General features: G+C 42.3%; 1 gene segment (V, D, J or C); it reads left to right on the forward strand.

Moving 5' to 3' along the window:
• Positions 1-2,924: 2,924 nt before the first annotated feature.
• On the forward strand, positions 2,925-55,982 carry LOC141052549 (T-cell receptor gamma chain C region C7.5-like). The segment is given in 6 exon segments: positions 2,925-2,983; positions 3,058-3,237; positions 33,993-34,079; positions 36,403-36,717; positions 37,973-38,032; positions 53,733-55,982. Coding segments are annotated over 6 exon segments (804 nt in total).
• Positions 55,983-72,089: the final 16,107 nt, after the last annotated feature.

Consider the following 72,089-nt stretch of genomic DNA (forward strand, 5'->3'; position numbering starts at 1 on the left):
ATATGGTGCCACACACAAACCTGCAAATCCTGACATGGAACACAACAGTGGGCAGCAGGTTGAGGTGAAGGTAGCAAAGACCTGACCTGGTAAAGGTCTTTAACATAGTAACTTAGTAACATAATATTTATGGTTGAAGGGAGACTTTAAGTCCATCTAGTTCAACCCATAGCCTAACATGTTGATCCAGAGGAAGGCAAAAAAAATCCATGCGGCAAACACTAAGCTCCACATTGGAGAAAAAAATTCTTCCCGACTCCACATACGGCAATCAGACTAGTTCCCTGGATCAACACCCTATCAAGGAACCTAGTATACAGTATATACCCTGTAACATTATACTTTTCAAGAAACGCATCCAGTCCCTTCTTAAATTTTAGCAGTGAATCACTCATTACAACATCATACGGCAGAGAGTTCCATAGTCTCACTGCTCTTAGGGTATGTTTCCACGTTCAGTAAACGCTGTGGTTTGTGCGCTGCATACAGCCGCAGCGTCTAAACCGAAGCGGTCAGATGTTACAGCATAGTTGATGGGATTTTATGAAATCCCATCTCCACTATGCGTGTATGGCTGCCTCTGGCTGCCCTGAGTATACGCACATGTGGTGTGTCTTTCTAGACTGCAGCATGTCTATTTATCTTGCAGAGACGCTCAGTCTCCGCAAGATAAATAGCACCGTCCAATGTATAGGGTGCGGTGATCCGCATGTTCAATGAACAAATGTGGAATCACTGCTCATACAAAAGCCAGCAGTGCTTTGGACCGAGTGGGCATGTGCTGCGTCCAAAGCGCTCCCTAATATGGAACGTGGAAACATACCCTTACAGTAAAGAATCTGCATCTGTGATTATGAATAAACCTTCTTTCCTCCAGGTCTTAGAGTAAATTGATCATTAGAAAGGTCTTTGTACTGTCCCCTCATATGTTTATACATTGTAATAAGATCACCCCTAAGCCTTCGTTTTTCCAATCTAAATTACCCCAAGTCTAATAACCTGTCATGGTATTGCAGACCCCCCCGTACTCTAATAACCTTGGTCGCTCTTCTCTGCACCCACTCTATTTCAGCTATGTCTTTCTTATACACCGGAAACCAGAACTCTACACAGAATTCTAAGTGTGGTCGCACTAGTGACTTGTATAGGGGTAGAATTATATTCTCCTCATGAGCATCTATGCCTCTTTTAATGCATCCCATTATTTTATTTGCAGCAGCTGCCTGACACTGGCCACTAAATGTGAGTTTGTCGTCCACCCATACACCCAGGTCTTTTTCAGTGACAGTTTGCCCAGTGTTTTACAATTAAGCACATAATTATGCATCTTGTTTGTTCTACCCAAGTGCATGACCTTACATTTATCCCCATTAAAGCTCATTAGCCATTTATCAGCCCAAGCTTTTAGTTTACATAAATCCTCCTGCAATATAAAATTGTCCTCCTCTGTATTGATTACCCTGCAGAGTTTAGTGTCATCTGCAAATATTGAAATTCTACTCTCTATGCCCCCTACAAGGTAATTAATAAATATGTTAAAAAGAAGTGGGCCCAACACCGACCCATGCGGTACCCCATTGCTAACCCTAACCTAGTCCGAGTGTGCTCCATTAATAACAACCCATTGTTTCCTGTCCCTGAACCAGCTCTTAACCCACTTACACATATTTTTCCCTATCCCCATTGTTCTCATTTTTTGTATCAACCTTTTGTGTGGCACCATATCCAAAGCTTTTTTAAAGTCCATATACACCATGACCACTGGGTTTCCTTGGTCCAGTCTGGAACTTACCTCTTCATAAAAGCTTATCAGAATATTCTGACAGGAACGGTCTCTTGTAAACCCATGCTGATATTGGGTCATGAGGTTATTCTTCTTCAGATACTCCAGTATAGTATCTCTTAGAAAGCCCTCCAGGATTTTACAAACAGTAGAGGTTAAGCTTACTGGCCTATAATTTCCATGTTCAGTTTTCGTCCCCCTTTTGAATATTGGCACCACATTTGCTATACACCAGTCCTGTAGTACAGACTCTGTTATTATGGAATGTTTAAAGAGTAAAAATAATGGTCTACCTATGACTGTACTTAATTCCTGCAGTACTCGGGGGTGTATCCCTTCCGGGCCCCCGGGAATTGTCCACTTTAGTGATTTTTAGATGCCGCTGTACTTCCTGCTGGGTTAAGCAGGTGACATTTAATGGAGAATTTTTGTTATCACTGATCATGTTATCCGTCATGGGATTTTCTTGTGTAAATACTGTTGAAAAAGTCATTAAGTATATTGGCTTCTTCCTCATCTTCATCCACCATTTCACCCAGACTATTTTTAAGGGGGCAAACACTATCATTTTTTTAGTTTCTTACTATTTATGTAGTTAAAGAATATTTTGGAATTATTTTTTACTCTCTCTCTCAATGAGTCTCTCTGTCTCAATCTTTGCTGCCTTGATTTGCATTTTACAGAATGTATTTAATTTTCTGTATTTATTTAAGGCCTCCTCACTACCTACTTGCTTTAATTCTTTAAATGCTTTCTTTTTGTCACTTATTGCGCCCCTTACTTCTCTATTTAGCCATAGCTTCTTTCCTTGCTCCATTGAGTATGCACAGTATCCCGGGGTGTGGTGATTCTGAGCAAGAATAGCATTTTTTGAACACACCTGATGCCTTGATCATTTTTTTTTCAATGCTCTTGAGATATATCTAACCCCATTTGACTTATTAAAAAATCTGAACTGCAGAGTACTTTAGAATATTACATTATATAGAGTGTCATTACCTGAATCTCACATATAGTTGAAAAAAGCAGAAGAGGCAAGTTTCAAAAATCCATCTACATGATAGGCTAATACTTCAGAAAAGAGGATGTGTCATCCCTACACTGTATAAAATACAGAGCTTATTGCATTCAAAGCATAAAGATTTCTGCAGAGGCAAACAATGTTGTATCTGTGCACTTTGGTTACTTTCTCTCTGTCTTGTAAGTTCTGACACCATTACAATGACATGTTATTTTAGACTGTCTTCAATCTCATTGCTTTGTATTTCCTCCAGATGCACAGTCTGACATCGTAGACCAGGATCTGACTTCTATTGTGAAAAGTGGTGGTACACAGTCAACAGCTTATATTACCTGCCAAACCTCTGAATCGAATGTTCACTGGTATGTCCAAAAACAAAAGGAAATAAAAAGAATTCTATATTTTGAAGGAGCCGAAACTATGAAAATGGAATAGATAAAAAAAAATATTCATCTACTCAGATATCAAACACTAATACACTGTCTATTAATAATTTAGAAGACAATGATAATGGCATCTATTACTGTGCAAGTTGGAAACACCACACTGTTGTAAAGCCACAGAAAGTCTATACAATTAGGAAACATTGCAAGAATGTTAGAAGCTTAACAACCAGCTGCCACATGAAAGAAACATTTAGTAAACCTATGAACAAAATAAGTTTCTTTTAATTTGAAGCATTTAACTTTATCGAACTTCATGGATTAATTACTTGTCAACAGACGTACACCTCTGAAAGAGTTTGGCCACTTCTTTAATGATGGCCTATCATTAGCATAGGCCATAAATATTTGATCGCTGTGGGTACGACACCCTGCATCCCTGCTGATCAGCTGTTACCAGCAGTAGTACCCACTCTCGGCCTTTCTAGAAGTGATGGAGCTGCTGTGTTTCTGCAGCATCTGATTGTTAGTGGTGCAGGGTGTCAAACCCTCATGGATCAGATATCTATGGCCTATCCTAAGGATGGGCCACCAATAAAAATTTAGCGGCCAACCCCTTTAACAAATGTGGTGCATTGTTCAACTGCCGTACGTGAAATGAAGAAATTGGACTGGAGCACATTTCTGTTGTAACTTATGCCTCTTTTAAATTGTAATGAGTGTCGGGTACACCCAGGCATGCCATCTCCTGCCCAAGAGAAGCCCTTTTTAAAAAAACAAAAAAAAACAAACTGTTGACAGAGTTATCTGGGACTGAAGTAAAAAGCCAAAATTCACAATTTTTTTTATTGACCCCTTTATCTTTCCCACTACAAAAGCAGCTGTCTATCTGTTTTGCAGATTATAATACGCTCCGGATTATAAGACGCACCCCAAATTTTGAGAAGAAAAATAGGAAAAAACTTTTTTTTAATAAAATGTTGGTGCTTCTTATAATCCATGCGTCTTATTGCTTACCGGGGGTGGTGGCTGCGGTAAAGCGGGGTCCCAGGGTGGCTGCTGGATGAGCCAGGAGGGGTGATGCTGCAGGCCGCAGGCTGGGATGAGGGGGTGTCCGGATGGGTGGTGCACTGCTGAGGTTGATCCGTGCTGTGGGAGCTTTGCTGACATTTTGTGAAAGGCCGGAGCCCCCGCAGTTGCATGGTTTCCTATGCGGTGGATGCCGGGAAAATGGCTGCCGGGGGCGGCGCATATGCAGATGGAGATCTGGGCACCAAGACCTCTGTTCTGCCTATTCTGTGCAGCTAGATATTTTTAAGTGCTGTTACAGCTATGGCCATTAGGTGTCTTTTATTCCTGTGTTTGGAATTTTCTGTTCCCCGAATGGTTAATTGTTCAGAACCGCCCCTTCTTCTAGCCTTGGTGAACAACATGTAACCATTCTCCAGTCATCTCCCAAGCAGCCCACATGTGTTTAGCTCAGCTCTTTGCCAAGCCATTGCTATAACAAGCGGATTCCAGTAAGGATAATGCAATTTTGAGTTATGCATATGTGTTAGAAGCTATAATGTAGCCTCCCATGATGTTTGCAATGCATGCTCAGCTCCTGTGATGTTATTTCACTGCATGTTTGTTATAAGCATTCTCTAGTTATGCATCCTCTGTTCAGTGAGTGTAAAGCTGGCAGCCACTAGTTGTGATAGATATTCCTTTCTTCTTTGCTGCTGTGTATGTTATATTGCTCAGCTCTTATATAATGCATGATAACAGCATCCTGTATCATTGCTGCTGTTGTGATAATACCCTGCATTGCTATTACCTGCCAGTATTCATGTATTGTATACTGTCTACTAGTACTGACATGCTGTATTATCTGTCTTTTGTAGTTTTTACCTGAATCATCCACATTTTGTACAACAATCTGCTGAATTATCCATCTGTTATCATCTCCCATCGTTGTCCATATCATCCCAATAAATAATAGACTTTAACACCTATACAGTCTTGTTTCTGGGAGTGGATGAATGGTTAAGCCGTATGCTGGAATCCACACAGTGTCATACGTGGAAGAAGGCAGAACAACCTCAGGAGATGAGATTTCAGCGCTGAGATCTCATCTCCCGATATCTTGGTGCCGAGATCTCCATCTGCGCATGCGTTGCCCCCCCAGCAGCCATTTTCCCGGAGTCTATCGTATAGGAAACCATGCAACTGCAGGGGCTCTGGCCTTTCACAAAATGTCAGCAGAGCCCCCCGGAACACCCACACCACGGAGCACCTGCGGAACCGAATACCTGCAGCAGCGCGCCACACATCTGAACACCACCCCCTCATGCCAGCCTGTGGCCTGCAGGGACCCTGCTCCACTGCAACCGGTAAGGTATATCTGCATTATAAGACGCACCCCCATTTTCCCCCCAAATTTGGGGGAAAAAAGTGCGTCTTATAATCTAAAAAATACAGTAACTTTTTAAAAAAAAATTTCTTCCTTTAATAACCTTATGTGTGCACATTCTGGTAGACAATCAGGGAGCAGAAAAACCATCCACAACGTCATGACACAAGGTCTTCGGAGTTTGGCTGCCAAAGTCACATGTCCCTGTCCATATAAAAAGCAGACATCTTGTTTTGCTGTTGCTATGTTCTCAGTGTCACAGTGCAGAGAAGCCGCTTCTGCTACTGCTGCTGAAAGTGAACTTGTCAGTTAGTTAGATTGGATCCTATTCCGTGTGAAATCGAGCTTCCAGCATCTAACTAGATTGTGCTAAAACTATGTCGCAGTCTCAGGTGGCCCCATTTCCAAAATTTTTTGGGCAAAAAACTGTGTTGCTGTGAGGAATCAGAAGGCCAGATTTCCTCTTAAAACTTGTTAAGCCTAACATTGGGGTTCAGCCAGGAGTTCCTATTTACTCATTCAAATCGTTTAGGAGAAAACTGTGCTGCACTGAGGAATCAGAAGGCCAGATTTCCTAATCAAAATCGTTTGGGCTAATACTCTGTTACAGGCACCATGCTTTATTTCATAGTCAAAATTGTTTGGGATAATAGTCTGGTGCCGGCACTAGACCTAATTTTTTAATCAAAATCGTTTGGCCTAATACTCAGGTGCAGGCACCAGACCTCATTTCATAATTACAATCATTTGGGATAATACCCTAGTGCAGGCACCAGAACTCATTTCATAATCCAAATCATTTGAGATAATAGTTTGGTGCAGGCACCAGACCTCATTTCACAATCTAAATTGCTTAGAATAATACCAGACCTCATTTCATGATCACAAATAGTTTGGGATAATACTGTGCTGCAGGAACCAGACCTCATTTCATAATAAAACTAGTTTGGGATAATACTGTGGTGTAGGCACCAGACCTCATTTCATAATTTAAATAGTTTGGGATAATACTCTGGTGCAGGCACCAGACCTCATTTCATAATCAAAACCATTTGAGATAATACTGTGGTACAGGCACCTGTCCTCATTTAATAATATAAATGTCACGTCGCAGCCAGACTCAGGGCCTGCTGTTCCGGCGTCGGCCACTAGGAGGCGCCGGACGTCACTGCCAGACTCAGGGCCTGCAGTTCCGGTCTCGGCCACTCGGGGGCGCCGGACCGTCACGTCGCCGTCGGACTCGGGGCCTGCTGTTCCAGCGTCTGCCACTAGGAGGCACCGGACGTCACTGCCAGACTCAGGGCCTGCAGTTCCGGTCTCGGCCACTCGGGGGCGCCGGACCGTCACATCGCCGTCGGACTCGGGGACGGCTATTCCTGCCTCAGCCACTGGCAGGCGCCGTGGTTCGCTCCAGGGTGAGGGTGGTGGCAGAGAGGGGGCTCCTGCACAGGCATCTGGTGGGCGCAGGCTCCGCCCCTCTGTCAGTCATGTAGGGCTTACTGCATGTCCATCTGGCCTGGTCCGGGGGCGGTCCTGGTTACATCATCGGGCCGGGAACCTGTGAGGGAGGACCTGATCCCTCAAATACCTGGGGACTGGTCTTGCAAGCCGCCGGATATATTCTTGGTTCCCCTGCGTGTTACTGTGTGAATTTCTATAGTGTATACTCTGACCTCAGCCTGGATTCTTGACCATTCTATTGCCTGCCGTTTTTGTACCTCCGCCTCTCTTCCGACTTTTTGATGCTGACCTTTGCTTGGATTCCTGACTCTCCTTCTGCCTGCTGATTCTGTACCTCGCTGCCCTCCTGGTTTTACTGACCCTGGCCTGGACTTTTGACTCTCCCTCTGTCTGCTGATTTTGTGCCTCTGCGGCGCCCTGGTCTCAGACTCCTGCATCCTGACCTTGATTACGGGTTTTAGTTTTGACCCCTTGGTGGCCGTCCTGCTCTGGTCCACTGCTAATCTCGACAGCTACCTCCTGGGCCTTGCTACAATTCCAGATCCCTGTATAGGGGTTAAGGGTCTCGGTGTTACTCGGGGTGCTGTCCCCACTGCAGCCCAGATTCGCAGACGGCCGTCACATTATATCCGGCCCAAAAAAGAACTGCTTTTTGTGTATATTTCCATCATATATAAAAGCAGTCTCCTGATTTTTTTTTTTTTCCCCTGAGCTGATTACCTGGCCTACACCTGCTCCAGTGCACAGTCTGAGGGAATACTCCCATCTTCCTATACCATCATGCTGCAGCCTGGAGGCTTCAAGGGAAATGCTGAGCGTCAGAAATCCACATTCCTGGGACGTCTGCCTCTGGGCAGCTCTGGTCGTGCTGTCCCAGAGGCTCAGGTATTGCCCGCAAATGCGGCTAAACTTTTGTTACCCGTTTCTCTCTTATTTTCAAAGAAATCTTTGTGTGTGAAGGCCTATGTGGATTGTGGTTCCGCAGGCAACTTCATAGATTTTTTGCTTGCAAGGAAACTTGGTGTACCTCTTTTAAGGCTTAATGCTCCTATTCAAACCACGGCGATTAATGGTACATCCATTATCCAGGGTGGAGTGGAATTTGTTACTACAGAGATTGTTATGTCAGTAGGGGCATTACACACAGAACATATGTCATTTTTTGTTATTTCCAATTTATCACATGCAGTTGTGTTAGGTATGCCATGGTTGCGCCAGCATAATCCTATTATTGACTGGCACCAAGGGGATATCGTGCGCTGGAGTCCACAGTGTCAGAATCACTGTATGTCGCTGTCAGTGAACCAAATTAAAATTAAAACACCCTTTATACCTTACGCATTAAGGGACTATGAGGACGTCTTTTCCATAGTGGAGTCTGAGAAATTACCGCCTCATAGAGAGTATGACTGTCCTATAGACTTGGTTCCAAGTGCTCGTCTCCCTAAGGGGAGAATATTTAACCTCTCTGGTCCTGAGCGTGTAGCCATGAAGGACTACATAGCGGACAGCTTGCAAAAAGGTTTTATTAGACCCTCCACTTCACCTGTAGGGGCTGGGTTTTTCTTTGTAGAAAAAAAAGATGGTGGACTCAGACCGTGTATTGATTATCGTGAGCTGAACGCGATTACTGTGAAAAATCAGTATCCGCTTCCACTCATCCCTGATCTGTTTAATCAGCTACTAGGAGCCCGTTGGTTCACTAAGCTTGATCTGCGGGGGGCTTACAATCTGGTTCGCATAAGAAATGGGGATGAGTGGAAAACAGCCTTTAACACACCTCTTGGTCATTTTGAGTACCTTGTGATGCCGTTTGGATTGAGTAACGCGCCCGCCGTGTTCCAACACTTTGTGAATGATATATTCAGGGATATTTGTGGGGTATATGTAGTGGTTTATTTGGATGACATCCTGATTTACTCCGCTGATGTTCTTACACACGTGCAACATGTCCGTGCTGTACTCCAGAGACTTAGAGAACATTCTCTATACGCCAAGTTGGAGAAATGTGTTTTTATGGCTGAGGAGGTACAATTTTTGGGGTACATGATTTCTGCTAAGGGGTTTCGCATGGATCCTGCCAAGATCCGACCCATTAGAGAATGGGTACAACCTAAAACTCTAAAAGCGCTGCAGCGATTCTTGGGATTTACTAATTACTACCGTAAATTCATCAAAGGCTTCTCTGAGATCGCCAAACCGCTCACGGATCTGACCCGGAAGGGGGCTGACGTGGTTAATTGGAAGCCAGAGGCACTTCAGGCATTTTCTGTTTTAAAGGAGTGTTTTTCTGCCAACCCAATATTAATTCAGCCTGATCTAGATCGCCCCTTTGTGGTAGAGGTTGATGCCTCTGAGGTTGGGGTAGGTGCAGTGCTTTCCCAAGGCACTGCCTCTCTCACTCAACTCCGCCCATGTGCCTTCTTTTCCCGAAAATTCTCCCCTACTGAGAAAAATTATGATATAGGGAATCGGGAATTGTTGGCCATAAAGTGGGCCTTCGAAGAATGGCGCCACTTTCTCGAAGGTGCTAAACACAAGGTTACCGTGATCACAGATCACAAGAACCTGACCTACTTGGAGTCTGCTAAAAGACTGAATCCTAGGCAGGCCAGGTGGGCCTTATTTTTCTCAAGGTTTAACTTTGTGATCACGTTTCGTCCAGGGACGAAAAATGTAAGGGCTGACGCCCTCTCTCGAAGTTTCTGCCCCTCACAGGCTGAGGACTCGGAACCAGTCCCAATACTGGCCAATGGGGTCGTCGTGTCGGCCGTGTCTCTGGACCTTCTGGAGGAGATCCGTAGATCCTCAGAACAAGTCCCGGACACGACGCCCCCCCAGAAATTGTTCGTTCCGGCCCCGTTGCGTCTACAAGTTATGAAAGAGTCGCATGACTCTGTCCTGGCAGGCCATCCTGGTGTTAATAATACAGCCAGACTAGTGACCAGGAATTTTTGGTGGCCGACGGTGGTTAAGGACTGCAAGGATTACGTACTGGCTTGCGAAACTTGTGCTCGTGCTAAGTCCCCCCATAATCGGCCTGCCGGCTGGCTCCAGTCCTTGCCTGCCCCAGAGAGTCCATGGACCCACATCTCCATGGACTTCATTACTGACCTGCCACCCTCAGAAGGGAAGACATGCATCTGGGTGGTGGTAGACAGGTTCAGTAAGCAGTGCCATTTTGTTCCCCTGTCTGGACTACCTAATGCAGAAACGCTGAGTAAATTGTTCGTTATTCATGTAATACGACTGCATGGCGCCCCGGTGAATATCGTGTCCGACCGAGGAACCCAGTTCGTTTCTAAATTCTGGAGGGCGTTCTGCAAACGGATTGGCGTTGAATTATCCTTCTCCTCCGCTTACCACCCTGAGACCAATGGTCAAACTGAGCGCACTAACCAGGGCCTAGAGCAGTATCTCCGCTGTTATGTTTCGGAACATCAATCTGATTGGGTGGAACATCTCCCGTTAGCCGAATTCGCCCTGAATAACCAATACCAAGAATCCATCAAAACCACCCCGTTCTTCTGTAATCTTGGTTTACACCCACGTTTTGGTTCATTTTCGGCTAAGATGTCGGACCTCCCGGGGGTAGAGAAATCCATACATCACTTAAGGACCATCTGGTCAGAGGTGAACTCAAACTTGAAAGGCTCCCAAGTCAGACAGGCTTCGGCGGCAAATAAACGGCGGTCCAAGGGGCCGCACCTGGGAGTTGGGGACAAAGTTTGGCTGTCTACCAAGAACATTAAACTTAAGGTACCGTCTGCCAAACTAGGCCCCAGATTTATTGGTCCCTATGAGATTTTGGAGGTAATTAACCCGGTAGCCTTTCGCTTAAAGCTCCCTCAGTCCTTCAAAATACCCAACGTTTTCCACAAATCCCTCCTAAAAACGTACCGCTCCCCAATTCAACCTGTCCAGTCCCCTCCTCCTCCAGTTTTGGTCAAGGGTACCTTGGAGTATGAAGTCCAAGGTATCCTTGATTCCCGATTAGTGAGAGGGTCCGTGCAATACTTAGTGCATTGGAAGGGCTACGGCCCAGAGGAGAGGTCCTGGGTCCCCGCTGGTGACATCCATGCCAAGGGGTTAATTAGAAGATTTCACCTCCTTCACCCGGACAAACCGGGTTTTGAGGGTCTGGAGGCCCCTCTTAGAAGGGGGGGTACTGTCACGTCGCAGCCAGACTCAGGGCCTGCTGTTCCGGCGTCGGCCACTAGGAGGCGCCGGACGTCACTGCCAGACTCAGGGCCTGCAGTTCCGGTCTCGGCCACTCGGGGGCGCCGGACCGTCACGTCGCCGTCGGACTCGGGGCCTGCTGTTCCAGCGTCTGCCACTAGGAGGCGCCGGACGTCACTGCCAGACTCAGGGCCTGCAGTTCCGGTCTCGGCCACTCGGGGGCGCCGGACCGTCACATCGCCGTCGGACTCGGGGACGGCTATTCCTGCCTCAGCCACTGGGAGGCGCCGTGGTTCGCTCCAGGGTGAGGGTGGTGGCAGAGAGGGGGCTCCTGCACAGGCATCTGGTGGGCGCAGGCTCCGCCCCTCTGTCAGTCATGTAGGGCTTACTGCATGTCCATCTGGCCTGGTCCGGGGGCGGTCCTGGTTACATCATCGGGCCGGGAACCTGTGAGGGAGGACCTGATCCCTCAAATACCTGGGGACTGGTCTTGCAAGCCGCCGGATATATTCTTGGTTCCCCTGCGTGTTACTGTGTGAATTTCTATAGTGTATACTCTGACCTCAGCCTGGATTCTTGACCATTCTATTGCCTGCCGTTTTTGTACCTCCGCCTCTCTTCCGACTTTTTGATGCTGACCTTTGCTTGGATTCCTGACTCTCCTTCTGCCTGCTGATTCTGTACCTCGCTGCCCTCCTGGTTTTACTGACCCTGGCCTGGACTTTTGACTCTCCCTCTGTCTGCTGATTTTGTGCCTCTGCGGCGCCCTGGTCTCAGACTCCTGCATCCTGACCTTGATTACGGGTTTTAGTTTTGACCCCTTGGTGGCCGTCCTGCTCTGGTCCACTGCTAATCTCGACAGCTACCTCCTGGGCCTTGCTACAATTCCAGATCCCTGTATAGGGGTTAAGGGTCTCGGGGTTACTCGGGGTGCTGTCCCCACTGCAGCCCAGATTCGCAGACGGCCGTCACAATAAATCCTTTGTGCTAATAATGTGTTGCAGGCACCAGGCCTTTCATAATCAAAATCTTTAGTACTAATTCTGTGATCCCACCACCAGTCCACATTTCAGCAACTAAATCCTTTGTGTTAATTGTGTGGTCTAGCCACCCACCAGTCCACATTTCAACATATTAATCTTTTGTGCTAATTCTGTGGTCCAGCCACACTATATCTGCTAATAAATACTGATTCATTTACTGACAGGTCTGGGCCTAGGGATATGAAACAGCTGGTTAAAAGAAGGGAAGGGTACATACAACATGAGTGGGAAAAAGTAAGGTCATGGTGGAAGGGGGAAAATTCTTGGTGTTCGATGTGTACATGGATTAGGTGTTAATATTAATGACAGCTGAAGTGAACAAACATAGTCTTGTCCTATCCAAAGACCACTGACATAACCTGATACTGGATGGGATACTACACTCCTGCACAGACATGGAATGATGCAGCCATGACAAGCACTGCATCCTCAGCCACAACTCTTGCTGTGGTCAGCACCAGTCGCGAGTCTCCAGTTTGCAAGGGCGGCAATGGTTGCCATGCCTGGGCCTTTATTGAGACTACAAAGTATGACCCAACTTACGTTATCTGGCAAAATTGACCCAAAAAACTCAGTAGAGGCAATTACGTGAGCAACATGCCTTAGTCTGGGAATCTCACTGCTCTATAATGCCTACTAGCGGGCCTCTCCAACCACCATCTGTCCCATCAACCTCATCTGCTGCTTCTTCCTCCTCCATCACCATACTAAGTGTTCTCACACAGGTCTCCAGCCACAGAACCTCCACTTGTTTACCCCCTACAGTTGGGGTGAGTTAGAGCCCATCAGCTGTTAAGGAAGTGTACATACCTGTTGTTTTTATGTAACCTAGCACAACACAGCTTTTGCAATCCACCGTAACATCTCCACCTGTACCTCACTCACAGTCCAGCAGTTTGTCCCGTTCATCCAACTCCACCCTCTCTTAGCACAGCAGGCAGCCCTTGGTCCAGCAGTTGTGGTTACAAAAAGAATGTTTCCTTCTACACATGAAGAAGCTAGGAACTTAAACTCCAACATGTGCAATCTGTTGGCCAGGGAAATGCTGCCTATGCGCCTGTTGGACACAGATATTTCCGAAAGATGATGGCCGTCGCAGTCCCCCAGTACCAGTTGCCCTGTCGCCATTACTTCTCTAAGAAATCTGTGCCTGTGCTACACCAGCATGTCGCAGACAACATCACCCATTCCCTTTGTCTGCCAGGGTGCATTTCGCAACTGACACCAGGACAAGCAAACATGGGCTAGGGCGCTACATCTCGCTGACTGGTCACTGGGTGACTCTGGTGGCTGTGTGGGCAGGTGGTCAATGGGCTGCTCCACAAGTCTTTGAATCCCCAAGGCTTGCGGAACAACCCTTTGACAACACTTCCTTCACTGTGCCTAGCTCCTCCATCTCCTATAGGTCTTCCACCTGTGCTCTCAACCACTCCCTTAATGAGTCACGCGTACCAACAATACAGAGGGAGTTCCCCCAACCTCCGTATTGTGCAGCTAGGGCTCACCGCAATCAGGAAGTGTTAAAACTATTATGCCTTGGAGATTGCAGTCACACAGCTCAAGAGTTGTGGACAGCAATCCAGGTCGAGTTAAAGCAATGACTGTCTACTGAACCTGGAGCAAGGGATAATAATAAATAATAATAAATTTTATTTTTATAGCGCCGACATATTCCGCAGCACTTTACATTTCAGAGGGGATTTGTACAGACAATAGACATTACAGCATAACAATAATCACATACAGTAGATTATAACAAATACCAAGAGGAGTGAGGGCCCTGCTCGCAAGCTTACAGTCTATGAGGAAAGAGGGAGACACGAAAGGTGGGTGGTAACAGTTGCCCTGATTGTATGGACCAGCCATAATGTTAAGTGTGTAACAGTACAGACACAGAGGGCTAATGGATGCATAAAGCATGTGGGAACATGATGCTGGGAACCTGGTTATGGTAAAACTTTTGGCTCTGCCACACAGGGATAGGTTAGGTTAATGTGTTGAGGCGATAGGCCAGTCTGAATAAATGCGTTTTCAGGACACGCTTAAAATTGTGGGGATTGGGGACTAATCGTATTGACCTGGGAAGTGCATTCCAAAGAATTGGCGCGGCACGTGTAAAGTCTTGGAGACGGGAGTGGGAGGTTCTGACTATTGAGGATACTAACCTCAGGTCATCAGCAGAACGGAGGGCGCGGGTAGGGTGGTATACTGAAACAAGGGAGGAGATGTAGGGTGGTGCTGAGCCATGGAGGGCTTTGTGGGTGAGGGTAATAAGTTTATACTGAATTCTGGAGTGGATGGGTAGCCAGTGTAATGACTGGCACAAGGTAGAGGCATCGGTGTAACGATTGGTGAGGAATATGATCCTGGCTGCAGCATTCAAGACAGATTGGAGAGGGGAGAGTTTGGTAAGAGGGAGACCGATTAGAAGAGAGTTACAATAGTCGAGACGAGAATGAATAAGAGAAACAGTAAGAGTTTTTTCAGAGTCAAAAGTAAGAAAAGGTCGAATTCTAGAAATGTTTTTGAGGTGCAGATGACAAGAGCGAGCCAGTGATCGAATGTGGGGGGCAAAGGAAAGCTCGGAATCAAGTATGACCCCAAGACAGCGGGCATGTTGCTGGGGAGTAATAGTGGAACCACACACGGAAATGGCAATGTCGGGTGTAGGTACATTAGTAGCGGGAGGAAACACAAGGAGTTCAGTCTTTGACAGGTTCAGTTTCAGATATAGTGAGGACATGATATTAGACACAGCGTTTAGACAATCGCCAGTGTTTTCTAGAAAGGCTGGCGTGATGTCAGGAGAAGAAGCGTATAATTGGGTGTCATCAGCATAGAGATGGTACTGGAAACCAAATCTACTGATTGTTTGACCAATAGGGGCAGTGTACAAGGAGAAGAGGAGGGGGCCTAGAACCGATCCTTGAGGAACCCCAACAGTAAGGGGAAGGTGAGAGGAGGAGGAACCGGCAAAAGAAACAGTAAAGGAGCGGTCGGAGAGATAGGAGGAGAACCAGGAGAGAACGGTGTCCTTGAGGCCAATGGAATGGAGCATAGTGAGGAGGAGCTGATGATCCACAGTGTCGAATGCTGCAGAGAGATCCAAGAGAATTAGCATGGAGTAATGACCATTTGATTTAGCTGTTAGCAGATCATTAGAGACTTTAGTGAGGGCAGTTTCAGTGGAGTGTAAAGAGCGGAAACCGGATTGGAGAGGGTCGAGAACAGAGTTTTCTGAGAGATAGCGGATAAGACGGGAGTGGACCAGGCGTTCCAGGAGATTAGAGATGAAGGGAAGATTAGAGACAGGTCTATAGTTAGCGGCACAGTTTTGGTCGAGGGATGGTTTTTTAAGTAGTGGATGTATGATGGCATGCTTAAATGAGGAGGGAAAAATACCAGAAGAGAGAGAGAGGTTAAATATTTTAGTTAGGTGAGGGGTGACAGCAGGGGAAAGGGACTGGAGGAGATGTGACGGAAATGGGTCACTGGTGCAAGTAGTTGGGCGAGAAGATGCAAGGAGCCTGCTTACTTCTTCTTCTGTGACTGGTTCAAAATCAGAGAGTGAGTTAGATGCAGTGGGGGAGGGAGGACAGTGCATGGTATGAGGGGATTTGGAGATAATTTCCTGTCGGATCTGGTCAATTTTTTCTTTGAAGTAATTGGCCAGATCGTCAGCTCGGAGCTCCGTGGTTGGGGCCTGTACTCTTGGATTGAGTAGAGAATGAAAAGTGTCAAAGAGACGTTTCGGGTTATTGGACAGTGAGATGATGAGGGTGTTGAAATAGGTTTGTTTGGAGAGGTGAAGGGCAGTGTTGTATGTTCTAAGCATAAACTTAAAATGGATGAAATCTTCGTGTAGATTGGATTTTCTCCACAGACGTTCGGCGCACCTGGAGCACCGCTGCAGGAAACGTGTTTGCACCGTGTGCCAGGGTTGTCGCCGTCTGCGTTGTGGTGTTCTATTTATAGGGGGTGCAAATTCATCCAGGGCACTTTGAAGTGTTTCATTGTAATGCTTCAATGCAGAATCAGGACATGAGAGGGAAGAGATAGGGGCCAATGAAGACTGCTAGTTCTTCAGAAGTTTCTGGGTGTTAATGGCCTGTATGTTTCTATAAGTCTGGACAGTGGGGGTGACCTGAGCAGCCTGGCAGTTCTTTATAGAGAATGAAAGAAGATTGTGGTCAGAGAGCGGGAGAGGGGAGTTTGCAAAATCATCCACTGCACAAAGCCGAGAGAAGACCAAGTCGAGGGAGTTTCCGTCTTCATGCGTTGGAGAATTAGTAAGCTGCGAAAGGCCAAATGAGGAGGTTAGAGATAAAAGGTGAGTAGCAGATGGGGAGAGGGGAAGAGCAATGGGGATGTTGAAATCTCCCATGATGAGGGTAGGGATGTCACAGGAGAGAAAATGTGGAAGCCAAGTGGCAAAATGATCCAGGAACTGATGGGAGGGGCCGGGAGGACGATACACCACCGCCACTCGCATGGAGAAGGGGGTGTAGAGTCTGACGGCATGGACCTCAAAAGAAGGGAAGACAAGTGAGGGTACTTGAGGGATAACCTGAAAGGTACATTTTGGTGATAGGAGCAGACCAACGCCTCCACCAGCTCTATTGTCTGATCTTGGGGTATGAGAGAAGTGTAGCCCCCCATATGAAAGAGCAGCAGCAGCGGTAGTATCTGACTGCTGGATCCAGGTTTCAGTAAGAGCCAGGAGGTTAAGAGAATTAGAAAGGAAGAAGTCATGAATGAAGGAGAGTTTGTTACACACTGAGCGAGAATTCCAAAGTGCACAATTAAGAGAGACAGATGGCATGCAGGGAATATTAATAAGATTAGAGGGGTTTCTGAGTGTAGCAGTGGGGGGGTTTGACTTTCTATAACATGAGGGACCAGGGTTGGGAGCAATGTCTCCTGCGACTAGGAGAAGGAGGATAGAAAGAGTGAGCAGATGGTTAAGTGATTTGTGAGAGCGTCTCTGGTGTTGAATGGTGGGACTGCCTGGATCTGTGCAATTTAACAATGTGAAAAGAGCGTGAGTGCTATACATAGGAGAGGAAAGAAGCGAGGGGCCAATATGGATGGAGTGTGGAGAGTTAATGCCAGGGCGGTGGATGTGTGTGAATGCAGCGGCAAGGATATACATTACACAAATGCATATGGTATATATTTGTTGTACTCCAAATGTACAGAGAGTAGATGTATATAAATGTCTTACCTGTCTCCTGCCCTGTCTAACTGCCATGTTATAACTGCCAGAAGTACTTTGCTACATGTACTTCGATTACATGTGCATAAATGCCACCCCTGCATAAATGCTCCCCCTAGCTATGTCTGAATATATAGGAGGTTAAGGCTAAGTTTTTTTTTTTGTTGTTTTTTTTTGGCTCTCTCTTCTCATTAATCAATCACACTAAATTGAGACACCAGGACCCAATAAAATGTTGTGGTCAAATAAACACATGTCCAGCACTACATGGATCATAAAGCACTTTGAAAAGTTTCTTGACCTCACAACATAAGGGGACAAGCAGAGTAAGTTGAAAAAAACTATATACCAGATATAAGCTAGGGAAGGCCATATGCAATAACGGTGAAAACATGGTGGTGGCCCTATGCTTGGGACACCTCACAGGTGTTTTGCATGGCTCACGTTTTCAACTCGGTGATACAACAGTTTCTCCACCACTCGTCCTGGATGCGCAGAAAGCATGGTCTCTGTATGCTCACTTCTGATGAATGCACCCCGCAGGTCATCGACTAGCATCGCTATAGAGGTCTTCCTGAATACCGGTAAACTGATTTCCGATGTTCCAACATAGTGGAATTCCACTCTGCACATGTTGCAGACACTGTGGCAGCAGAGACAAGCAATTGTGCAGTATGTCCTTTTGATAGCCTGGGTCAGTTTGAACATGGTGCAAATCACACTTGCAGAGTGGGCGCAGATGAAGGACCTCTGCACCCTTCTGCTCAGTTACAAAATGGCTGTTAAAATAATAATAATAATCTTATTTCTATAGCGCCAACATATTCCACAGCACTTTACATTATAGAGGGGCCTTGTACAGACAATAACAACAAATATAAACCTAGCACTCAACTTAAAGGTATTTGCAAGGCGGTTTATTGTAGTACACGAAAAATGACGTTTCGGTCAATGTGACCTTCTTCAGTTACGTGTGGTATATAGATTGTGTAGAGCTTATAGGCATCTATCAGAAAGGACGATGGTACTTTAAGCGTTGAGGAGAATAATCTCTCTAAGGTAATGAGCTTGTCAGTATATAGGAGAGGGGCAAACGTGCCTCCAGATGCCGTGTCCACCGGAGATGGTCGGTGGACACCGCATCTGGAGGCATGCTTGCCCCTCTCCTATATACTGACAAGCTCATTACCTTAGAGAGATTATTCTCCTCAACACTTAAAGTACCATCGTCCTTTCTGATAGATGCCTATAAGCTCTACACAATCTATATACCACACATAACTGAAGAAGGTCACATTGACCGAAACATCTTTTTTCGTGTACTACAATAAACCGCCTTGCAAATACCTTTAAGTTGAATGCTAGGTTTATATTTGTTGATTTAACGGTTTGGGAACCTAACCTTAGCACCATCTTGAGTTGTGCTCATGGTGTTCTTTCTTTTTGTGCAGACAATAGACATTACAGCATAACAATAAGCACATAGATCAAAACAGATACCAAGAGGAATGAGGGCCCTGGTCGCAACCTTACAATGTATGAGGAAAAATGGGAGACACGAAAGGTGGATGGTAACAATTGCTTTCTTTGTTTGGACCAGCAATTAGTGTCAGCCTAAGTATGTAACAGTACAGACACAGAGGGCTATTAAATTAAACCTGGTTATGGTAAAAAATGTTAATGGGCCACACAAGGATAGTTAGGTTAATGCGTTGAGGCGGTAGGACAGTCTGAACAAATGCATTTTTAGAGTATTCTTAAGACTCTGGGGATTGGGGATTAATCGTATTAACCTGGGTAGTGCATTCCAAAGAATTGGCGCAGCACATGAAAAGTCTTGGAGATGGGAGTGGGAGGTTCTGATTATTGAGGATGTTAACCTCAGGTCATTAGCAGAATGGAGGGCACGGGTAGGGTAGTAGGCTGAGACAAGTGAGGAGATGTTGGGTGGTGCTGAGCCATGGAGTGCTTTGTGGGTGAGGGTAATAAGTTTGTACTGGATTCTTGAGTGGAAGGGTAACCAGTGTAATGAGGCATCGGTATAATGATTGGTGAGGAATATGATCCTGGCTGCAGCCTTCAAGACAGATTGGAGAGGGGAGAGTTTGGTAAGAGGGAGACCAATTAGTAGAGAGTTACAATAGTCCAGACGAGAATGAATAAGAGAAACAGTAAGAGTTTTTGCAGAGTTGAAAGTAGGAAAAGGTTGAATTCTAGAAATGTTTTTGAGGTGCAGATAACAAGAACGAGCCAGTGATCGGATGTGGGGGGTAAATGAAAGCTCAGAATCAAGTATGACCCCAAGACAGCAGGCATGTTGCTGGGGAGTAATGGTGGAGTCACACAAGGAAATGGCAATGTCAGGCATAGGTAGGATAGTAGAGGGAGGAAACACGAGGAGTCCAGTTTTTGACAGGTTCAGTTTCAGATAGAGGGAGGACAAGAAGTCAGAGACAGCGGTAAGAAAATCACTGGTGTTTTCTAAAAAGGCAGGCATGATATCAGGAGAAGTGTATAACTGGGTGTCATCAGCATACACTCCCTGACAGAAGTTATGTCGCTTATCCATGTTATGTAAATAAAAGCTTATAACCTGACTTTAAATTCATCCATTGGTTGTATTAATTATTCTTTTAAAAGCTGAAACCCTCCAAAATGTGGTTTAGGTTAAGAAAATAAATTGGCATCAATGCAGAAATAGTGATCATTTAATGGACACAGAATGGTCAGATTTTGGCAAGACAAAAGTTTTGTTGGCCACAGAAAGTAATGTGATATTCAAGCAAATAATTAACTTAAAATACAAATATATGTTGCATAATATTGGTGAATGAAGTTGTGGTGCTATTAGAGTCATATTTAATACTGTTTGTGACTTCCATGAGCTTGAAGTACTGCATCCATGCGGTTCAACAATGATTCATACAATTTATTAATGAAGTCATCAGGAATAGCAAAGAATGCAGTCTTACATGCCTCCCAGAGTTCATCTAGATTCTTTGGTTTTGTCTTCCAAGCTTCCTCTTTCATCATACCCCAAACATGCTCAATGATGTTCATGTCTGGTGACTGGGCTGGCCAGTCCTTGAGCACCTTGATCTTTTTTGCTTTGGAGGAACTTTGTTGCAGAGATGGATGTATGAGATGGAGCACCATCCTGCTGCAGAATTTGACCCCTTTTATGATTTGGTAGCTAATACTTCTTGATATTTTAGGCATTGATATTTCCTTCCACCTTGCAAATGTTTTGCACACCCCCATACTGAATGTAACCCCAAACCATGATCTTTCCACCACCAAGTTAACTGTTTTCTGGGTGTATTTTGGATCCCTACGGGCTCCAGTAGGTCAACTGCAGTATTTGCGGCAGCTGTGGTGTAATTCTACTGAAGATTCATCAGAGAAATCCACCTTCTGCCACTTTTCCAGGGTCCATCTGTTTAGCAGGCTGTGGGACTTTGCAAATGCCACATGTTTTTTTATTTGCCTTTTGTTTAGTGCTGGCTTCTGGGCACTGATTCGACCATGGAGGCCATTTCGAGACAGAATTGTTATGAATGGGTCACCGAGGAGGATAGCAGGCCCAGGCTAAGCAGAGAAAAACAGAGATGTTGGTAACTGTCGATTGCAGACCCCTGATCCTATCCACACCACTAGCACTAGCCGTGGAGCGTACCTACGATGATCCTAGATGCCTCGGCACAGCTGGAGAGCTAACTAAGCCTAAAGCATGAAATGGGAAATCCTAAACTTCCCCGGAGCAGACCCCAAAGGAATAGATAGCCCCCAAACATATATTGTCGGTGAGACAAGATGAAAACACAAATGCAGGCAGGAAAATAGACTGAGCAAATGATGGGGCCCACACTGACTAGACAGGAAAGGAAAGACACTGTCTGCAATCACGCAAAAAACCCTGCAAAAAGTCCAACACGTCTGATGCACAAAAAACACTGAAGTCGCACGACTTCGCCCCTACTATATCAGCACTCTGGTATATTCTGAAAGCAAAGAAAAAAGAGACCAATATAACAGGGGATAAAACAAACTGGCACAAGCAGTAACATATGGGCGGTGATTCAGCACAGCCCCAGCCGGAGCTAACTGACCCGCACAAAGCAGAGATAGACAAAACCAGATCAAATGCAAACAAAATAGCAAATGAACCACTTAGCTGAACCATGCAGGGGCAGAGCAGGAGACATCAGACCTCAGAAGGCACAGGAAGAAAATCACCAGCAGGGATAGAGGGAGTCAGCTGTCTTAAATCCCAATCTGAAACCCCAGATCTCCAGTCGTCATCCTCATTATCAAGTGGCAAGCCTCTGTCAATCAGATCAGCTCCACTATCTTTAGTAACCACCAGAGGGAGCCCAGAAAGAGAACTCGCAACCCCTCTGTCAATCTGACCAGCTCCACTACCTTCAGTAATAACCAGAGGGAGGCCAGAAAGAGAATTCACAACACAGAATCCTACAAACTGTTCTAGTTGACACAGGGACTTGAGGTGACCAGGCTTGTTGGAGCTCTGCTGCAATGGAAGAGGGGCTTGCTTTGGATTTTCTAACCAACAAACGTTCCTCCTGAGCAGTTGTCTTGCGGGGTATGCTGGACCTGGGATTGTCAAACACATCTCCAGTCTCTTCAAATCTTTTTTTAATTCTTTGCACTTGACGCTGAGATACATTAAAGGTGCCAGCCACCTCTGCAGTGGATCTGGTCTTCAGCCTCTTGATAATCCAGGCTTTGGTCGCAGGGTTGATTTTTGGCATGTTGTCAGAGCTCAAGTTGCATCTTAAGTGAAAGTCTGGGGTGCTGGGTTTCTTTTTATACACACCCACTAATTAACCGATCATTTACTGAGCACAGGTGAGGATGTAAACTAGGATTTGGTGCATTATATGACCAGGCGACAAAACTTTCGTCTTGCCAAAATCTGACCATTCTGTGTCCATTAAATGATCGATATTTCTGCATTGATGCCAATTTATTTTCTTAACCTAAACCACATTTGGGAGGGTTTCAGTTTTCAGAAGAATAATTTATACAACCAATGGATGAATTTAACGTCAGGTTATAAGCTTTTATTTACATAACATGGATAAGCGACATAACTTCTGTCAGGGAGTGTAGAGATGGTACTGGAACCAAATCTACTGATTGTTTGTCCAATAAGGGCAGTATACTGAAATAGCAGACTTAAAAATCCTCCAATAATAGAAGAAAACAGCAAAAAAGCAGAGAGGTTTACCCGTCCAGGCCTCCAGACAAATGCACTATCAGGATGCAGTGGACCCATATAATTAAGGTGGCAACACAGGTGCAAGAATACCGATGAAACAACCGCTCGCAGCCTACCAATACATGGAGGGGGCGGTTGCTTGGTATGTTAATGCACAATAAAAAAACTTGCATGCGGAGCTGTTCACACTATGGCAATGCACAGCATCCAGGTTAACAGCCTAGTAGAGACACCCTTCTATTAGCTCAGGCGGGCTGCCCAGCACTATCAAAATGCACGCCATGTGAACACACACCACAGTTTACAAGACCAAATGGGCCCAACTGCACCCTGAATAAAAAGTGCAAAAAACACATACAAAATGTGGAGTATTAGCTGATATTTTGGCCAAAATACGTGAGCCCGTAACCTGCGCCAAAGGTCTCCACATTTACGGGTACTTAACACTAAATCCTAATACTGAAATAGCACAAAAAGAGGACTTAAAAATCCTCCAATGATAGAAGAAAACAGCAAAAAAGCAGAGAGGTTTACCCATCCAGGCCTCCAGACAAATGCACTATCAGGATGCAGTGGACCCATATAATTAAGATGGCAACACAGGTGCAAGAATACCGATGAAACAACCGCTCGCAGCCTACCAATACATGGAGGGGCGGTTGCTTGGTATTTTAAAGCACAATAAAAAACTTGTATGTGGCGCTGTTCACACTATGGCAATGCACAGCATCCAGGTTAACAGCCTAGTAGTGACACCCTTCTATTAGCAGTTTACAAGACCAAATGGGCCCAACTGCACTCTGAATAAAAAGTGCAAAAAACACATAAAAAATGTGGAGTATTAGCTGATATTTTGGCCAAAATACATGAGCCCATAACCTGCGCCAAAGGTCTCCACGTTTACGGGTACCTAACACTAAATCCTAACATTGAAATAGCACAAAAAGAGGACTTTAAAATCCTCCTATAATAGAAGAAAACAGCAAAAAAGTAGAGGTAAACCTCTCTGCTTTTTTGCTGTTTCCAATAAGGGCAGTATAGAGAAAATGAGGGGGCCTAGAAACAATCCATGAGGAACCCCGACAGTAAGGGGAAGATGAGAGGAGAGGAACCAGCAAAAGATACAGTGAAGGAGTGGTCAGAGAGATAGAAGAGAAGCAGGAGAGAACAGTGTCCTTCCGGCCAATGGAGCTGAGCATTGTGAGGAGGAGCTGATGATCCTTAGTGTCCAATGCTGTGGAGAGATCCAAGGGAATTAGCATGGAGTAGTGACCGTTAGTTTAGCTGATAGTAGATCATTAGAGAATTTAGTGAGGGCAGTTTCAGTAGAGTGTAAAGAGCGGAAACCGGATTGTAGAGGGTCGAGAAGAGAGCTGTCTGAGATAGTGGTAAGACGGGCATGGACCAGGTGTTCCAGGAGTTTAGAGATGAAGGGAAGATTAGAGACAGGTCTATAGTTAGCGCCACAGTTTTGGTCAAGGGATGGCTTTTTAAGTAATGGATTTATGATGGCATGCTTAAATGAGGAGGGAAAGATACTGGAAGAGAGAGAGGTTGAATATTTTTTGTTAAGTGAGTGGTGACAACAGGGGAAATGGACTGGAGGAGATGTTACGGAATGGGGTCTCTGGTGCAAGTAGCAGGACAAAAAGATGCAAGGTGCCTGATTGCTTCTTCTGTGACTGGTTCAAAATCAGAGAATGAGCTAGATGCAGTGGGGGAGGGAGGAAAGTGCATGGTATGAGAGAATTGGGAGATAATTTCCTGTCGGATATGTTACATTTTTTCTTTGAAATATTTGGCCAGATCGTCAGCGTGTAGATCAGTGGTTGGGGCCTGAACTCTTGGGTTGAGCAGGGACTGAAAAGTGTCAAAGAGACGTTTTGAGCTATTGGATGGTGAGGTTATGAGGGTGTTGAAATAGGTTTGTTTGGAGAGGTGAAGGACAATGTTGTATGTTTTAAGTATAAACGTATAATGGATGAAATCTTCGGGTTATTTGGATTTTCTCCACAGATGTTGGGCGCACCTGGAGCACTGCTGTAGGAAACGTGTTTGCAGTGTGTGCCAGGGTTGTCGCCATGTGTGCCGACTTGTTCTATGTATAGGAGTTTAATCCAGGGCACTTTGCAGTCTTTCATTGTATTGCTTCAGTGCAGAATCAGGACATGAGAGGGTGTTGATAGGGGCCAAAGATAGCTGCAACTTCTTCATAAGTTTCTGGGTGTTAATGGCCTGTATGTTTCTACAAGTGTGGAACGTGGGGATGACCTAACCGGGATGGCAGTTCTTGATAGAGAATGAAAGAAGGTTGTGGTCAGAGAGCAGGAGAGGGGAGTTTGTGAAATCATCCACTGAGCAAAGCCGGGTGAAGACCAAGTCATGGGAGTTTCCATCTTCATGCGTAGGAGAGTTAGTAAGCTGCGAAAGGCCGAAAGAGGAGGTTAGAGATAAAAGGTGAGTAGCAGATTGGGAGAGGGGAGGAGCAAAGAGGATGTTGAAATCACCCATGATGAGGGTGGGGATTTCACAGGAGAGAAAATGTGGAAGCCAGGTGGCAAAGTGATCCAGGAACTGATGGGAGGGGCCTGGAGGACGATACACCACCACCACTCGCAAGGAGAAGGGGATGTAGAGTCTGACAGCATGGACCTCAAAAGAAGGAAAGACAAGTGAGGGTACTTGAGAGATAACCTGAAAGATACATTTGGGTGATAGGAGCAGACCAACGCCTCCACCTGCTCTGTTGCCTCATCTTGGGGTATGAGAAAAGTATTGTCCACCATCTGAAAGAGCAGCAGCAGCGGTGGGGTCTGACTGCTGGATCCAGGTTTCAGTAAGAGCCAGAAGATTAGGAGAATCAGAAGAAAAGAAGTCATGGATGAAGGGGAGTTTATTACACAGTAAGCGAGAATTCCAAAGGGCACAATTAAAAGAGACAGAAGGCATGCAGGTAATATTAATAAGATTAGAGGCATTTCTGAGTGTAGCAGTTGAGGGGTTTGACTTACTATAACATGGGGGGCTGGGGTTGGGAGAGATATACTAAGATGGTTCATGCTGATAATGCCATTATCAGCTTCACTTTTTAGGTCATCTACATGCTGGAGCACACTTTAAATAGTCTGCTTGAAGAGGTGGTGGTCCCAGAGAAAAATGAGGAAGCAGAGGAATATGCAGAAGGGATAACAATATTTGTAAGTTGCGGACTGTCGTCGAACAGGCAGGTTCCATGGGAGGGTGGATAACAGCGATCGAGGGGGCTCATGGTATCAGACAAACTATTTGTCAAGGTGCAGGAGCTGAGGAACAAATTGAGGAGGACAAAGAGGAAGAGATGATGGATGGACAACAGTCTGGAAATGAAGAGAATAATGATCCCCTCTCTGTTGTTCGTGGTTGGTGTGAGGGGATGGGAAAGCAAGCTTGAGTGTTACCCCGCCACCAACACACCATAAACTTGGACCTCATGGAAGTGCTCGACACATGAGCACCTTCTTGCTGCATTATCTTCAGCATGATTCCCTTATTGCTAGGGTTAGAAATAGTGCTGACTACTGGGTTGCCACTCTGTTAGATCCACAGTACAAGAGTAAATTTAGAAAGATGTTTCCCCTCCTGGAAATGGACGTGAGCTTGCTGGAGTATGGAAACATGCTTGTAGACAATCTTAAGAGTGGCTTTCCCCAAGACAGCAGTGAGGCACACAGTGTGCATCGTAGGTATAGACTTTCAACTGTAGGAATGTCAAGGCGTCATTGCAAAAACATTAGCAGCAGCAATGTAAGTGTCATAAGCAATTTCTGTGAGTCATTTCACACATTTTTTAGACCAGCCCGTGCACCTGCAGAACAGAGAACAAGTCTGACACGTTATGAACGACTGGAGAGGATGGTGCAGGAGTATCTTGAGCTCAATATAAATGCCATCAGTGGTAATTTGGACCCTTATACAATTTGATCTTCAAAAATAGAAGATTGGACTGAGCTCATCTGTCAAACCTTGGAGGTTTTGTCATGCTCAGCTACCTGTGTTCTCTCAGAACCTGTCTTCAATGCTGCTGGTGATTTCCTGATAGATAAGCACATCTGGCTGTCCCGTGAAAGTGTACAATGTACATCACCTAACTTTCATCAAGATGAACAAGTCATGGATCTCCATCTGGTGGGTTGACCGAGGAGTCAAAGCAGCACAAAAAAAAACAACCAAAAGTGTCCGCATTTTGAAAACTACTCCCCTCAACAAAAATATTGCTGCAGCTCAAAATTTCTAATTTTTATAAGGGTACCAGTAAAAAAATGTACCTCAAAATTTGTTCTGCGATTTCAGCTGAATATGCTGATACTCTGTATGTGGATAAAACTTACTGTGTGGGCATAGGACATGGCTCAGGAAGGAAAGTGCGCAATTTGAGTTTTAGAGTGCAAAATTTGGCAGCAATAGACTGCAGACTCCAAGTCACTATTGCAGCGCCCACAAGATGCCAGAAAAGTAGAAACCTCCTAAATTACATTTTGGAAACTGCAAGTCCTTAAGGAATTCATCTAGGGGTTAGATGAGCCTCTTCAACCCAAAGATACTAAACAGACTTTTATAACTTTGGGCTAAGGCTGGTTTCACACTTGCGTTTTTTTGCGCAAAAAAAGCATGCGTTTTTTCCCCCTATCTTTTACATGGGTGCGCATACACATGCGTTTGTACGTCTTTGTATGCGCATGCTTTTTTTTTGCAGTGTGCGCTCTGGCGCACAAAATGCATCCTGTTGCATTTTTTGTGCGTCCGACTTGCCCCCAAAAAATGCATGCGCACGCAATGCTTTTTTTACAGCAAAACACCCATTACAGACTATGGGTGCGCATACGTGCGCAAAAAAAGCATGTGTTTAAAAAAAACTCACCAAAACCCGCAAAAAAACGCACACAAACGCATGATGCGTTTTTTTCATGCGTTTGTGTGCGCAAAAAACGCACCGCAAAAAAACGCAAGTGTGAAAGTAGCCTAATAAAGAAAATTATCAGGTTTTTTTCCTTGAAAATGTTGCTTTCGCCTCAGATTTTTCATTTTCATAAGGAGAAAATAAATCAAACAATTTGTTGTGCAATTCTTTTGAGTATGCCTATCTCCCTTATGTTGTCAGAAACTACTGTTTGGGCACATGGAAGGGCTAGGAAGGGAAGGAGGACACTTTTTGCAAGCATAGATTATGGATTCCATGTCATACAGTCGTAGCCGAAAGTGTTGAAACCCTTGAAATTGTCACAGAAAGTGAAATATTTATCACAGAAAATGATTGCAATTACACATGTGTTGTTATGTACATGTTTATTTACTTTGTGTGTTTTAGAACAACACAAAAAAACAGAAGAAAAAAGGGCAAAATGGACATAATTTCCCTCAAAACCCTAAAAATGGGTCTGACAAAATTTTTGGCACCTTTCCAAAATTGTGGATAAGCAACTTTGTTGCAAGCATGTGATGCTCTTTCAATCTCTCCTGTAGCATGTAACCAGTGTGGGCAATATGAAGATCACACCAGAAGCCAGATAAAAAAGGGGAGTAGTTGAGTTATTCTTTGCACTGTGTGTCTCTGTCTGCCACACCAAGCATGAGGAACAGAAAAAAGAGAATCAAACTGTCTGAGGACCTGAGAACCAAAATTATTGAAAAACATCCACAATCTCAAGATTATAAGTGTCTGAGAACTTTCTCAAGGTTACAAGTCCATCTCCAGAGATTTTGATCTTCCTTTTTCTATGGTGTGTAATATAATCAAGAAGATTACAACCCATGGCATTGTAATTAATCTACCTGGACGTGGACGGTAGAAAAAAAATTATGAAAGGTTGCATCCCAGGATATGGTGTATAAGCAGCTCCAATCAAGTTTCAGAGAAATTCAATCTGTCCTGCAGGCTTAGAGTGCGTCCATCGACATTTGAATGAAATGAAACTCTGTCAGGAGACCCAGGAAGATGCAACTGCTTAAGCAAAAACATTAAAAAGCTAGATTGCAGTTTGCCAAAATATACATAAGTCAAAGTACTTATTGGAAAGCATCTTGTGGACAAATGAGACCAAGATATTATTATTATTATTTATTTATATAGCACCATTAATTCCATGGTACTGCACATGAGACGGGGTTACATCAAAATACAAATATCACTTACAGAAAACAAACTAACAATGACAGACTGGTACAGAGGGAAGAGGACCCTGTTCTTGCAGCCTTAAATTCTATAGGATAATGGGGAAGGAGACAGTAGGTCAGGGGTTGCAGTTGATTCGATGGTGTTAAAGGTGGCCGCGTGGTCATTACAGGTTGTAAACTTTTATGAAGAGATGGGTTTTCAGGTTCCGTCTGAAGGATCCAAATGTGATGGATAACTGGATGTGTTGGGGCACAGAATTCTAGCGGATGGGGGATATTCGGGAGAAATCTTGGAGGCGATTGGGTGAGGGGTGAATAAGCATGGAGGAAAGAAGGTCTTAGGAGGACCGGAGATTAAGTGAGGGAAGATATTGAGAGATTAGTTTGGAAATATACGGAGGAGAAAGGATATGGATGGCTTTGTAGGTCAGTGTTAGTTGTTTAAATTGGATACACTGGGAAATTGGGAGCCAGTGAAGGAATTTGCAAAGAGGGGAAGCAGGAGTGTAGTGAAATGCAAGCTTGTGTCCCTGTTGGAGGAAAAGTTGCAAAATCTAGAAGAGAGGTTAGCTACACTGAAAATAATTAAGGAAGGTGAAGAATTCTTAGACAGAGCAGAATTATCTCTTCATGTTACAGAAAGAGAAGAAATTCAAAGTGCACATGAAGGACCAGAGGAATGGAAGCATGTGACCCAGAGAAGCAGGAGGATCAAGAGGCAGTCAGCACCCATACTGCTAAGGAACCAGTACCAGGCTCTTACGCAAGAGAACGATGAAGAAACACATCAGGAATAAGACTTTGCCCACAAAAAACAACCTTGTACGCCTTCAGAGTCCTCCTGGATGGAAAAGGAAAAATGTTGTGAAGAAGAAACAGAGAGTTGTCGTCATGTGGGATTTACTGTTGAGAGGAACAGAGGCCGCTCTCTGCAGACCGGATATAATCTCAAGAGAAATGTCCTATCTTCCAGGTACAAAAATTAAAGATGTGTCTGACAGGATATCAGGACTCTTCAGACCTACAGATGACTATCCATTCCTGCTAATACATGTGGAGACAAATGACACCGTGAGAAATAACCTGGAAACCATCCGCAGTGACTTTGAAAACTTAGGTAAGAAAGTGAAAGAACTAGGAGCGCAGGTGGTCTTCTCTTCCATCCTTCCAGTGGATGGCCATGGAACAAGGAGGTGGAATAAGAATCTGCAGGTGAACAATTGGCTAGGTCGATGGTGCCATCAGCAAGGATTTGGATTTCTGGATCATGGAGTGAATTGCCTATTCGATGGACTACTTGCTAGAGATGGGGTGCACCTTACAAAGATTGGGAAACATGTATTTGGAAGTCGCCTTGCTACACTTATAAGAAGAGCTTTAAACTAGAACAATGTGGAAAGGGAAGCAAAAGGCCAGAAAAAGCCATACACCTGACAAATACTATTAAGAATTCTGCTATTAGAAGTGGAAGGGAAGAACAAAGGCAAAAAAATCTAAGTAATAAAAATATTGGAGAAAGAGAAACCAATCACAAACTAAAATGTTTCTATCCTAATGCACAAAGCATGGGCAACAAACAAGGAGAATTGGAACTACTAACACAGGAGAAGAAATATGATGTAATTGGAATCACTGAAACTCGGTGGGACGATACACATGATTGAAATGCAAGGCTAGAAGGATACAACTTATTTACAATAAACAGACTTGATAAACGAGGAGAAGGTGTCACATTGTATGCTAGAAAAGCATATATCTGCACAGAGATTGAAGCTTCAGAGACTGGGAGTTCTGTGGAAAATGTCTGGGTAAGAATACAAGGACAGAGCAATGGAAAGGACACCATTGTAAGCATTTACTACAGGCCGCTTGTTCAAGCTGAAGATATGGATGAACTCTTTATGCATCAAATGGCCAAGTTCTCCAAAAAATATGACATAGTGCTCATGGGAGATTTCAACTATCCAGACATTTTTTGGGAGTCTCTCTCAGGAAAAACTAACAGATCAAGGACATTCTTGCTGACAAGTTTATCTTCCAAAAGGTAGGGGAGAAAACAAGAGGATCTGCTACCTTAGATCTAATCTTTATAACAAGGGAGGAAAAGGTTGAGGAGGTAAGAGTGGCTGGGATCCTAGGAGGTAGCGACCATGCTATTTTAGAATTTTGGATAACTAGAGGAGGAAGACCTGTGAAGACTCAGATGTCAAGGTTAGATTTCAGAAAGGCAGATTTTAAGGGACTCAGAAAGAGAATTGGAGGGATCCAACAGCTGGATATCCTTAGGGACAAAAATGTCCGGGACGGATGGGAAATCTTGAAAAATAAGATTTTCAAAGCACAATAGTTAACAATGCCAAAAAGGGGGAAGAATAGGAAGCATTTAAGGAAACCAGGATGGATGAACACAGAACTTAAACACATGCTAAAAAGGAAGAAAGAAATTTTATCAAATGGAAAGAGGGAGGCATATCTAAAGAAGAATATAATGCTGTCTGCAGAACCTGCAGGGCATGAATCAGATTATCTAAAGCTGACAATGAGTTAAGGCTTGCAAGAGATGTCAAAAGCAATAAAAAAGGATTTTGGGGAGTTGTCAAAACTAAAAGAAAAGTAATAGATGCTATAGAATTTTTACAGGATGAAAATGATGAAATGGTAAGACACAATGTTGAGAAGGCCGAACTTTTAAATACCTATATTGCATCTATTTTCTCTCAGAAAGGAAATTTAACATCAACTGATCTTCACTGTCCTATTAAGGGAATAGAAGAATCCAGGAAATCTATAAACAGAAAGATAGTGAGGAAACACTTAGCCAACCTAAATGAATTCAAGTCTCCCGGTCTAGATGACCGCAGAGTACTGAAGGAGATAGCAGAAGAAATTTTTGAACCACTCTCCATAATCTTTGAAAATTCTTGGAGAACAATAGAAGAGCAAATTTTGCTCCTATCTTCAAAAAGGGGAAGAAGGTGGACCCAGGGAACTATAGGCCGGTGAGTCTGACTTCTATACCAGGAAAGATCTTTGAACAAATTATTAAACAAAATGTATGCAAGTACCTGGATAAGAATGAAGTGATTAAACAGAGTCAGCATGGGTTTGTAACTAATAAGTTATGTCAGACGAACTTAATTTCCTTCTATGACAGAATCACTGACTGGGTGGATCAGGGAAATGCTGTAGATATAGTATATCTTGACTTCAGCAAAGCATTTGACAAAGTATCTAACACAATCCTTATTGAAAAACTGACTAAGTATGGAATGGACAAGGCAACTGTTAGGTGGATTCATAACTGGCTTAGTGATCGGAACCAAAGAGTGGTCATAAATGGCTGCACATCCAGTTGGAAGAATGTCTTAAGTGGGGTATCACAGGGCTCTGTCCTGGGCCCTGTATTGTTCAACATCTTTATCAATGATTTAGATGAAGGAATTGAGGGTAAACTGACTAAACTTACTGATGACACAAAGCTAGGAGGGATAGCTAATACTAGAGAAGAGAGAGGGGATTCAAAAAGATATAAATAAACTGGAGCAGTGGACAGCAACTAACAGAATGGTTTTTAACAGGGAAAAATGCAAAGTACTACATCTGGGCAATAAAAATGAAAGAAGTATATACAGAATGAAAGGAATAGGGCTAAGCAACAGCACATGTGAAAAAGACTTGGGTATACTAACTGAAGATTACCAATTACCAAGGATTTTGGTTTGAAAATTAGTGCCCACTTACAGGCAGCTATGTTTGCATCCTAGGTCTTGGGTTTTCCAGCAGTAAAACAACCCTTAACACACTTCAAGAAGCACCCAGAAATGGATGTAAACAAGGCACTGGATTTCTAATATCGACATTTAACTCGTGCTTCCAGCAAGCGCACCAGAAATCCCGCATATCAGTGACCCTGGCACGTGATCTCTGGTCACTGATGGGTCACTCAATCTATCAATGTAAAAAAAATAACCCAATTGTTAAATGGCGTATCCAGAAAAAAGGAAAAACGCCAGAATTAAGTTTTTTTGGTCGCCACAACATTTCATTAAAATGCAATAACAGACGATCAAAAGATTGTATCTGCACCAAAATGGTATCATTAACAACGTCAGCTCGGCATGCAAAAAGTAAACCCTCACCCAACCCGAGATCATGAAAAATGGAGATGCTACGGGTATTGGAAAATGGCGCAATTTATTTTTTTTTGCTTGCAATGTGTGGAATTTTTTTTTCACCACTTCACTAAAAAAAGAACCTAGACATGCTTGGTGTTTATGAACTCGTAATGACCTGGAGAATCATAATGGCTGGTTAGTTTCAGCATTTAGTGAACCTAGCAAAAAAGCCAAACAAAAAAAAGTGTGGGATTGCACTTTTTTTTGCAATTTCACCACACTTGGAATTGTTTTCCCATTTTCTAGTAGATGACATGGTAAAACCAATGGTGCCGCTCAAAAGTACAACTCGCCCCGCAAAAAAAAAGTCCTCACACGGCCATATTGAAGTAAAAAAATTAAAAAGTTATGGCTCTGGGAAGAAGGGGAGCAAAAAACGAAGATGAAAAACCCGAAAATACCTCTGGGAGTTAAGGGGTCAAGTTAGTAGGGCTATGCTTTATTTTCCTACACAGTAGGTGGCCACATGGTATTATGGTATGGTGCTGTGGCTCATTCATTCTTAGGACCAGTCAATGGTCAGTCTGAAAATGATGGCATATTGCAGATATTTGACATCACTTTCTATAATGGGGAAACTACTTTCTGACATGCAGACATCTATAAATCCTTTATGGCTGACATAGAATTAAAGTAGTACAAGTGTGAAATTATAAAAGCCTGACGAAGTACTTCCAATTCATTTATACTAAACTAAACCTCTGGTCATGCATTATAAACTAGATTGTGCAGGGAAAGAAGATTCCTGATTGGCTCGTTCAGTCTGAAATTCGTCAGTATCAGCAATGTTCAAACTGTTGAATAGTTAGCTCATCTCTACTCATCATAAACATTTCAGTATCTGAACAGCTGCATCACTTCAAAGGAAGGCTACCAATTATACAATAAACCACATTTAACGGTAGAATATATCATGACTTGTACATGTTTGCATTACATATTTTTGTAAGGGGAAATTACAGAGTGATTACTTTAAGGTATTTGGATCTGGGACCAAGCTAGTTGTTGTTGATAACAGTGACCCAAGTAAAGGTAAGTAAATATTTTTGCATATATCTCATTTAAAAAGTTTCACATGTCACATTTTGTTTATGAATATTTTTTTCAAATGCCTAACAGATGTATTGTTAATGTTTTCATGTAATTATAAACCTACATGTCACTAGATACAGAAGATGCAGATGGCTTTACCTTTAGCTTTGTGAACTCAGAAAAGCATAATACAATAATAGAGCAAAAAAATAATATTCAGGATTTAGTACTTAGCTAATTGATAATTTATTTTTTTCTATATTTGTGTATAATATGTTACGGGCACATGTATTTTGGAATTTTAATCTTCGAAAATTTGTACATTATTGCATCAAAGTGTATGTGACCACTTTGGTAATTAACAGCTAATGGAACATAAACATTCTTTCTCTACAAGCTTTTCTACATCATCTGGATCCAGTTAGATGAAGTTTTTTTATGCATATTTTTTAGCCAAACACAGGACTGGATACAAGAAGGAATGAAAAGTATAAAGACTAATATATTTCAATCCATTCCTATTGTATATCTGGCTAAAACAAAATGCATCTGAAACTACATAACTAATACAAAAAAATATTTTTTCATATTCTGTGCTATCAATGCTATGAATACAAAACAGCTTATATAGCCTATAAGGAGAGGGCATTCTCTGTCCTTCTAAATAATGCTGCACAGCAATAGTCACATAATGCTGTGCAGTGATTTACTAACAATACACACTGTATGTGCTTAATAGAGGCATGATTTTCAAATGGTCCTTGATTGTTCCTCTTTATGATCCTTTATGAGCAAAATCTATATAAAGATATGTAGACATGCCAGATATTCTGCTGCCGATTCTCTGCAAATCTACAGGTACAATCCTCAGCATTTTTTGTTGCTTGAAAACTTCTCCTTAATGGATCTTATTTTTCTTTAATAAATAATCAATAGTCCACTCGATTTCTGCAGGTTAAATTGACACTAGCATATAGAAAAATTGGCAAAGCAGAAATATATAGGGACAGATTTGTTAATTTTACTCACTTATATAACGCCATTAATTCCACAAACATTATTGGCACTGTCCCCATTGGTGCTCACAATCTAGATATCCTATCAGTATGTCTTTGGAATGTGGGAGGAAACCCACGCAAACACGGGGAGAAGACACAAACTCCTTGCAGACGTTGTCCTTGGTGGGATTTGAACCCAGGACCCCAGCCTCGCGATGCTAATCACTGAGCCACCATGCTGCCAGATATCTCAGATTAGTAATGAGCCATTTTTACAAGACATAAAAAATACAACATAATTCTTTCAATACTGGCATTCTTTTTTGCAAGTTGTTCACTAAAGGACAAGCTGATCCATAGACAGATCCAACTCATCTTCATGGTGTCATTTTCCATGCATACCGAGGTTCACGTAAAATGTACTTGCAGAATGCAATAACCCAATGCAGTGTGAACATAGTCTTATCTCTCAAATTTAGTAATATAGTATTGATAAATAAGTATGTCCTAGATCAGTGGTCTCCAACCTTTCTGACCTAGAGAGCCACATTCACCTCTGAGAGAGGATCGCGAGCCACACTCAGCTCCCGCCCCTCACAGTAGTGGCACCCAGAGCCCCCATTCCAGGTATAATGATAACCAAAGCTTTTCCACAGAATTCACCTTGAAGCAGTACACTGAGATCCAGGGGTTCCCACAATACCCCCATTCAGTATCCTCTCATCCAGCACTCCCAACACACTGTCACATCCATCTTCAGACACCACCTCTCACAGGTAGTATCATCCTGGCCCCAGCATACCATACTTAAATTAAATAAAAACCTTTAAGACCAGTATATGTGCATCCAGATCTGCTCTTCTGTGCAGGGCTACTCAAAAAATTCACCATTTTGAGATGTGCTCTTCATACCTGTTTGCCAGACCTGGAGCTAATGCACCAAACTGGCAGACAGTCGCGAGCCACAATTCATGGGACCACGAGCCACATGTGGCTCCCGAGCTAGAGGTTGGGGATCCCTGTCCTAGATAAACAAAAAATCATAAATAAAATGTAGAATAGTGATGTTATCTTACACTATATTTTGCGATATGAAATAAGTAAAACATTTTTCCAAAATTACATTTTGTTTATTTAATTTTTTACTTGCTAGGAAAATGTACTGATTGAAGCTTTATCTTATACTTTATGAAAAAGTTACATTGTTATGATGGTGTATATATCAAAACTTCTATTTTTTTTTATTTTGCACTGTAATTTATGATTAGGTTTATGATTATTTTTTTTATTTCACTAAAGTTTTAGCTTCAATTCTTTTTTTTTAGGCCTGAAAGCAACAGCACCAAGTGTGACTATATTAGCGTCATCCAAAAGAGATTTGAAGACAAAAAACTCTGCAATTTTACTATGCAACTTGCAGAATTTCTTCCCTGATGCAATTAAGGTGTGGTGGACTGTAGCTGGAAATGATCAGGTGCTGAATTCTGAGCAGGGGGAAATAATAACTGATCCATCCAGCCACATGTCCTCATTGTACAGCTGGATTACAATAAAACCATCTGACATAGGCAAAATATATCAATGCAGGTACAAACACGAGATAACTGGAAATCTGCCGCCAATAGCAGAGTATAATACAGGTAAATGTTTTCGCTTACAAACTTTTCTTTCCAATAATACTGCAACTTTTCGTTTACATAAGAACAGATTGTTAAAAGTAATTTGTAAAGAGCTTTTCAAAAATCTTTTCGCATTATTGGGGAATTTTATATTTTCCTCTATTGGTGTCAAAAAGTAAAAAAAAAAGGGTATTTGCACAAAAAATGCTGTGATGTCTTGACCTTTTAAATAAGCCATCATCCATAGTGAAAGCTTAGCATGATAAGTGGGAATTTTCGCGTGTTGGCCTATGTATTATGTATGTTTCATCCTACCATCTGGTACTGATTTTTATTTAAAGGGATATTTCCATAATAGTTATCCTGTATTCCAACTATACGATTGCTGGGAGTCCATCTGTTGGAATCCCCAGTGATGCAAAGAAATGGGTTCTGCAGAGTTCTTTCTAAATGAAATGGAGTTGTGCATGCTCAAACCATGGTCTATCAATGGTTTACGGGGCTGTTGGAAAAAGTCGATGACAGCGCTAGCTATTTTCAGAAGTCAAATAGAAAATGAATGGAAGAAAGATCAAGCATGCTCTATTTTATTTTTTTTGTACAGTCCAATTCTTAGGATAGCAGTGGGACCCCCAATGATCAGTTATACAATAGGAGATAACTTTGAATTTTGGCAATGCCTCCTTAATATATTTTTATACTAGTAATAACTATTTTTGTCAGAGAGATTTAACTCCCCCCTGTATAGATATATCACAAAATTCTATAATTATAGCTGTTCACGGGAATTAAGTTGCTTACTGAACTGTATCAAATTTACGTATTTGTACCATAAACTGTTCCGTACAATTGCAACATGACCTGTATGAATAATTTGCTTTACTAGAGACCACGATTTTGATTTTTGTTGGTGCTCAATACTCTGTAATCACCACTAATTATTACAATAAAGGGGCTTCTTTATGAAAAAAATGTGGCATATACAGTAATTCCCAGTGATCCCCGAATGACATAATTGTAGTTTTGCCATAGCTGGAGCGCCGCAGGTTGCTGATCCCTGCCCTACAGTCGGTGCCCCAATTGTAGCCTAGAATTATCTTCTCTATGACGTGCTGAAGAATATTCAAGTCAACTTCAAATTTCACATTCATCTTACTGTAACCAGAAGCAATTCCTTTACTTTATAACAACATCTGTAAATTACTACTCAAATTATTTTATTCTGTAAATTTGCTATTATCTTTTTTTTTTTAATATTCTATGTCATGTTTTACAGAACAATTGAAAGACAACATTCTTAAAACCAACAATATCAATGATTGTACATATATTTCAGGTAACTATTTTTGTGCAATTACATATTTTTACATGTGTCGTTTAAAATGTTATGACAGAAAGGGGGTGTCCAATCTTGAGCATTTATTGTATTTTAATAGTATATATCATAAATGTCCAATAGATGCAGATCCCACCACTTGATATACCATAAATATATTAGATAGGACATATTGTTTGAAACTGGAATAAATATAATTACAATTTATTTATTTTTTTAAATCTATAGCCATTTAATTTTTCACCAAAATAAGTCTTTGCCATAAGTCCTACTTGGACTTAATATATATGTCAATAAAGTGAATCCCTTGCTCAGCACTTCCTTAAAGAGCCAGAGCAGAGAGCCAACAAGAACCGATGCTTCCTGCTCTCGCAGCCCTCACCCATTCTTATATTACATGAACATCCACTTGCTTAAATGGGTGGCACTTTTTCTAGCATATTGAAAAAACTATATATCGTAGAATATGGAAAAAATAAATTTTATATTTAGCATATCTTGACACCTTAACGCCTTAACGACCAGAGGTATTTTTGGTTTTGTATTTTCATTTTTTTGCTGCCCTTCTTCCCAGAGCCATAACTTTTTTACTTTTTTCATCAAAATGGCCAAGTGACGGCTTGTTTATTGCAGGACAAGTTGTACTTTTGAACAACACAATTGTTTATAACATATCATATACCGGAAAACGGGGAAAAAAATCCAAATACGGTGAAATTGCAAGAAAAGTGCAATCCCACACTGGGTTTTTTTCTTTGATTTTTTTTTACTAGGTTCACTAAATGCTAACACTAACCTTCCATTATAATTTTCCAGGTCATTATGAGTTCATAGACACCAAACATGTCTAGGTTCTTTTTTATCTAAGGGTGGTCTCACATTAGCATTTCAGGCCGCAGCGTCGGCCTGCGCACAGCCCCCGCTAAGCCCCGCCCCTGCCATGCCTCCTCTGGTAGCTCCGCCTATAGGCACATGACGCTGCATGTGACCTGCGTCCCCTATCTTTAGCACTGGGGATGCAGGCCATGCGCAGGTATGCATTTGAAGGCACATGCATCCTTTTGACGGTGCGCCGACCAGCGCCAAACACAACCTGCTGCAATTTGGTGCACTCGGCGCACCGTCAAAAGGATGCATGCACCGACAAGCGCATACCTGCGCATGACCTGCGGCCCCAGTGCTAAAGATAGGGGATGCAGGTCACATGCAGTGTCATGCGCCCGTAGTCAGAGCTACCGGAGGAGGCGTGGCAGGGGGCGGGGCTTAGCGGCGGCTGTGCGCAGGCCAACACTGCGGCCTGAAACGCTAATGTGAAACCACCCATAGTGGTGAAAAAAAATCCAAACTTTGTTTAAAAAAATGGGACATTTTCTGATACCTGCAGCATCTCCTTTTTTTGTGATCTTGGGTTGCGTGAGGGCTTATTTTTTGTGCGCCGAGCTGATGTTTCTAACTATACCATTTTGGTGCAGATACAATCTTTTGATCACCCGTTATTGCATTTTAATGCAATGTTGCGGCAAATAAAAAAAAGTTATTCTGGCGTTTTGACTTTTTTCTCGCCGTTTAGCGAGAAAAAACCTTGAGCTTTTATATTTTTTATTTTTTTATATTTTTAAAATTTTTTTTTCACTTTTGGCATGCTTCAATAATCTCCATGGGAGACTTGAAGCTGCCACAACCCGATCAGCTCTGCGGCATACAGGCGATGATCAGATCACCTGTATGTAGCAGAATGGCTGACTTGCTATGTGCACTGACCAACAGGCGGCGCTCATAGCAATCCGGCACTGACAACCATATAGGTCTCCAGGAAACCTCTGGTTGTCATGCCAACACATCGGTGACCCGTGATCACGTGACGGAAGTCACCGGTGGACAGATTTCTGACACTATTCCCGGAATCGCATGTTAAATGCCACTGTCAGAGTATGACAGCGGCATTTAATGGGTTAATAGCCGTGGGTGGATCGCGATTCCACCTGCGGCTGTTCCGGGCACGTGTCAGCTGTTCAAAACAGCTGACATGTACTGGAAAAGATGTGGGCTCACCGCTAGAGGCCACATCAAAGTGAGGGAGTCCAACATCGGCGTAAATTTACGCCCAGTGTTGGAAAGGGATTAATATAAATACCTATGATGGGTATATCATTTTATTGTTGTAAAAACTCCAATCTGAAAATTAAAGCAGTTTTTTTTTAAACTTACAAAATGTACATTTTTTGCCACACCACATTTGCTCGATACACCAAGGGTGTGTGTAAATATAATACAGGAAAGATACATATCTTTGTACCGTGTTAGCCAGTAGATAGAAGAATATTTAGAATTGAGAGTCCTCAGTGGTTGATACCTTTAATGGCTAACTGAAAAGATGGTAACAAATTGCAAGCTTTCGAGACTACGCAGGTCTCTTCATCAGGCTAGACTTTGAATTAGTCTAGCCTGATGAAGAGACCTGCGTAGCCTCGAAAGCTTGCAATTTGTTACCATCTTTTCAGTTAGCCATTAAAGGTATCAACCACTGAGGACTCTCAATTCTGAATATTCTTATAAATATAATATATACTTTTAATTAAAATCCACTCCTTAAAATTGAAATCACAACACCAAGAAGGCAAAGTCAAGGAATTATAGAAATCAAAATATCTATAGACATGTTTGTAACTTGTGAATGATGAGAGAATGGGAAAAATGTACAAAAACAATGTTCAGAAATTATTCAGTTTGGTGTATGAATGCCATAAAATACATGCACTTACATGTCTAGTGCTAGAACACTGTGGGAAAGGAAGCAAAAGGCCAGAAAAAGCCATGCACCTGACAAATACAATTAAGAACTCTGCTATTAGAAGTGGAAAGGAAGGACAAAGACAAAAGAATCTAAATAATACAAATATTGGAGAAAGAGAAACCAATCGCAAACTAAAATGTTTCTATACTAATGCACAAAGCGTGGGCAACAAGCAAGGAGAATTGGAACTACTAACGCAGGAAAAGAAATATGATGTCACTAGAATCACTGAAACTTGGTGGGACAATACACATGATTGGAATACAAGGCTAGAAGGATACAACTTATTTGCAAGAAACAGACTTGATAAACGAGGAGGAGGTGTCGCATTGTATGTTAGAAAAGCGTATATCTGCAGAGAGATTGAAGCTTCAGAGACTGGGAGTTCTGTGGAAACTGTTTGGGTAAGAATACAAGGACAGAACAATGGAAAGGACACCATTGTAGGCATTTACTACAGGCCGCCTGTGCAAGCTGAAGATATGGATGAACTCTTTATGCATCAAATGGCCAAGTTCTCCAAAAAATATGACATAGTTGTCATGGGAGATTTCAACTATCCAGACATTTGTTGGGAATCTCTCTCAGGCAAAACTAACAGGTCAAGGAAATTCTTATCCTCTCTTGCTGACAACTTTATCTTCCAAAAGGTAGGGGAGAAAACAAGGGGATCTGCTACCTTGGAAACAGGGAGGAAATGGTTGAGGAGATAAGAATGGCTGGGACCCTAGGAGGTAGCGACCATGCTATTTAAGAATTTTGGATAACTAGATGAGGAAGACCTGTGAAGACTCAGACTTCAAAGTTAGATTTCAGAAAGGCAGATTTTAAGGGACTCAGAAAGAGAATCGAGGGATCCAATGGCTGGATATCCTTAACCCCTTAATCTCCACTGACATGCACAGTCCGTCATGGCAGGAGGTAACTTCCTGCACCATGATGGACTATGCACATCATGGCTTTGAACTGCCACTGCATGTAAACACGCAGTGACAGTTCAGTGCCGACAGCTGTCTATGACAGCTGAGAGGCATGGCAAGGGGTGCAGGGACCATTGCAGTCAGTCCTTGCACGCCAAGGGCTGTGACTGGTCAGTCAATCTGACTGACCAAACACAGTAGTGATCGGGCAGGAGAGGCTGAAATGTCAGCATTTCCTGCCCGATGATCAGTGCAGGAGCTCAGCGCTACAGTGGCTGAGCTTCTGCACTGACAGCTAGGAGCGGAGCTCCCTCTGCCCCCAGCTGTTAGCCCCCACACTGCTGCGATCGAGCGCAATCGCAGCGTTCAGAGGGGGAGGCAGAGGGTAGGGGGCTCCCTCTGCCTCAGGTCGGAGTCCCCGCGATGTAATTGCAGGGCCCAACCTGTGCATTGATGACCCGGAGGTGTCATGACAACCTCCGGGTCACTTACATACGGAAAGCTGCAGAGACCATGCTCACAGCAAGGTGTCTGCAGCTTTCAGCATAGGCATAATATATTACAATGCTGGAGCATTGTAATATATTATACCAAAAGTGAAAGTCCCATAAAGGGACAAGGTAAAAAAAACAAACTTTTTTTTTTTTAAAAATGTACAAAAAATATTAAAAAATAATGAAAAATATTAAAAAAATCCCCTAAAATTACACATTTTTATGTAAAAAACAAACAAAAAAATACACATGTTTCATATCGCTGCATCCGTAAAAATCCCATCTGTAAAAGCGTCACCCTAGTTAACCCCTTCAGTGAACGCCGTAAAAAAACACAAAAAAGTAGCAAATTATACTTTTTTCAAGTGGTATCATCATACTGCTTGGAAAAGCTGCAATATCACGCGATCAAAAAGACAGATATAAATAAAAATGGTACCGCTGAAAACGTCATCTTGTCCCGCAAAAAATGAGCCACCATACAGCTCCACCAGCGGAAAAATAAAAAAGTTATAGCTCGCAGAATAAAGTGATGCAAAAATAATTATTTTTTTCCATAAAAAAAACACCAAAACATAAAAAAAATATAAATGAGGTATCACTGTAATCATAGTGACCCGAGGAATAAAGTTGCCATACCAATTTTACCACACGCGGAATGATGAAAAAAAAAAGCAACTCCTGAATTGCTAGTTTTTGTTCATTCTGCCTCCACAAAAATCGGAATAGCAAGCGATCAAAAAATGTTATGTGCCAAAAATGGTACCAATAAAAACATCAGCTCGTCCCGCAGAAAACAAGACCTCACATGACTCTGTCGCTGGAATATGGAAAAATTATAGCTCTTAAAATACGGCGATGCAAAAATTTCTTACAAAACATTCTTCCAAAAAAAAAGCGTCTTTTAGTGTGTGACAGAAGCTAAGCACGAAAAAAGGATATAAATCTGGTATTGCTGTAATCGTACCAACCCGAGGAATAAAGTCACCATATCACTAATATCGCACGAGCAATGGCGTAAAGAATAAAACAAACTCTTCACCTTTTGTGGATTTGTGCATTCTGCCTCTCAAGGGACGCAGTAAGGCGATCACAGTGGTTTACCCCCACATGTGGGGTATCTGCGTACTCAGGACAAATTGCACAACAACTTTTGGTGTCCTTTTGCCCTTGGGAATATAAAAATTGGGGATAAAAAGATCATTTTTGTGGAAAAAATATGATTTTTTAATTTTACGACTCTATGTTATAAACTTCTGTGAAGCCCTTGAGGGTTCAGAGCTCTCTCCACACATCTAGATAAGTTCCTTTGGGGGTCTAGTTTCCGAAATGGGGTCAATTGTGGGGGGTTTTCACTGTTTAGGCACATCAGGGGATCGCTAAATGCGACATGGCATCTGATCTCAATTCCAGCCAAAAAAGTCAAAAGGCGCTGCTTCCCTTCTGAGCTCTGTCATGTGCCCAAATAGTGGTTTACCCCCACGTATGGGGTATCAGCGTACTCAGGACAAATTGCACAATAAATTTTGGGGTCCTGTTACCCTTGGGAAAATAAAAATTGGGGGTGAAAAGATCATTTTTGTGGAAAAAATATGATTTTTTAATTTTACGACTTTATGTTATAACCTTCTGTGAAGCCCTTGGGGGTTCAAAGTGCTCACCACACATTAAGATAAGTTCCTTGGGGGGTCTAGTTTCCAAAATGGGGTCACTTATGTGGAGTTTCCACTGTTTAGGTACATCAGGGGATCTCCAAATGCAACATGGCTTCCGCTCTCGATTCCAGCCAATTTGACATTCAAAATCTCAAATGATGCTCCTTCCCTTCCGAGCCCTGCCATGCGCCTAAAGATTGGTCTTCCTCCACACATGGGGTATCAGTGTACTCAGGAGAAATTGCACAGCAAATATTGTGGTTCATTTTCTCCTGAAACCCTTGACAAAATAAAAAAATTGTGTCCAAAGAATAATTTTGGGGAAAAAAAGTTAAATGTTCATTTTTTCCATCCACATTGCTTCAATTCTTGCAAAGTACCTAAAGGGTTAATAAACTTCTTGAATTTGGTTTTGAACACCTTAAAGGGTGCAGTTTTTAGAATGGTGTCATTTTTGGGTACTTTCTGTCATATTGACCCCTCCAAGAGACTTCAAATGTGATGTGGTCCCTAAAAAAATGGTTTTGTAAATTTTGCTGTAAAAATGAGAAACTGCTGGTCAATTTTAACCCTTATAACTTCCTAACAAAAAAAATTTTGGTTCCAAAATTGTGCTTATGTAAAGTAGACATGTGGGAAATGTTATTTATTAACTATTTTTTGCGGCATATCTCTCTGATTTAAGGGCATAGAAGTTAAAAGTTTGAAAATTGAAAAATTTTTAAAATTTTCGCCATATTTCCATTTTTTTCATAAATAAATGCAAGTCATATCAAAGAAATTTTACCACTTACATGAAGTACAATATATCATAAAAAAACATTCTCAGAATACGCAGGATCCGTTGAAGCGTTCCAGAGTTATAAGCACATAAAGTGATAGTGGTCTGATTTCAAAATTAAGGCCTGATCTTTAACCTACAAAATGGCTTGGTCGTTAAGGGGTTATGGACAAAAATGTCTGGAAAGGATGGGAAATTTTGAAAAATGAGATTCTCAAAACACAATTGTTAACAATTCTGAAAAGAGGGAAGAATAGGAAGCATTTAAGGAAACCAGGATAGATGAACACAGAACTTAATCACATGTTAAAAAGGAAGAAATAAATGTTTATCAAATGGAGAGATAGGCATATCTAAAGAAGAATATAATGCTGTCTGCAGAACCTGCATGGGACGCACCAGATTAGCTAAAGCTGACAATGAATTAAGGCTTGCAAGACATGTAAAAAAAGATTAAAAAAAAGGATTTTGGGGATATGTCAAAAGTAAAAAATAGTCAAACATGCTTTAGGATTCTTACAGGATAAAAATGATGAAATGGTAAGAAAGGATGTTGAGAAGGCCGAACTTTTAAATTCCTATTTGGCATCTGTTTTCTCTCAGAAAGGAAATGTAACATAAACTGATCTTCACTGTCCTATTAAGGGAATAGAAGAATCCAGGATATCTATAAACAGAAAGATAGTGAGGAAACACTTAGCTAGCCTAAATGAATTCAGGTCTCCTGGTCCAGATGACTGCAGAGTACTGAAAGAGATAGCAGAAGAAATTTTTGAACCACTCTCCATAATCGTTGAAAATTCTTAGAGAACAGGAGAAGTCCCAGAAGACTCGAGAAGAGCAAATGTTGTTCCTATCTTCCAAAAGGGGAAGAAGTTGGACCCAGGGAATTATAGTCCGGTGAGTCTGACTTCTATACCAGGAAAGATCTTTGAACCAATTTTTAAACAACATGTATGTAAGTACCTGGATAAGAATGAAGTGATTAACCAGAGTCAGCATGGGTTTGTAATTAATAAGTCCTGCCAGACTAACTTAATTTCCTTCTATGACAGAATCACTGACTGGGTAGATCAGGGAGATGCTGTAGATATAGTATATCTTGACGTCAGCAAAGCATTCGACAAAGTATCTTACACCATCCTTATTGAAAAAATGATTAAGTACGGAATGGACAAGGCAACTGTTAGATGAATTCATAACTGGCTTAGTGATTGGAACCAAAGAATGGTCGTAAATGGCTGCACATCCAGTTGGAAGAATGTCTCAAATGGGGTATCACAGGGCTCTGTCCTGGGCCCTGTATTGTTCAACATATTTATCAATGATTTAGATGAAGGAATTAAGGGTAAACTGATTAAATTTACTGATGAAACAAAGCTTGGAGGGATAGCTAATACTAAAGAAGAGATAAAGAGGATTCAAAAAGATATTGTTAAACTGGAGCAGTGGGCAGCAACTAAAAGAATGGGAGAAATAGGGTTGAGCAACAACGCATGTGAAAAAGACTAATAGATCACAGACTGAACATGAGTCAACAGTGTGATGCAGCATCAAAAAAGGCAAATACAATTCTGGGATGTACACCGTGTGCAGAATTATTAGGCAAGTTGTATTTTAAAGGATTCTTTTTATGATTGAATAACAACTATGTTCTCAATCAACCCAAAAGACTCATAGATATCAAAGCTTTTTGGAAGTTGGAGTGTTTTTTTTTTAGATTTGGCTATCTTAGGAGGATATCTGTTTGTGCAGGTAACGATTACAGTGCAGATTTATTAGGCAACTTAATAAAAACCAAATATATACCCATCTCACTTGTTTATTTTCACCAGGCAAATCAATAGAGCAACAAAAAATTTAGAAATAAACATTTCTAACATTCAAAAACAAAACAAAAAAAATCAGTGACCAATATAGCCACCTTTCTTTGCGATGACACTCAGAAGCCTTCCATCCATAGATTCTGTCAGTTGCTTGACCTGTTTACGATCAACATTGCGTGCCGTAGCCACCACAGCCTCCCTGACACTGTTCGGAGAGGTGTACTGTTTTCCCTCCCTGTAGATCTCACATTTTATGAGGGACTACAGGTTCTCTATGGGGTTCAGATCATTATTTTTTCTTCTTTTAGACCTTTACTGGCCAGCCACGCTGTGGAGTATTTGGATGCATGTGATGGAGCATTGTCCTGCATGAAAATCATGTTTTTCTTGAACGATACAGACTTCTTCCTGTACCACTGCTTGAAGAAAGTGTCTTCCAGAAACTGCCAGTAGGTCTGGGAGCTGAGCTTCACTCCATCCTCAGCCCGAAAAGGTCCTACAAGTTCATCTTTGATGATACCAGCCCATACCAGTACCCAACCTCCACCTTGCTGGCGTCTGAGTCAGAGTGGGGCTCTCTGCCCTTTACTGATCCAGCCTCGGGCCCATCCATCTGGCCAATCAAGAGTCGCTCTCATTTCATCAGTCCCTAAAACCTTACAAAAATCAGTCTTAAGATATTTCTTGACCCAGTCTTGACATTTTATCTTATGTTTCTTGTTGAAAGGTGGTCGTTTTTCAGCCTTCCTTACCTGGCCATGTCCCTGAGTATGGCACACCTTGAGCTTTTTGATACTCCAGTAATGTTGCAGCTCTGAAATATGGCAAAACTGGTGGCAAATGGCATCTTGGCAGCTTCACGCTTGATTTTCCTCAATTCATGGGCAGTTATTTTGCGCCTTTTTTATCAACACACTTCTTGCGACCCTGTTGGATATTTGCCATGAAACGCTTGATTGTTCGGTGATCACGCTTCAAAAGTTTGGCAATTTCAAGACTGCTGCATCCCTCTGCAAGACATCTCACAATTTTTGACTTTTCAGAGTTCATCAAATCTCTCTTCTGACCCATTTTGCCAAAGGAAAGGAAGTTGCCTAATAATTAAGCTCACCTTATATAGGGTTTTGATGTCATTAGACCACACCCCTCCTCATTACAGAGATGCAAATCACCTGATTTACATAACTGGCAGCTGGCTTTCCAGCCTATACAGCTTGGAGTAGGACATGTATAAAAAGGATGATGTGATCAAAATACTCATTTCCTGAATAATTCTGCACCCAGTGTATTAACAGGAGCATACAGTCTAGATCACATGAAGTCATTATTACGCTCTACTCCTCTTTGGTCAGACCTCAACTGGAATACTGTGTCCAGTTTTGGGCACCATATTTTAAAAAAGACATCAACAAACTGGAGCAAGTTCAGAGAAGAGCGACCAGAATGGTGATCTTTCTGCAAACCATGTCCTATGAGGAACGGTTACAGGATTTGGGAATGTTTAGCTTGCAGAAAAAGAAGACTGAGAGGAAACTTAATAGCTGTCTACAAATATCTCAAGGGCTGTCACATTGTAGAAGGGTCATCTTTATTCTCATTTGCACAAGGAAACACTAAAAACAATGGGATGAAACTGAATGGGAGGAGACACAGATTAGATATTACAAAAAACTTTATGACACTTAGGGTGATAAATGAGTGTAACAGGCTACCACGAGAGGTGGTGAGGTCTCCTTCAATGGAAGTCTTCAAACAGAGGCTGGACAGACATCTGTCTGGGATGATTTAGTGAATCCTGCTTTGAGCATTGGGTTGGACCAGTTGATCCAGGAAGTCCCTTCCAACTCTACCATTCTATGATTCTATGATTATATGCTATCAATGATGTTATAATGATTGTGGAATATTCGGCCATGCTGAATTCACTTGGGCACAAAAAACAGCAAGATTTGCTGCTGGCATCGCCCTTTGTAATTACTGACCAATGACATTCCAGATGATCTTGATGCTTACAGTAGCACAAGCAAGATGCGGTCAGGCATTGTGTTGAAAAACGTTCCTGGGGAACTTTCCAGAAATAGCAGTACCACCGCTTTCACCACCAAATCAATGTAACGCCAAGCTGTTAGTGTATCTGGGGTTAAGAATAAGGGTGCCTGGATTCCAAATGTTATGCCACCCCACACAATAATTCCAATAGTAGGAGCAGGGTACAGTTCCCTCCTGAAGGCCTCTTTATGGCATTGCCCATGCAATCACCATATCAATTTTCGGCTATCATTGTATGCAAGACAAAAGCAGGAGTCATCGCTGAAGAGGATAGGCCTATAATCAGCTTCCACTGCCATCTTGATCTTCATCATAATAGCCGTTGAGAGCGGTGGCGTGTGGTCTATGGAACACCTGTAGCTGGATGTCTGGTTTTTAGCCAAATATAATATTCAGACACAGCTTGAAACCTTAGGTTTAGCCAATTTGAATTGCAGAACAGAGTTGTTCAATCATTTAACCAGTGGGTCAGTCATTTCTCCAAAGTGTACCAGGAGCCATTTTATAATGTAATGCTAGGCCACATGTTTCTTATGCTACTGTGAGCAGCCTGCTTGGCCTAAACATTTTATCATGACCTTCAGCGTCTCTAGACTTGTTTCCCATAGCGCAAACCTAAGGCATCATTGATTGGCAATTCATTGGATCTTCATGGCAGTGGATCTTGATGGCATTCAGTGTGGCAGTTTTTCTTTTCATCTGAATGTACAGCTATAACCAGCTATGCTTTCCTAGTCATCAATGACCCCAATATTAGTACTAGAAATACACTGTCATTACCAGAACCCCCCTAAAAAGCAGAAAACATCAAAGAGAGGAGTAAAAGGCCACTAGAATGATCAAATAAAAAAAATAGTCATTGTTTATTTCTCAAAAAACATGATTAAAAAAAACACATAGTTGAAAGTGATGTGAAACAAGAACATATCCAATCATTATATAAAAAAAACTGGGACCAATACATGAAAAACATATATAATAATATATAAATGATGAATAATTCAGGTCTCTACTTATTGTATTGTACAAACCCATAGTACCGAATTGTAAAAAATACCTTAGGTGAATGAATTGCGATATCTTCGTTAAAATATATAATATAATGAGCTTCCGAGTGGATAAATAGTTAAACTGAAATCAATAAGTCACAAACAATGATTAATCAGTCATCATGTGCCTTTAAAGGCTGCGGGTGGAGCTGAGCTCTGACAGCGTCAATTAACAAGCTCCAGCAGGGGAAGCGCCATGAGCCCATCGGCATGCCTGTGACCTGATCATGGGGTGCGGATGTGTTGTCCTGACAGCCTGGGGGCTGCTGAAAACCCTCATGCCTGTCATTGTGATTTTCCTGTGAAACCCAGCCTGTAGCTGGTGTTCATAGGAGATCATGATAGCTATACATTTTAGCTGTATATAGCAGTGCTGATGTACAAGCAATCATAAGATAACAGCTTCAAGTTCCCTAAGGGGACTATTAAATACCGTAAAAAGTAAAAAAAAAAGGTTAAAAATATCAAAACAAAAACACAAAAGTTCAAATCACCCCTCTTTTACCCTATTAAAAATAAAGCAAGAAAAAAATGACACATATTTAGTATCGCTGCGTAAAACTCCAAACAAAATATAAAATAAATTAATCCTATCTGTAAACGGTATAAAGTAATGAGAGAAAAATCAAAACATCAGAATTACATTTTTTTTCACATTATGGAATAGGAGGTTATCAAAACATTGTGTCTACCACAAAATGGTATCAGTCAAAACTCAGCTCAGCCCCATATCTCAAAAAATGAAAGCATTTCGGGTCTCGGAAAATGGCAACAGAAGCAAATGGGTTTTTTTTTACAAATTTCAGATTTTTTTTCATCACTTAAATAAAAAAAAAAAATACATCTTTGGTATCTGCGTAATCCTTCTGACCTGGAGAATCATATTGCCAGCTCAGTTTTACTGTATAGTGTACACGGTGAAAAAAAAATTGCAAAATTGCTACTTTTTTGCAATTTCAATGCACTTGAAATTTTTTTCTCACTTTCCAGTGCCATTACTTAATAAAATGAATGATTCATTCATTAATTCAAGTCATTCAAAAGTACAACTCGTCCCGCAAAAAACAAGCCTCATACAGCTATGTGGATGGAAAAATAAAAAAGTATTGGCTACTGGAAGAAGGAGAGGATAAAATGAAAAAAAGAAAAAAAAAGTCGCCCTAGGGTGAAGGGGTTAAATTAAAGAACAGCAATCAAAAAGAAATTACTTAACTGTATTGCTTTTGGCAATAGTGCTTCTGCTGCCATTTACACCGACTCCCTGTGCCATTTTTCGGCTACTTAAGTCACGCTGCTCAACCCTCCCACACGCAAAGTGCAGATGTAAATGTGGCGCCCCTGAGGGTTCAGTCGCCACGGAGGTACTGCACCTCCTCCTGAGGTGTGGTACCCCACTATCCAGGTAAGGTGGAGACACCTGACCATGCTCCAACACCTGCACCCCACACCACAAAGTAGTGTAGAAAAGCACCTTCGGCGGCTCCGTGCTTGGAGTGTAGCATAGCACCCCTTGGTGGCTCCCTGCTTGGAACACAAAATGTGCTGGGAGGTGGGTGGAGTTTAGTTGACACAAAAGAGCGGGAAGAGTTGAGTTAGTCAGTCAGTCCTTGCATTCAGTCAGAGAGTGAGGATGTAGACGGACGGAGTGTGAGACAGAGAAGATCCCCGGAGAGGGATGGAAGGAGGAAGTGCCGCAGCAGGCCACAGTGATCTGGGTCTGCTGGCACAGGACGGAGACAGAGAAAGAAAGCTTGATTCTCCATTGGGAAGAAGGATTAGCATGGAACGTAAGGAGAATAAGAGAACAAGGACCAGGGTTAGAGGAGAACCCTTTTCAAGTTCTAAGCGCAAGGCTGGGGTCCGGTCCGCGAGGTTGTACGGATACTAATGGTCCTGCAGCAGACAGCGGAGGAATATAAGTAGTGACCACTTTATTCCCACCTGAGACTTGGGGGAACAACAGCAACATATTAGTGAGCCGGGACTTAGTAGCAAGGAGTCCCCGAAGCAGGCTACAGCTGTCTGCCATACAAGTAGAGTTCATAGGAACATCTGACAGGAGGAACTCCAGTGTAACTCAGTGCTAGGCGTACTTCATTCAAAGGCGCTATAAGAGGAGACATTCAGAAAAGGCACATATGTTGGCGGAGTGTTGGAAAGGATTACTTCATCTTGCCTGGAAGTTGGCTGAGCTCCTGACCCGGAGGACACGGCACGGATGCGGGCACCTGTACCTGCAACAGACTGTGAGTAAAGCTTTGGAACTACATGCCCTGGTGTCCTCCACTTATTCCGGCGCCAACCTGCCCAGCACTGCTACATCCCTTGCGCCTGACACTACACCATCTAAGTGTCACTTCACCTACACTGCCCTGAGACTACAGCCCTGCCTGTGGAGGGCTATAACATGACTGCTGCACCACACCATCTGTCCCAGAGGATCTGCTTGCAGCGTCGGATTACATCTCTATTGCCGAACACCACAGGTGGCGTCACGAATCACTTATAAACTTTCACCACCAAAAGCACACTGAAACAACCCCCTTTCGTAATGGAGCCCCAGGGCCACGGACCAGGTCACTGCTGCCGTGACAACCCCCTGTTGAGAAGATCAACCGGCCCGGTACCGAGTACCCCACGGCCCTGGTGAGTGAGGACGCTCCATAAAGCCTGCTTGATCACATTACCAAGGCAACCTGGAGCCGAAAAAGACGGGGCTGTGCAGACCACCTGGAGAAATGAATAGTGTATGCACTAAAGAATGAAAATGCAAAATGTGAATATAGATCAGATAAAAGTATGCAGTGCAAATAAGAAAACACATGTACAACACTACAGTAGTTAAATCGAGATTACTATGTGCAGAAATGACTTACAGCAGGGGTACACAAGCTTTTTTGGCACAAGGGCTGCATTGTCATACTGAACCACTCTGGAGGTGTCACTAAAAATTAAATTGCTAATACATTCTGTGACATTTATGGAATATTGTAAGTATATACCATAAAAGTCTGATATAAATTCTATTTACAGCACTCTTACCGCCACTAATCTGCAGTCTAATAATACGTTCACAGGTTTTTGTTAGGGATTTAAACGTGACTTCTGCTCCAAAATCTAAATGAAAAAAAAACTTGACAAATACTATTTGAATAAGTTTCAGAATGATTTAGATGGGCAAACTTCTTATAGTGCACACAGTGCTGTTATTTTTTCATTGTATTTTGATTCTGCTGCGTTGTACAGTACCTTTATTTCCTATGGAAAAAAAAACGCTGTGCACATGCTGCGGATTTTTCCGCGCGGTTTTGCTGCGGGTTACAATCCGCAGCATGTCAATTCTTTGTGCGGTTTCCGCTGCAGTTTCACACCTTATCATTATGAGGTGTGAAACCGCAGGGCAAAACCGCAGGCTAATCCCCAGATAAACCGCAGGACTTTTGTCCTGCGGATTTACCTGCGGATTTTCCAACAAAATCCGCACAACCAAAAAACTATGTGTGCACTTACCCTAAGGTTTCACAATTCCCATAATCTTCAGTGGAGTCACCCTTATGGATGGCCACCTGCCTAACTTACATACTGCTTTCTGGAGTGCCTGTTGGGTGACAAGACCCCATTCTCCTGATCGATGAGCCTTCCAAAGATGTCCACACAAGGCACCATTAATACTTTGCAGTCCCTGCTCCTCAGCTTCTACCACTACTCTTCTGCTCACATATAGTTAATCTGTCATATAAGCATTTTTCTATCCATATCCATGATTGAAGGCCGCAGAGAATGGCATCACGAGCCGGAAGAGGCATCAGGGTCGCAGGTTGTGCACCCCCCAACTTAGAGAAAAGAAAAAAATGTGGGCTGTAGCAAAAACCCAGTTAATAGCCCAATGGTAGTCAGAAAAATATACAGTACATAAATGCATGTGAACACAAATGAATATATGAAGTGCATAATGTGGAACACAGGTCTGAGCAAAATAGCATATACAGAATGTGCAAAAAGAAGTGGATGAAAAATGCAGTTGTAATTGATCATGCTTTAAAAAAACAAACTACCGTAGTCATGCTCTAAACACATCACCATATGAAACATTTTATACTAACACACCCATCTTTTATTTTTAATTTGGCAGATGATGCAGAAAGAAAAACTATAATCATTCGGACAGCACAGGTCATCTATGCTGTACTACTCTTAAAAGGCTTCATGTATTGTCCACTCCTGCTTTTCTTTAACTACAAAGCCCAAGAATGAAGGTTTTCTTACAAATTGAATACATAGAGCACAAGGAAAATAAAATCTTGTTGGTTAAAATCGACAAATAGCTGCATTTTTAAAGATTTTTTAAACTCAGTACCTCCTCCAATTGGTGCCGTTCTACAGATTCTGGAACAGTTTCTCTTCTTCTATGCTCCACCGTTCCAAAGTTGTGTTCTCTAGTAATAATGGTGCAAAATTTCCCTTTAATGCCTTCACCCGAGGTGATTTTCTGTTTTTGCGCTTTTGTTTTTTGCTCCCCTTCTTCCTGGAGCCATAACTTTTTTATTTTCCGTCGAAATGGCCATGAGAGAGCTTATATTTTACATAATGAGTTGTACTTTTGAATGACACCATTGACTTTATCATACCGTGTACTGAAAAATGGGGAAAAATAAACTAAGTGCAGTGAAATTGAGAAAAAAGTGCAATTCCACAATTTTTTTTTTGCTTTTTTATTTACTATGTTTACTAAATGCTAAAGCTGCCAATATGATTCCCCAGGTCAGTACAAGTGTGCAGCTATCAAACATGTATAGATTCTTTTTTATTTAAGCGATGAAAACAAAATTCAAAGTTTATAAGCAAAGAAAAAAAAAACTTCCAATGTCTCCATTTTTCTGGATCCCGGGCTGGGTGAGGGCTTATATTTTGCGCACAGAGCTGACATTTTTATTGATACCATTTTGGGATGAATATGATGTTTTTATAGCTTGTTATTGCTTTTTACTGGAATTTTTTGCAGCGACCATAAAAACGCAATTCTGGAGTTTTTACATTTTTTCTCATTATGCTGTTTACCGATATTTTGATAGATTGGGCATTTCTTAACGAGGCAATATCAAATATGTGTATTTTTTATTGTTTTATTTTTTTTTATTTTGAATGTGGCAAAAGGTATGTGTTTTGAACTTGTGCTTTTTAAAATATTTTTTAAAAACTTTTTTTTTACTTTCTACCGGCTTCAAAAGTCCCCTTAGGAGACTTGAAGTTGCAATCATCTGATAGTTGAATCACAATGACAGGCACTGGGGTCATCTGCAGACCCCTAGCTGTTATGACAACCCATTGGTGACACATGATCATTTGACAAGGGTGCCAATGGGTGTGTGTTCTGATGCTCTTCCTGTTAGCATGAGTTAAATGCCACCATCAGAGATCAACAGTGACATTTAAAATGTTAACAGCCATGGTTGAATCGCAAATTCACCCAAACCTGTTAGATGCACATGACAGCTGATCAAGTAAGCTGTCTTGTGCAGGCTCAGCGTCAGTCCCCGCATCAAAGGCAGAGACACGATTGACGATGTATCTAAACGTCATTGGCCATGAAAGGCTAAAGCAACTGGGACTATACCACAGAACTTCTCCTTGAGTGTGGCTGTGCATCAGAGAAGAAAAAGTAAATTCCCAAAGAGGAGTACTGTAGTATACTCCCAGTTGGCTGAAAGGGAAATTTGCACCATTATTTCCAGTGGACATAACTTTGGAACTAGAATCAATGGATCAGCACCAATTATTGGATTAAGTAATCTGTTTAAATATAAAAATCCTGTGAAAGTTTCCTTTAAAAATATATATATAAAAAAATTGCTTCTGAGTTATGCAGTAGTATTACATATATATCTGCACAATATACATATATATATACAGTATATTATATAGATATACAGTTAGGTCCACAGTTAGGCATCAAAAAGGAGGAAACACAGCGTCTGGTGATGTACATGAGTTCAAGACTTCAGGCAGTCATTGCCAACAAAGGGTTTTCAACCAAGTACTAGAAATGAACATTTTATTTACAATTATTTAATCTGTCCAATTACTTTTGGTCCCTTTAAAAACAGGGTGGCACATGTTAAGGAGCTGAAACTCCTAAACCCGTCACCCAATTTTAATGTGGATACCCTCAAATGAAAGCTGAAAGTCTGAACTTCAGCTGCATCTGAATTGTTTTGTTTGAAATTCATTGTGGTAGTGTCTAGAACCAAAATTAGAAAAATGATATCTCTGTCCAAATATATATGGACCTAACTGTACATATACATCTATATGTCCTATTATAAGCATGTCAAATATACTGTTAATAAAAAATATTATTCAATAAAATCAGTATATCTGTCAACCAGAGCATCACAGGTTGTATTAATTGTCGGAAGAGCCGTCTATAGTGCTGTTCACATGTCCGTGTTTTTGCATAGACTGTGTGTCCATGCAAAGCACGTAGAGCACATGAATGGCATCAGTGTGCTGTTTAACATTGCGAAGAATAGGAGAAGCTTTGTAATTTCTTTCTTCATCAATACCAGAAAAATACTGTTGACACCAGTACCGGTTTTTAACATATGTGTATTACATGAACGTGTGGAGAAGTCCTAAAAGGAATATCATCAGAGAGTGAAATGTATGAATTACAGTGGCATGTAAAAGTTTGGTTATCCCTGGTTGAAATTACTGTTATTGTGAACAGTTACGGTAATCAAGTTGAAGATGAAATGATCTCTAAAAGGCCTAAAATTGAAGATAACACATTTTCTTTTTTGTTTAACGGGAAAAAAATATATATATTTTCATCTTTTACATTTTAAAAATTACAAAATGGAAAATGGGCCAATGAAAAAGTTTGGGCACCCTTGGAGATTTGTGTGTTCAGATAACTTTGACCAAGGTTTCAGATCTTATTTAGCCTCTTAGGGTTACAGCTTGTTCACTATAATCGTTAGAAAAGGTCAGGTGATGCAAATTTCCAAGCTTCTCTAACCTTGTACCAAAAAAACAGCTGCCATAGGTTCTTCAAAGCAACTGCCTAGCATTCTAAAAATGAAAATGGTGAAGACCCACAAAGCAGAAGAAGGTTATAAGAAGATAGCACAGCATTTTAAAGTTGCCCTTTCCTCAGTTCGAAATGGCAGTAAACAGGAACAGAGGAGGGCAAGATAAGATCTGGAAGACCAAGCAAAATTTCAGTGAGAGCTGCTCTTAGGATTGCCAAAGTAGAACCCTGCTTGACTGCAAAAGACCTTCAGAAAGATTTAGCAGACTCTGAAGTAGAGATACATTATTCTACTGGTCCCAGACACCTGCTCAAATTAGGCCTTCATGGAAGAGTCATCAGAAGAAAACCTCTCATGCGTTCTCACCATAAAAATTAGCATCCAAAGTATGCAAAAGAACATCTAAACGAGCCCGATACATTTTGTAAACAAGTCATGTGGATATATGAGAACTCTTTAGCCACAATAATCAACGGGCACAGAATTTCAGGAAAAGAACATCTCGGAAACCATTAAGCATGGTGGTGGATCAATCATGCTTTGGGATTGCAATGCAGCCATTGGCACGGAGAACATTTCACGGATAGCGGAAAGAATGGATTCAATGAAATTTCAACAAATTCTTAATGTAAACATAACACCATCTGTAAAAAAAGAAAAGCTGAAATTGAAAAGAGGATGGCTTCTACAAATGGATAACGATCCTAAACACAAATCAAAATCCACTATAGACTACCTCAAAAGGTGCAATATGAAGGTTTTACAATAACTCTCACAGTCTCCTGATCTGAACATCATTGAAAATCTGTGGCTAGACCTCAAAATAATAGTGCATGCAAGACAGCCCAGGAATCTCCCAGAACTGGAAGAATATTCCAGAAGAATGAAAGAAAATCTCTCAAACAAAAACTGTAAAAATCTTGTCTGGCTGCAAAATGTGTTTACATGCTGTGATACTTTCAAAAGGGATGCTGTTTTTGTAATTTTTAAAATGAAAAAGATGAAAATGTATATTTTTTTACGCAAAATATAAAATATAAAGTAAATGTGTCATCTTTAACGTTAACTTTAGGCCTTTAAGAGATTATTTCATCTTCAACTTGCTTAACTGTTCACAATACCAGTAATTTTGACTAGGGGTGCAAAAACTTTTACATGCCATTGTATAGAGAAATGAACTACAAAAAACAATCTTAACTACTTCACTCATGAAGGTGGTTTGCACGTTAATGACCAGGCCAATTTTTACAATTCTGACAACTGTCACTTTATGAGGTAATAACTCTGACACACTTCAATGGATTCCAGTGATTCTGAGATTGTTTTTTCATGACATATTGCACTTCATGATAGTGGTAAAATGTATTTGAATTGACTTGTGTTTAATTTGTGAAAAAAATGGAAATTTGACGAAAACGTTGAAAAATTTTACATTTTCAAACTTTTTTCATGCCCTTAAAGGGAATCTATGCAAAACACAAGCCGCGGAGACACCATCACATGTTTCTCAACGCAAGCAATGACTAGCCAGGTCTTTCCCCGGGAGGGAACAACCACGGGAAGGGCAGTCTCCATTGAAGGAAACCACCTATGCCAAAACATGGTATCCATCCACAGTCAGCTGTTTCGGGGTATTGCCCCTCATCAGTGTTGAGTAGGAATCTGGCCAGTAGGAGCAATGCCTAGTAGAAGACTGTGAAAATGAGGATGAATGAACTCATGGAGATCAACATCCAACACTGCGGAGACACCATCACATGTTTCTCAACGCAGTGATTCTAGGGCAATGCCCCCACCCTTATGGGAAATATGTAAATATATGCAAAACACAAGCCGCGGAGACACCATCACATGTTTCTCAACGCAAGCAATGACTAGCCAGGTCTTTCCCCAGGAGGGAACAACCATGGGAAGGGCAGTCTCCAATGAAGGAAACCACCTATGCCAAAACATGGTATCCATCCACAGACAGCTGTTTCGGGGTATTGCCCCTCATCAGTGTGGAGTAGGAATCTGGCCAGTAGGAGCAATGCCTAGTAGAAGACTGTGAAAATGGGATGAATGAACTCATGGACATCAACATCCAACACTGCGGAGACACCATCACATGTTTCTCAACATACCCCGAAACAGCTGTGTTGGATCCGCAGTGTTGTATGTTGATCTCCATGAGTTCATTCATCTTCATTTTCACAGTCTTCTACTAGGCATTGCTCCTACTGGCCAGATTCCTACTCCACACTGATGAGGGGCAATACCCCGAAACAGCTGTCTGTGGATGGATACCAAGTTTTGGCATAGGTGGTTTCCTTCATTGGAGACTGCCCTTCCCGTGGTTGTTCCCTCTCGGGGAAAGACCTGGCTAGTCATTGCTTGTGCTGAGAAACATGTGATGGTGTCTCCGCGGCTTGTGTTTTGCATATATTTACACATTTCCCATAACGGTGGGGGTATTGCCCTAGAATCACTGCGTTGAGAAACATGTGATGGTGTCTCCGCAGTGTTGGATGTTGATCTCCATGAGTTCATTCATCCTCATTTTCACAGTCTTCTACTAGGAATTGCTCCTACTGGCCAGATTCCTACTCCACACTGATGAGGGGCAATACCCCGAAACAGCTGTCTGTGAATGGATACCATGTTTTGGCTTAGGTGGTTTCCTTCATTGGAGACTGCCCTTCCCGTGGTTGTTCCCTCCCGGGGAAAGACCTGGCTAGTCATTGCTTGCGTTGAGAAACATGTGATGGTGTCTCCGCGGCTTGTGTTTTGCATATATTTACATATTTCCCATAAGGGTGGGGGCATTGCCCTAGAATCACTGCGTTGAGAAACATGTGATGGTGTCTCTGCAGTGTTGGATGTTGATCTCCATGAGTTCATTCATCCTCTTTTTCACAGTCTTCTACTAGGCATTGCTCCTACTGGCCAGATTCCTACTCCACACTGATGAGGGGCAATACCCCGAAACAGCTGTCTGTGGATGGATACCATGTTTTGGCATAGGTGGTTTCCTTCATTGGAGACTGCCCTTCCCGTGGTTGTTCCCTCCCGGGGAAAGACCTGGCTAGTCATTGCTTGCGTTGAGAAACATGTGATGGTGTCTCCGCGGCTTGTGTTTTGCATATATTTACATATTTCCCATAAGGGTGGGGGCATTGCCCTAGAATCACTGCGTTGAGAAACATGTGATGGTGTCTCCACAGTGTTGGATGTTGATCTCCATGAGTTCATTCATCCTCATTTTCTTAAAGGGAATCTGTCACCCCTTTTTTGAGATGTCTTATAAAGATATCATTTAATTGTGTGTCACATAAGGATTCTCTTAGTACTTTTGCTTCCCCCTGACCCCACACCTTTCATTTATATTATTTAAATTGCCGCTGTCCGGTCCGATGGGCGGGGCTTATTTGCCTGTTCCCCCCCTTCCCTGTCTTGCTCTACGCATTTCTTCTTTCTTCTTCCTGCATTCACATAGTGTTTCAGCGTTTGCATATTGCAAAGGCCTCCGGCGCTTGCACAGTATGCTTTGCCAAACTGTGGGCAAAGCATATAATCGTTACTGCGCATGCGCCGGTGTTTTTCAGCGCGGTCTATGTTCAGCTTCCTCAGCTTCCGGGGTACGCAGGGCTTTACTAGGCAGCCGATGTCCAGGAAGTGCGTCCTGCATGTGAAGACTTCCGGGGCATAGACAGCACTGAAAAATACCGGCGCATGTGCAGTAACGATTTTATGCTTTGCCCACAGTTGGGCAAAGCATACTGCGCAAGTGCTGACTGCCTTTTCAATGCGCAAGCACTGAAAAACAACAGCATCTGTGATACTCACAGATGAAGTTACATTCAGCAAGCCTAGGAGGGGGGTGGAAGAAGGCGAATAAGCCCCGCCCATCGGACCGGACCCCAGCAATTTACATACATCTGGACCGATATAAAAAAGGTATTTATGCATGAAAGGTGCGGGGTCAGGGGGAAGCAAAAGTACTAAGATAATCCTTGTCTGCTTAACGAGATTTTTTGGTTAAGTGCACTGCTTGACATAACACAAAATTACTGTTGCATTCAAAGATCGATATCTTATTCTCCTTCCCAACGCGTTTCGAAGTGTAAAGCACTTCTTCCTCAGTGGATGACAGACATGAGAAAGTGTATTTAATCCTGTGGCAATGTTATTTTCTCATGTATGTCAACCCCTGAGGAAGAAGTGATTTACACTTCGAAACGCGTTGGGAAGGAGAATAAAACATTGATCTTTGAATGTAACAGTAATTTTGTGCTATGTCAAGCAGCGCACTTAACCAAAAAATCTCCAGTTAAGCAGATATCTCGGCGGTCACTTGTTTGACCTTTTGGCGTGCAGCAGCTGACTATCTAAATCCGAGCGCTATACCTCTCCTTTAGCAGGTGAGTAGAATTTCAACAACTTTTTTATCCTGTTTGTCAGATAAGACCCTATTGCACTTTATTCCGATCCTATAGTGCAAGATAAAGAGAATCCTTATGTGACACACAATTGAATGATATCTTTATATGATATCTCAAAAAAGGGGTGACAGATTCCTTTTAAATCACAGAGATCTGTCACACAAAATACTTAATAAATAACATTTCCCCATGTATACTTTAAATCAGAACAATTTTAAGGGTTAAAGGATGACCAGCAGTTCATTTTTTAGGGACCACATCACATTTGAAGTCCCTTTGAGGGGGTGTATATCATAGAAGATACCCAAATGTGACAATTCTAAAAACTGCACCCTTCAAGGTGCTCAAAACCACATTGAAGAAGTTTATTAACCTTTCAGGTGTTTGTCAGGAATTTTTGGAATGTGGAAAAAAATTAACATTTAACTTTTTTTCGCAAAAAAATTACTTCAGATCCAACATTTTTTAATGTTGACAAAGGTAACAGGAAAAAATTGACACCAAAATTTGTTGTGTAATTTCTCCTGAGCATGCCGATACCCCAGGTGAGGGAGAAAACCACTGTTTGGGCGCACGACAGGGCTCGGAAGGGAAGGAGTGCCATTTAAATTTTTGAATGCAAAATTTGCTGGGACAATTAGTGGACACCATCCCACGTTTGGCGAGCCTCTGATGTGACTAAACAGTGAAAATTCCCAACAAGTGACACCATTTTGGAAACTAGACCCCTCAGGGAATTGAACTAGATGTGTGGTGAGCACATTGAAGCCTCAGGTGCTTCACAGAAGTTTGTAAAAATTAAAAAAATCAAATTTTCCTCAAAAATGTTTTTAGCACAAAATATTGCATTTTCATAAGGGTAACAGGTGAAATAGAACCGTAAAATTTGTCTGTCAATTTCTCTTGAGTACGCAGATACCGCATGTGAGGGAAAAAAAACACCATTTGACTTTTTTTATGCAAAATTTGCAGGAACAATTGGTGGATGCCATGTTGCATTTGGAGAGCCCTGATGTACCTAAACAGGGAAAATCCCCCACAAGTGACACCATATTGGAAACTAGACCCCTTAGGGAACTGACCTAGATGTGTGGTGAGCACAATGAACCCTCAGGTGCTTCACAGAAGTTTATAACAATGAGCCGTAAAAATAAAAAAATAAAAATTTCCCCACAAATATATTTTTAGCATAAAATTTAGCATTTTCATAAGGGTAACAAGAGAAATTGTGCCATACAATTTGTTGTGCAATTTCTCCTGAGTATAAAGATACCCCATATGAGGAAACTACAGTGTGGGCACACGGCAGGGCTCGGAAGGGAAGGAGCGTCATTTGACTTTTTGAATGTAAAATTTCCTGGAATTATTAGAGGATGTCATGTCCCACTTGGAGAGCCCCTGATGTGCCTAAACAGTGGAAAGCCCCCACAAGTGAACCCACTTTGGAAACTAGACCCCTTACGGAATGTATTTTGATGCATGGTGAGCACCTTGAAACACCAGGTGTATCACAGACGTTTATAATGTTGAGCCGTGAAAATATTAAAAACACATTTTCTCCACAAAAATGTTATTTTGGCCCCAAATTTTGCATTTTCATAAGTCCGTCGATACCCCATATTTGGAGGAATACTACTTTTGAGGCACAGTGCAAAGCTCAGAAGGTATTGGAGTTCATATATTGCTGGCGTGGTTTGAGGGTCGGCTCACAGAATTAGATAGGAGAAAGGGTATAAGGCCGGAGTCACTAGCAAGAAAAACGGATGAGTGTAATGCGATAAAACATTGAATTGCACTCGGCTCAATGTTAATCTATGGGGTAGCTCCCATCATCCAATTTTTTCTCCGTCATTTTAATCGGGCTGAGAAAAACGCAGCATGCTGCGATTGGCACCGATTATCGGACATGACTCGCCAATGCAAGTCTATGGGTGTGAGAAAAAAATTGGATTGCACACAGACCACAAATGTGACTTGCGAGAAAAACGCAAGACTTCTCCAGGTGACGGGAAGTTGCATCAGGCATTGTCAGGAAGCTTTGGCATGCAAAAAATTCACTGGCACCCAGCACGAAAAAAACAGGAAAAACGCCTCCACGGATTCCTCCAGCATGTCCACACATATCAACATCTAGATGCTCATAGTTCTGGTCCAAGAGAGGCCAGAACTATGGTATTAGAGGGATGCCCACTATTCGGACCGGGCACGCAAGGAGGCAGCGTGGAGATGAATCTGTACCGAGATGTTCCCAGATTATGCTGAAAAATCTCATGAGGCACAAGAGCTAATTAGTAAGTACAATATTGTAAAATTGTGTAAAGTTAAACTTGAAATTTGTGTAATCAAAATAACATTTAAATGCTTTTTCTGGTATATTATAGTCCAAATATGTGGCCTCCTTTACAGTTAAAACACTTGCAAAGTTTTAGGCCACAATGTAATTTCAGAATATTTTGTCAATATACTGTATATTCTAGCTCCACGAATGGTGGCACCTTGAATTACTGACGTGAGCACCCAGCGCCAGTCCATTGCAAATTGTGCACACAACAAATGCGCTGCTCTTCTTGATTTTTGGGCCCTACCTTATCCAGTATATACCTACTGCTTTGGGCCCCAGCTTAATAATAGATGTTCTTCCCCATACCTCAATACCTCATCTTTTATTCATTTCTCGCTAAAGAATGTTTTGATGAAGGTCCTTTGTCGGACCCAAAACGTTCATATGAGTCTATTTTGTCTGGATGCATAATAAAAGAAAATCATGTTTTTCCACTCTTGATTGCCAAGTGTATGTTCAAAGTTTTGCAATCTAGACCCTTTTTTCTAACTGAACACTTGTGTTTTGTGTTACATTGCAGTGAATGATGTAACAAGACGTTGGTGCACCTGTAGGGACCAATATAGGCGGGAGAGACAGCTGCAGGCCAGGAGTGGAGCGGCCGCACCCACAAAGCGGAAATATCTATACTACAACCGCCTCAATTTCCCAGCTCCTGTTATGGATCTGAGACCGTAAGTGCATGCGTTTAAACAGCATTCTAGTCATTTTATTTGGCTCAAATAGTAACTTTTTAAAAAATTTTTCTTAATAAAGCACTGAGTCAAACATTAAAGAGAGGGAGAAGGGTTCCGACTCCAAGGTTCAGATCGATCCAGTGGGTGATGGTGCTGTAGAGGCTGGCCCAACTTCAGCACCTTCAAGCTGCACTCAACAACCACCACCACCACCACCGGCATCTGCAAGCCAGCCTGCATATCCAGAGGACCAGGGCAACAATAGTAGCCCCACCTTGGCTCTGGATACCTCTCCCCAGGCTCCAGCCATCACACGACGTGGCCGGTGCAGGAGAGAAGAAGCAGATACAGGAACCAGGAGGCAGGTGGACAGAGGTGTTTTGGACTACCTGTCAACAGCAGCTCATGATGATGGGGAGGAGGCTTATAGCCCCAGTCTGGCACGGTACCTCAGGCCAATTTCCCGTGAGTTCAGGCTGTGTGCCAGAGGGGCAATAAAAATAGTGATTGACGCATGCACACCACCCAATAATTCCAGCACAGTATTTTCTTTTTTAGAAAGGTGGCAGCTTTCCAATTAGAACCAAATACATATGCTGGGAAGGCAAGAAGTGCAGGGTCAATCAGACTCTGAGCCTCCTCCTCCATGGATGCCAACATCTCCACCACAGCCAGCCCCAACCCCAAATTTGCCTCAACAGGTCCAATATATGGGCCAGAGCGCATCTGCCCAATATGGCCACTTTACCAGACCAAATGTTGTAGGCTGGTCCCCACATGGGTATGGCCGACATGGCCATATTGGGGGATATGCTAAAATTGGGCAGTCCTACAGTCAGGATTACCCCCAACAATATCCAAATTACCCCTACTCCCACCCACAACTGGATCCTGCCAGGATGCTACATACCCAAGTGACATCTGCCACCACACAGGGTGACAGTGAGGTTGCCCACCAACCAAGGGCAAACACCCAAGCAGGACTCCCCCCTTCCCCACCCCCGACCTACCATCACTTGTAGGTTTGAATTTTTCACACAGTGACTGGCTACTATTTTCTTGTTATATTATTTAACTTTTATGTTGGCTCTAATTTATGACAAATGTGATGTTAACATTATGCCATATGGAAAAAATATGCTTTTTTATTTTTACACAGAAAAAACAGTTAAGAATAAAACAAGTTAATTCGCTAAGAGTTGTTGTTTATGTTTTAACATGTTAGGTAATGTGTTAGCAAAATCAAACAGGATAGCAGTAAGAAAAGACACACACCAAAATTCTCAAGAATAATGCTTTTATGACTTAAGAAAACATATACTACTTACGAGCTAAGGCATCTTCTTGCCAGGGAGTAGCACCTTGAGGTGTAACAAAATAATTAGTGAACACATCACGTACTTTGAGTCCAGAGAGCGGACGACAGGGAGGGATCACATGTGGTCTAGGCCTACACACATTTTGGCGGGACCTATTATGCGGACCCTTATTGTGCAATTGTATACTGGGCAGTCACCCCCTCCAGGAATGGGTATGTGGAGAGTGGCTGTTAATCTGGTATTTTGCACCTGTGTTGCTAACATCTTGCTTTATGGGCTGGCTGCACCCTGCAGTGCATTTGTTCTAGACCTGGGCAGGTAAGTGTTGCTGCCTTTTTGCTTGTTGTTATATATGAATTTTTGAAGACCTGAGTCTTCTTCAGTGGCTTTGCTATTCAGTTTAGTGTAGGGACCCGTAAGCGTGGGGAACTTTGGCGCAGTTTACGGGCTCACGTATTTTGGCCAAAATATCAGCTAATACCTCACTAATTGTTAAAGTTTTTGCACTACTTTTTTCGGGGTGCAGCCGAGCCCAGACACGTTTGGTCTCGTATGAGGGGTGTTCACACTGGGATGCATTGAGAGGGTGCTGGCCAGCCCGCCTAATCGAATAGTAGGGGCGTGACTAATAGGCTATAAACCAGACACCATGCAGTTCCCTTGTGTGAACGGTACCCTATGCGGACCCTTATTGTGCAATTGTATACTGGGCAGTCACCCCCTCCAGGAATGGGTATGTGGAGAGTGGCTGTTAATCTGGTATTTTGCACCTGTGTTGCTAACATCTTGCTTTATGGGTTGGCCGCACCCTGCAGTGCATTTGTTCTAGACCTGGGCAGGTAAGTGTTGCTGCCTTTTTGCTTGTTGTTATATATGAATTTTTGAAGACCTGAGTCTTCTTCAGTGGCTTTGCTATTCAGCCTACACACATTGCCAGACACAACTTCAGCACCATCAGCTGAGGAGCAATCATGTATTTGGGTGAAGTTATGTAGGATCACACTGTTAGGGCTGGCAGAACGCACCAAATAATAAAGATGGTAATAAGGTGCGTTCGCAGCCCGGGGTCCACAGTGCAGGGGTGTTAACCTGCTGCTCAGTAATGGTGGATGCTATATGGCGGTATACTATAAGAACACACGCGGGTTATCGTCACCCGGTGTGTACAGGGGCGGACTCTGTTGCGTCACAGAGCCACACTACCGCTGAACATAAAGGGATGGTTGGAAATGAATACTATCACCAACGCTGATTGCAACACCTGTGACTCTTTTATAGCAGAGCCAGCAATCACACCTGCATTATAACATGTGCACTTAACTAAAGAAAGAGTGCAATGACGCTCACCACCACCGGGGGGCAAACTTAGAACAAATGACACCACAGTGCAATAATCCTAATGGCCACTGGGGGCAAAAACCAATTAGCACAGCTTAGAAAAAAAAAGGTTACCTGTGCTTTATATCAGTCCTGATCCAGCATGGATCATGACAGTACCCTCCCCTTAATGAGGGGCCTCTGGACCCTCAAGACCACTCCTCATCAGGGAACCATCTACAGTGGGGACGCTGAGTTCACCCCAGCAACTACCTGCACGTCAGGTTGATGACAAACGAGCCCGCTGGTATTGGCAACGTTTCTGGAGGCACCACACATCTCCGAAGCGCTGACATGGGGAACGAGTCGTGTATGTGTATGTTTGGTATGAGCTGGTAACACTCCAGAACACACTTCCACTGGATGTTTTTTGGTGGCCACTAGTGTTGAGCTTTCCGATACCGCAAGTATCGGGTATCGGCCGATATTTGCCGTATCGGAATTCCGATACCGAGTACCGATACTTTTTTCGTATCGGATACCAGAATCGGAAGTCCAAAATGCAATGAGCCACTTTTGTGGCTCTGATTGGCTGCCGAAATGACGTCATCATGATGCGCTGTCTGTGCGCATCATGATGCGCCGTCAGTTCGGGCCTTCGGGGGGGCTGTGCCGACTGTCCGGGGGTCTGTGCCGGCCTGCCGGTGGTCTGTGCAGGCCTGCCGGTGGGCTGTGCAGGCTCTGGGGGTCTGTGCCGGCCTGCCGGGGGAGCTGTGCCGGCCTGCCGGTGGGCTGTGCAGGCTCCGGGGGTCTGTGCAGGCATCGTCCGATGGGACTACAAGTCCCATCGGGCGATGCCTGCTACCATGACAGTGATTGGCACATTAGCCAATGATGGGACAGTAGTAGTCCCATCATCCGGCTAATGTGTTGAATGTAAAAAAAAAAAAAAAAGAAAAAATTTACATGCTACATACATGCTACATACTACATACATAATACATATATACTACATGCATGCAACATACATACAACATATATACTACATGCATGCAACATGCATACTACATATATACTATATATACTACATGTAACATACATACTACATATATACTACATGCTACATACATGCTACATACATGCTACATACTACATACATAATACATATATACTACATGCATGCAACATACATACAACATATATACTACATGCATACTACATATATACTATATATACTACATGCATACTACATATATACTATATATACTACATGTAACATACATACTACATATATACTACATGCTACATACATGCAACATACATACTACATACATGCTACATACATACTACATACATAATACATATATACTACATGCATGCAACATGCATACAACATATATACTACATATATACTATATATACTACATGCATACTACATATATACTACATGTAACATACATACTACATATATACTACATGCTACATACATGCAACATACATACTACATACATACTACATACATAATACATATATACTACATGCATGCAACATGCATACAACATATATACTACATGCATGCAACATGCATACTACATATATACTATATATACTACATGTAACATACATACTACATGCTACATACATGCAACATACACACTACATGCTACATACATGCAACATACACACTACATACATGCTACATACATACACACTACATGCTACATACATGCAACATACATACATGCTACATACTACATACATGCTACATACCACAAGCATGCAACATGCATACTATATATATACTGCATATATACTACATGCATGCAACATACATATATACTACATACAATACATACATATAGACATACAGTACATATAACATAGAGTACATACTCACCGTCACTTGTCACTTTGATCCCCGAAGCCATTGTCCCCTTGAGGAATAAATATCAAAATAAAAAAACACCAATATACTTACCCCAATCCGCAGAAGTCCACGAGGGTCCCACATCCATCTTGCGTGGAGAACAGCAGCATCAGCTGATGCTACCGTTCTCTACCAGCTCCAGGAATGCAATGACGGAAGGTAGGTATCCTTCCGCACTGTATTCCTCCACCACTTTAAAAAAAAAAAAAAGTCCCTAGTCTCACTTTATGCCATTGATGCGTGGGAAATTCCAACATATGTATGTTGCATGCATGTAGTATAAATGCAGTATATACACTCACTGGCCACTTTATTAGGTACACCATGCTAGTAAGGGGTTGGACCCCCTTTTGCCTTCAGAACTGCCTCAATTCTTCGTGGCAGAGATTCAACAAGGTGCTGGAAGCATTCCTCAGAGATTTTGGACCATATTGACATGATGGCATCACACAGTTGGCGCAGATTTGTCGGCTGCACATCCCTGATGCGAATCTCCCGTTCCACCACATCCCAAAGATGCTCTATTGGATTGAGATCTGGTGACTGAGGAGGCCATTTGAGTACAGTGAACTCATTGTCATGTTCAAGAAACCAATCTGAGATGATTCGAGCTTTATGACATGGCGCATTATCCTGCTGAAAGTAGCCATCAGATGTTGGGTACATTGTGGTCATAAAGGGATGGACATGGTCAGCAACAATACTCAGGTAGGCTGTGGCGTTGCAACGATGCTCAATTGGTACCAAGGGGCCCAAAGAGTGCCCAGAAAAAATTCCCCACACCATGACACCACCACCACCAGCCTGAACCGTTGATACAAGGCAGGATGGATCCATGCTTTCATGTTGTTTACGCCAAATTCTGACCCTACCATCCGAATGTCGCAGCAGAAATCGAGACTCATCAGACCAGGCAACGTTTTTCCAATCTTCTACTGTCCAATTTCGATGAGCTTGTGCAAATTGTAGCCTCAGTTTCCTGTTCTTAGCTGAGAGGAGTGGTACCCAGTGTGGTCTTCTGCTGCTGTAGCCCATCTGCCTCAAAGTTCGACGCACTGTGCGTTCAGAGATGCTCTTCTGCCTACCTTGGTTGTAACGGGTGGCAATTTGAGTCACTGTTGCCTTTCTATCAGCTCGAACCAGTCTGCCCATTCTCCTCTGACCTCTGGCATCAACATGGCATTTCCGGGCACAGAACTGCCGCTCACTGGATTTTTTTTCTTTTTCGGACCATTCTCTGTAAACCCTAGAGATGGTTGTGCGTGAAAATCCCAGTAGATCAGCAGTTTCTGAAATTCTCAGACCAGCCCTTCTGGCACCAACAATCATGCCACGTTCAAAGGCACTCAAATCACCTTTCTTCCCCATACTGATGCTCGGTTTGAACTGCAGGAGATTGTCTTGACCATGTCTACATGCCTAAATGCACTGAGTTGCCGCCATGTGATTGGCTGATTAGAAATTAAGTCTTAACACACAGTTGGACAGGTGTACCTAATAAAGTGGCCAGTGAGTGTATGTAGTATGCATGTTGCATGCATGTGGTATGTAGCATGTATGTATGTTGCATGTATGTAGCATGTAGTGTGTATGCATGTAGCATGTATGTAGTGTGTATGTTGCATGTATGTAGCATGTAGTGTGTATGTTGCATGTATGTAGCATGTAGTATGTATGTTACATGTAGTATATATAGTATATATGTAGTATGCATGTTGCATGCATGTAGTATATATGTTGTATGCATGTTGCATGCATGTAGTATGTATGTAGCATGTATGTAGTATGTATGTTGCATGTATGTAGCATGTAGTATATATGTAGTATGTATGTTACATGTAGTATATATAGTATATATGTAGTATGCATGTAGTATATATAGTATATATGTAGTATGTATGTTGCATGCATGTAGTATATATGTATTATGTATGTAGTATGTAGCATGTATGTAGTATGTATGTAGCATGTATGTAGCATGTAGTATATATGTAGTATGTATGTTACATGTAGTATATATAGTATATATGTAGTATGCATGTTGCATACATGTAGTATATATGTTGTATGTATGTAGTATATATGTATTATGTATGTAGTATGTAGCATGTATGTAGTATGTATGTAGCATGTAGTATGTATGTTACATGTAGTATATATAGTATATATGTAGTATGCATGTTGCATGCATGTAGTATATATGTTGTATGTATGTTGCATGCATGTAGTATATATGTATTATGTATGTAGTATGCATGTAGTATGTAGCATGTATGTAGTATGCATGTTGCATGTAGTATGTATGTAGCATGTATGTAGCATGTATGTAGCATGTATGTAGCATGTATGTAGCATGTAAATTTTTTTTTTTTTTTTTTTTTTTTTACATTCAACACATTAGCCGGATGATGGGACTACTACTGTCCCATCATTGGCTAATGTGTCAATCACTGTCATGGTAGCAGGCATCGACCGATGGGACTTGTAGTCCCATCGGACGATGCCTGCACAGACCCCCGGAGCCTGCAATACCAAGAATTGATCTCTCCCTCCAGAAAATCTGTCAGGGAGGGACATCTTGGGTTCTGGCTGAGCCTGTCTCTGAACCAAACCCCCAAAGCCCACCAACTGCTGCAGTTGCTGCACCAACTCACCGCGCAGCCCCCTAATCTCATCAGTAAGGGTCTGCAGCATTTGGGCAAAGGTCTGAACTGGGTCCATGGCTCGGCAGGAAAAAAATTATCGGTTGGTGATAATGTCAAGTGGACCCATCCTGTGTGACGCGACCCACAGGCCGGTAACTGAAAAAACACGACGCAGCACGTGAAGCTGTCCTGTGTGACATGGTCCGCAGGCCGGTAAATGTAAACAAGACTAGGGGGAGGGACAACAGTGGGCCCTGCGATAGGTAAAGGGGACGTGGAGACCTCCTGCACTCCCCTGAGTCAGTGTCCCTAACGCTTCTAACGTTCCCTGTTATGAATGGGTCACCGAAGAGAAAAAAGCAAAACAAGCTAAGCCACAGAAAACCAGAGTGGTTGGCAACTATGCAGATTGCAGATCCATGATCTTACCACACAACTAGAAGTAGCCGTGGAGCGTGCCTACGATGAACCTAGACGCCTCATCATGGCCGGAGGACTACATAAGCCTAAAGCAAGAAAATGGAAAACTAACTGCCCCAGAGCAGACCCCAAAGGAATAGATAGCCCCCACACATGTATTGACAGTGAAACAAGATGAATGCACAAACACAGGCAGGAAAATAGGCTGAGCAAGTGATGGGGCCCAAACTAACTAGACAGGAAAGGAAAGGGAAGACACTATCTACAACCTGCAAAAGACCCTACAAAAATAATGTCCAACACTTCTGATAGCAATATTAAACCTGAAGTCACTAGACTTCTCCCACTACATCAGCACTCTGAAATATTCTGAGACAGAGCAAAAAGAGAC

This window comes from Dendrobates tinctorius, unplaced genomic scaffold (assembly GCF_039654945.1).
Source record: "Dendrobates tinctorius isolate UK_male_01 unplaced genomic scaffold, ASM3965494v1 ptg000162l, whole genome shotgun sequence".
NCBI lineage: Eukaryota > Metazoa > Chordata > Amphibia > Anura > Dendrobatidae > Dendrobates > Dendrobates tinctorius.